Below are 72,089 nucleotides of genomic sequence, written 5' to 3' on the forward strand. Positions count from 1 at the left end.
ATTTTGTAGTTCATTTGGACGGTGTCCAAATGGTCTGGACGGCGTCCAGCAGTGAAGGACTGGACGGTGTCCAAGGGTTTGGACGGCGTCCAAACACTTGACCTGCTGCATTTGCTGAAATTTCACAAGTCTCGAACCAAAACACTTTTAAACACAAATGATGAACCGCAAACACTTAAAACAAGTATATTATATCGTTGGAAAGGTATTTTGACAAGGAATACAACTAAACTCATATCATTAATCAAGTTCATCATTTACAACAACAAAAACCTCGTCGAAATATCGTTAAAAGTCCATTATCAAAGTTTCAAGTTCGTAAAACGCATTCCATGATTCGGGAACCTACTATACACATATAATATGTCGTTTCGTAGGTAATTATGCATACAATACAACTAAACACTTATCAATAACATTGCAAAGCATTTGATGCATCAAAAGTTCGTTTTAAAATCTATCAAACCTTAACCAAGAATCACAAAATCAAATATCATGTTAATGTGGGATTTTCATGTCATCCAACATACCAAAACGAAGCTAATGATGCTAGTAACACTTTTAACACATAAGGTTTAAAATTTAACAACATTAAATCACCCAAAACTCAAGATTAAACAAACCCTTTTTCAAGTTCATGCTAGTTTATGCAAAATAACAAGATCGAGCAAATAAATCACATATTCATGCTAGACTCGAGCCATAGACACTAACTAACACACTTTTAAGTTTAAAGGTCTAATTTATGAAAATTAGAGATTTTGAAAATCTTACCCCAAGCGATGAAATTGGTACACAATTGAGGAGGATGATGCAAGGATCACAAAAGTACAATTCGTTTTGATGTTTGATTTCTAGATTGGAAATGAATGATGAATCTTTGTTTGAAGAAAAATGAGAGAAAATGGAAGTAGTAAAGAGGTGGGAGGTGGAAGAAATGAATGAATGGTGGAGATGGTGGGTTGACTAGTTGACCTTGTCAACTAGTTTGCCCACTAGCCAACTTTGATCCCTCGAGTTTAAAAGCGAGTGCGGGAATTAACCAAACGAATTATCTTAAACACACGAGAGTAAACGAAAGATGTTATAATCCAATAACGGAAATATTAAGAATGTTAGTTAATGGAAGGTACGAATTTAGATAACGAAAGATATTATCTAAAAAAGACGGTGTTAAAATAAATTTAACGGAAAAAGGCAGGATGTTACATTCTTCGTGACAAGAATGGATTTAAAGATGACGATGGTGGTTATCAATTTTCCGGCGAAGTCTCACCTGAAAAATGCACCGGCAACAATGGCACAACCACAAACAACAACATGGAGGACTTTTTTGGGATTGATGATCTGTTTGATGATGACGAGGTTGTTCCAGAAACCGAAGCAGGCATGGGCGGCTAATGCCCTAGCCCCAAGTCAAGATGCTTTGGTATAAATGGTAACAATGAAAATAGTGCAGAAAATGATGGGTTAAATATACCTAAAAATGAGTTGAGGGACCATACGAGTGAGATTCCTGTTGACTTGGATAAGATTGACAGCTGGCATGCCCCAATTAATTCAAACGTTAATATTAGGGGCCCCTCGGTTTTAGGGCTAGACGATATCCCAGCATGTAACAACCGAGTTAATGGGCCCATAAATGATCCTAAATTGGGCCAAAATTGTGGTATCAATTCAGATGGGCTAGTCACTTCTTCTGGGCCTAATTTCTTTCAAAACAAAGTTACTGATGTGAGGGGAGAAAGTCTCAATACAAAGAACAACAATTCTAATAATTGCTCACGTATTAATTCTGGTCGTTCGAAACATTCTGTGGAGATGTCAAATTGCAATGGGTGCTATTGGAAAGCCATGGGTAATTTCAGGGCGTCATCTAGGTTTATGAGGTTAAGAACTTGGCTAGATGTGAAAATCCTTCGGACAAGGCTACGACCTACTGTTGCAAATCATGTGGTAGGAAGTCGAAATTAAAGCCAAGGAAACATGGGGTTAGAGAAAAGAGTAACAAACGGGTCGATTCAAATAGTGGGGCGTCGTTCAATAATGATGTATTGAAAGATTATGGGGAAAAGATCGGGTTGAGGTGGCCCACCTCAATTTCGAAGTAAGTTGTCCATACCTTACCTCGTTCCTTCCGTTTTATTTATTGTTATTTATGAATATACTATCTCTAAATGTTCGTGGATTTGTGGTTAAGGAGAAATTTGGGTGAGTTAAAGAATTATGTGTTTTCGAAAGACCATATATTGCAGCTTTTCAAGAAACCAAATGTCAAACGGTTAGTGATCAATGGGTGAAATCTTTGTGGGGTAATAGTAATCATGGTTATATTCAAAAGGAAGCAAATGGGAATTCGGGTGGGCTACTTCTTATTTAGGATACGGGTTGTTTTGAGGTCATCGGTGCAGTGGGTAATGAGTTTTTCTTAGGCATTCGTGGTAAATGGATAGCGTCCGGTCAAGAATCCTTTATTTTCAACATTTATGGTCCTCATGATGGTTGTGGGAAAAAAACTTATGTTAGGGGGGTTAGAAATCTTTTTGTGTACTCACGATTCGGCGTGGCTTTTTTGTAGGGATTTTATTGAGGTTAGAGAAAGGTCGGATTAGTTAAATTGTCAATTTATTCAATACCGGGCCAATCGTTTTAATAACTTCATTGCAAATAATAAGTTGATTGAGATTCCAATTAGTGGCAAGCAATTTACTCGTATTGGTGATGATGGAACTAAGTTTAGTAAATTTGATAGTTTTGGTGACGGATAGTTTCTTGAATATTTGGGATGATCTCTCAGTTATTGCGTTAGACCGTAAATTATCGGATCATTGCCCTTCAATTCTTCGTGATAAAATTATAGATTATGGTCCTAAACCCTTCAAAGTTTTTGACGCATGGTTTAATAATGAGGATGTTGGTCAAGTTATCTCAAGTGCGCGGGGTAAAGAAAAGATAGCATATTTAGAGATAAACTTAAAAATGTCAAAGGTGCTCTTAAAACTTGGAGCATCAAAACTTTTGGCTCTCTAGATTGTAAAATCAACTCATTAAAAAAAGAAGCACGAGAGTGGGAAGTTAAAGCCGAATCAAATTCAATCACTGAAATTGAACGTACTACTTGGCTCGAATGTAGAAGGAAATGGATTGAAAAGTAGAGGGTGAAATCACACATGTTGAGACAAAAGGCACGAATTAGATGGATTCTTGAGGGGGATGAAAACTCAAAGTTCTGTCACTCAACTATCCGACGCAAATATAATAAGTGTAACATTCCGGGGTTAAATATCAATGGTGCTTGGCAATAGCGGAGCTAGGGAGGGGGCAGGGGGATGCTGAGCCTCCCCCAACAAGCCCAAATATAATAGAAAACCAATGGCCCATTATCAATTTTTCTTTACATATATGTTTTAAGTTATTCAAAAAGCCTCCCTTAATCAATGAGTTTACTTAATTTTTACATGGGTCATCACAATTAATCGCTCAAGCCTATAGAACAATTACTTATTTACATACTATATCATTGTGGTATATAACACACTATCTATTACACAGAAAACAAACAAATATATTTCAAGTATAAAGCATTTGTTGTAAATTTAGTAGTAAAAATATGGATGGTAATTAGTTAAATATGGATAGTAAAATTTGTACTATATATATGTGGATAATGAACACACATATACACACCATTTTCTTACATATAAGAAATATACTCTCTCTCTCTTCCATTACTACTCTCTCATATTTAAGGATTGTATAGGCTTAGGTCAAAATTAGTTATAAGCCTACTGAATTATAACACATTATCAGCACGAAGAGCTTAGTGTAATCAAAGGATATCTCAAACGATCACGAGTCACTAATCAAGGTATGAAATTATTAAGGTTTTTCAGACTCGGACATATCAAATTTTGGACTACTAACATTTTGAACTACTAATTTTTATTAAGTTCTTAGTGCATTTGTATTGTTCTTATTATATGGTTGGCTCTGCCACCTAAATTATATATGGTCGACACTGTCGCCTAACTATCATTTATGTTTACTAACTTTTATTAACTTCACTAACATTTATATTTATGTTATTTAAGTTATATATGGCCGGTTATACCGCCTGAATTATATTTTCTGTAATCTAACTCTTATTAACTTCACTAACATTTATATTTATGTTATTTAAGTTATATATGGCCGGTTATACCGCCTGAATTATATTTTCTGTAATCTAACTCTTATTAACTTCACTAACATTTATATTTATGTTAATAAGACCTCATGATTGTACGCAACATGTCATTTGACAACACGGTACTTTATGTACGCAACACGTCATTTGACAACACGGTACCATGGGTCGAGATTAATTTCGATCAATACGAATACGACGGGGTCTTTATATGTTATCTAACATTTATGATTACTTATGCAATTAATCATTATTTATTTCATGCATACTAATGTTTATTCTTAAATTTATAATTTTAAAAGTTAAAATAAAAAAATAGTTTGTATTTTTATTAAAAGTAAATCTTAAAAGTTAAAATAAGAAAAAGTAGTTTGTACTTTTATTAAAAGTAAATCTTAAAAGTTAAAATACAAAAAGTAGTTTGTATTTTTATTAAAAGTAAATCTTAAAAGTTAAAATAAGAAAAAGTAGTTTGTATTTTTATTAAAAGTATATCTTAAAAGTTAAAGTAAGAAAAAAAAGGGGATGGTAAAATGGAATAGTTTTTTTTGTCAAAAATGAAGTATTGAAAATGAAGTGGTCTCCTTCTATAACTAAAAAAAATATATATACTTTTATCAAATGAATTTTTTTGTGGCCGACAATTTCAAACACGAGTCCGTGTTTAGTTTATCAAGAATATCTCTTGCTTTGGTGAAAGGTCACGATCACGATATCAGGTGTTGTGAAAGAATTAAAAAATTGGTCAAGTGGCCTTTTAAAAACTAGAAAAAAAATTTAAACAAAAAGTTTTTTTTTATATATTTATAATTTACGGGTAACGTAAAAAAAAGGAAGTTTTTTTAAAAAAAAAAAAAAAAACAAAGAAAGTGTTTAAATGAGTTTTACAGAAAGGGGGAAAGCAAAGTAAAAAAAAAAAACTTTTTTCCAAACAAAGGTAAATGAAAGTAGGACTTAATACAAGAAAAAAGTAAACATCTCCTAGACGTGATAAAATCTATCAATGATAAGTATTAGACTTGATGAGCTAAATGTGACAAAAATGTTTCAACATGTCTTATGTTAATTTTCTAAAATAAGTTATTATTATTCCGAGTTTAACACATATACATATGTTAATTAAAAACAACCTTTTTGTTCTTATGTAGTGTTGGGTTGCAATTTTGGTTGTATGCCATAATTCCATCCAGTAGAGTGACAATAGAAAACTTTTGATGATAATCAATAAAAAACTTTTTTCCAAACTTGTCAAATATTTTGTTAAAAACGTGACCGTTGAAAAAAGGAGGTTGAATAATAAAACTTAAAAAACAAATTATTTTTTTAAGAGTGTGCATCAAAATGGCCCGTTTAATAATGGAGAGTAAAAATATAGTCAAATTGTTTCAACGAACAAGGGTTCAATTGGATGTCTCTTAAAAAAAAAATCCGCGGGTACGGGTGATGGATCCAATGGATCCGCATCCACGACCCGCGGGTGCTATCCCTAATTGTGACAAGTACAAATCAACTAAAAGTCTAAAAATAAATGCTCTTATATGGACCAAATGTTCACAATAATTGCCTAAGCTAGATATGAAACAAATAGTTCATAAAAAAAAAAAAAAAAGGTCGTTGTGCGTTTTCGGGATGATAGCCGAAATACACTTACAAAAGTAGGTCAGCCGTCAATTCTTTATGGCCATATCAACGTAGATCAATAAAATCATTTATGGTTTTGATAAAAGATTAATTAAAAATTAATTTTTTTTTGGTCTTGGATTCTCGGTAACAAAAGCAAAGGTTGTTTTTGGTTGTCACAACAAACAAGACAGAGGTTGTTGACTTTTGTTGTTAAACATGGTACAAGTGAACAATAACAATAGATTATTGTTTTTGAAAAGAATAATGATGCGTTAATTTTATTGTATAAAATAAAATTAAAGAAAATGGTTTTCATTGATGACTATGAACAAACGCAAACAAAGTGTTTGTGGTATTTGGTGATTAAAAAAAAAAGTGCATCTAAAGCTTCTACTGAAAATAATATGCATCTAAAGCTTCTACTGAAAATTAATGTGCAAGGTACAACGTATAACTATATGGTCAAATTCATTTGAGCCTTCGGAGTCACAAGTATATGATGTATATATATATTACTCAATTAACAAAATAGTAAATCTAAATTAATTTATATGAATAGTAAAACGAAATTAATTAATTTACTATTCACATAAAAAAGCGCATATGATAAAAAGCGCATCGCATATGATAAGCGCATATGATAAAAAGCGAATATGATGAAAAGCACAACGCATATGATGAAAATCGCATATGATTAAAAGCGCATATGGTGAAAAACACAGCGCATATGATTAAAAGCGTATATGGTGAAAAGGATATATGATAAAAAAAAAACACATATGGTGATTTATAAAAAAAAAAAAACACATATGGTGATTAATGGAAAGCACATATGGTGATTAATGAAAAGTATATTGTGAAAAAGAATCACAAATGTTTCTTGAAAGAATTCAAGGTAAGATATATGAACCAATTCATCCATCATGTGAACCATTTTGATATTTCATGGTTCTAATAGACGCATCTAGCGGATGGTCTCATATTTGTATGTTATCAAGCCGTAATATGGCATTTGCAAAGTTTCTTGCACAAATTATTAAATTGAGAACACATTATTCTGATTACACCATTAAAAGGATGAGACTTGATAATGCTGGTGAGTTAACATCTCAAGCATTTAATGATCATTATATATCTACAGGGATTGTTGTTGAACATCCAGTTGCTCATGTGCATACACAAAATTGGTTTAGCTGAATCAATAGATAAACGCTTACAGCTAATAACTAGACAATTGATAATGAGTACAAATCTCTCAATATTTATATGTGGACATGTAAATTTACATGCTGCGACATTAATTCGCATTATACCATGTGGAAGTCGTAAATATTTTCACTTAATACTTGATTTTGGCCAAGAGCCAAATATTTTCTACCTTAAAACATTGGTTGTGTAGTGTATGTTCCAATTGTATCACCACAACACAATAAAATGGTTCTTCAAAGAAAGATGATAATATATTTTGGATATAAAACATCTTCAATCATAAGATATATTGAACCCATGATGGGTGATGTTTTTACAGCACGTTTTGCTGATTGTCATTTTAATAAAACATTGTTCCCTAGATTAGGGGGAGAAATAAAAATAAAAAATAAAATGATGCTTCATGATGCGAACATCAATTAAGGTATATTGAACTCGCACAAAAGAATGTGAAACGAAAGTTCAAAAATAATGCATATGCAAGAACTTGCAAATTAATTACTTTATGCATTTACAGATATAAAAAAGTGACTAAATCATATATACCAGCGATAAATGCTCCAGCTCGAACTGAAATTCCAAAAGCTGGCAATAATGTCACTGTTGAGTCTTTGCCACGCATCAAACGTGGAAGATCAATTGGTTCTGAAGATAAAAATCCTCGAAAAAGAAAATCAGCTGATAATGAGGTAAGAGAAAGTGTTCAAGAAGAACCACAAATCAATATTCCTTCTGCAGAGGATATTGATAAATGTAAATACTAAAATTGCGATAAATTATGCAATATTATGGAACCGAAATGAAACTAAAATCTCTATGAGATATTTTCATATAATGTTACAATGACATCATGAATAAAGATGATGATCTGGAACTAAAATCTGTCATTGAATATACAAAATGGACATGATTGAGCTCAATGGAAAGGAGCAATAAGAGCTGAATTAGAATCGCTCGATAAAAGAAAAGTTTTCGGATCAATCGTTATCACTTTTAAAGATGTGAAACGTATGGGATACAAATGAATTTTTATCCGAAAAGAAATGTGCAAATGAAGTTACAAGGCAAAACTAGACTTGTAACTCAATATTTCCCACAAAGACCAGAAATGAATTAGGAGGAAAAATTATTCTCCTGTAATGGATACAATTACTTATTAGATACTTAATCAACCTGGTAGTTATTTAAATGCATCTCATGAATGTTGTTACTACTTATCTGTATGGATCACTTAATAGTGATATATATGAATATACCTAAAGGGTTAAGGTATCATAAGCATCTAATGTAAAACCCAAGGGAATATATTCCATTAAATCACAAAGATTTCTAAGTGGGTTTATACAAACGGGACGTATGTGGTATAACCGATTAAATGACTACTTGATAAAAAAAAAGGGTATAAATATAAACTTATTTTGCACGTATGTTTTATAAAAACAATGTTCGGATATGAGATCGTAGTTGTTTATGTCAATGTTCTTAACATCATATGAAAGATCTTGAAAAAACCAAGTATTACCTTGGATTGCAAATTGAGCATATGCCTAATGGTTTACTTGTACATCAAACAACTTATACCGAAAAGATTTTAAAACATTTTTTTTAAAGACAAACTCATTGTTGTTAGATCACTCAATATTGACACTGATCTATTTCATCCCTGCGAAGATCATGAAAATTTTAACAGATCGGAAGTTCTATATTTTAGTGCAATTGAGGTTCTTATGTATCTTATAGATTATACAAGATCTGACATTTCTTTTGCAGTTAATTTGTTGACAAGGTTCAGCTCAGCCCCTACCAAAAGACATTGGAATGGGATCAAACAAATAGTTTGATACCTTCGGGGAACTACTGATTTATAATTATTTTATTCTAACAACTCGAAACAAGATTTGTTTGGTTATACAGATGCAGATTATTTATCCGATCTACATAAAGCTAAATCTCAAACTGGATATGTATTCCTAAATGGAGGCACCGCAATATCATGACGTTCTCAAAACAAACACTTGTTGCAACATCATCAAATCATGCCGAAGTGATTGCATTACATGAAGCTACTCGGGAATGATTTTAGTTAAGATCAATGATACAAATCATTATTGATTCTTGTGGACTAGAACGCTATAAAAGCCTAACAACTATCTATGAAGATAATACAGCTTACATAGTACAAATGAAAGAAGAGTATCAAAAAATGACAGAACAAAACATAAATGCTGACGAGGCGCTAAAGTTATAAACAGTCTCAACGGTCATAAGTTTGATGGAAAAGAATGGTATATTAGTAAGGCTCAGAAAAAGACTGAAAGGGAATAGGAATTGAAACAACAGTTTGAACAAACCATGAAGGAGACTGTAGACAAATCACGTGGACCAAACTTGTACATAAAAGATTTAGATGATACAGTTTCAGATGAAAACCTCAGATTCTTCTCATATACTCAAGATCTCGTAAAAGACAACCAGATTAAAATGAGATACGTTCAATCAACAACTCTGTTGATCTTTATACCAAAGCACTGTCAATCGCTGTTTTTCAAAACATACATTCACAATATTGGCATGAGGCAAGTTCAAAAGATGTGACGACTCAGCGTTGTCTACTTGAGGGGGAGTCAACTCTATGCTGCACTCTTTTTCCCTTAGCTAAAGTTTTATCCCACTGGGTTTTCTTTAGCAAGGTTTTTAACGAGGCAGTATTAATTGCTCTTTAAAAAAAATTACCATCCAAGGGGGAGTGTTGTAAATTTAGTAGTAAAAATATGGATGGTAATTAGTCAAATATGGATAGTAAAATTTGTACTATATATATGTGGATAATGAACACACATATACACACCATTTTCTTACATATAAGAAATATACTCTCTCTCTCTTCCATTACTACTCTCTCATATTTAAGGATTGTATAGGCTTAGGTCAAAATTAGTTATAAGCCTACTGAATTATAACAGCATTATGTTTGTAGGTTTTATTATATTTTTTATTCTTTATTAAATTCAACTCCATATTATAATTGAATTAGTTAATATCAAATTACTTTAGTTACGTTCATATTTCTCTTATTTTAAGTTGTATTATTCTTAAGGAAACTTGCTATTAATTATTACATTTTAGGGTTATAATATTTATGTTGTTACTGTTATGTAAAAACTTTTTTAGTTCAAGTAGATTATACCATTTTTTACTAATATATGATTTTACATCAAAGTTTAGGTTAAAATTTAGGATAAAAAATTGTGATTCTTTTCATTCGAATAAATGGTATTGTATGGTCAACAATTACTATGACAAGTTGAAAATATTATGAAATGTGTAATAAACACAAAAACATAAATGAAAATAAATAACGTCAGAAAACTCTTCAATAAAAATGTTATATATAAACTAGAAAAAATAAAATTTTGCATAGGCCACCCCTATCTAAAAATCCTGACTCCGCCCCTAGACTGCTTGGTGTGATAAACGGGCCGAGGTCAAAGAAGCAATCTTCAATCATTTTAAAGCAATCTTTAGCAAGAACGATAATGTTAGTCCACAGCTCATGGCCCATTCCATCATGATGTTGGACCGAAATCAGGCTGGTTCAGCGGGTGGACTAACTTCACAGCCCAGTGGGCCTGCTGATACTACACATTCTGATCAGGCCATTTCAGCGAATGGACCAACCTCACGGCCCATAGATCAGTCTGCCATTGGGCCAGACAGTAGCCCAGATTTACCTGATTTACAAGGTGTTTTTGGGCTGACTTCTAGAGAAGCTATGGATCTATAAAATGAATTCTCTGAAGAAGAAATTTGGGTTGCGGTTAAAGATTGCGCTGGCACAAAGGCACCCGGACTCGACGGTTTTTAACTTGCGTTTTTATAAAAAAATTTGGAACATCATCCATATGGAACTCACGGATGCAATAAAGTTTTTTTTTGGGAAAATGGTGAAATCTCTACAGGGTGAAATGCGTCATTTGTGACTCTAATCCCCAAGAAAGCCGAACCTTATAGTATTAATGATTACCGACCAATAAGCCTAATTGAAAGCTTTTATAAATTTGTGGCAAAGTTATTATCAAATCGTATTAAAAAGGTGATTCTGAAACTAGTGGGTTTGAGCAAAGTGCATTCATAAAAGGGAGGAACATTATGAATGGGGCGTTAATTGCGAATGAGAATATTAAATTTTTGAAGAACACCAAGGCAAAGAGTCATATCTTCAAAATTGATTTTGAAAAGGCTTTCGATAGTTTGAGTTGAGAGTTTCTTTTGGATATGATGAAGGTTATGAGTTTTGGTGATAAATGGAGGAAGTGGATATCCTTGTGTCTTAAGTCGGCTACCATCTCCATTTTGGTTAATGGCTCATCTACTAATGAATTTAAACTTGAAAGAGGGGTACGACAAGGCGATCCACTTTCACCTTTTCTTTTTATTATCGCGGCGGAGGGATTGAATTTACTCACTAGAGCTGCGGTTCGTGCAAGTATTTTTGAGGGGTCGAGGTGGGTTATGATATAATTCCTATCTCAAACTTACAATATGCGGATGACACTATATTTTTTGGAAGTTGGAACAGTGAAAATATTGAAAGCCTTATGAAGTTGCTAAAGTGTTTTGAACTTGCCTCCGGTTTAACGATTAATTATCATAAGAGCAATCTTTTTGGTGTTGGAGTTGACTCGGTTGTTTGGGTGTAAAGTTGGTTCATTCCCGTTTATTTACCTTGGATTGCCGGTAGGTGCAAAAATGAACAAAATTGTAAATTGGAAACTACTATTAGAAAATTTTGATAAAAGATTAGCGGATTGGAAAGCTCGTGTGATGTCATTTGGTATGGTAGACGTTTAACGCTCATTAACTAGGTTTTAAATAGTTTGCCATTGCATTACTTCTCTCTCTTCCGTGCCCCGCCAACTGTGCTAAAAAAACTCGAGAGCGTAAGGCGTACTTTTTTTGGACGGGTCGGGTGAGTGTTCAAAAATATCTTGGATAAATTAAGATACCGTCCTTCGTCCTCACGATGAAGGTGGTTTAGACGTGAGTTCCTTAAAAGCAAAAAACTTGGCTTTAATCAGCAAATGATGGTGGAGATTTTAAACCGAAACCGCCTCCTTGTGGGTTAATGTCATTAAAAGCATTTATGGGGTCTCGGGGGCATTTGATTCGGGTGGGGTTTCTATTTATAATTTCAATTCTACTTGGAGTGTTATTGTTAATACAAGACACTACATTGGAGAGCTTGGCATTGATTTTCCAAATTCTTTTAAGAAAGTTGTTGGTAATGGCAAGGACACCTCTTTTTGAAATGACGTTTGGCTATGTGATGTCCCTTTATGTGCTAAATTCAAGAGATTATTTCGGGCCGATTCCTCTCCTAATGCTTCGATATTTGAGCGTGTGGGATGGGATGGAACGAAGTGTGCGGGTTCATGGAATTGGATGCGGCTACTACATGGACGAACAAAGGGTGATTTCGAAGACTTGGTGCGGATGCTACATGGGTTCAAATACGAGATCAACGAGGAAGATAGGTGGCAATGGAGTCTTGCTTCAAATGGTAAATTCACAACAAAAGTCCTTACTAGTTTACTTCAAGAGCGGATTATTTCTTCAAACGGTGCGGGTAACGAAACTTTGCGGAACTCGTTGGTACAAAAAAAAGTTGGGATATTTGTTTGACGCGCATTGAAGAGTAGATTACCGGTTTGTACGAACTTGACAAGCGGGGAATCGATCTTCACTCCGTCCGATGTCCCATGTGTGATGATGATATTGAAACGGTGCAACACTCGCTTTTTCAATGTTCAAAAAGTGTAGAAGTATGGGAAAAGGTCCTTGATTGGTGCGCTATGGGTAACTCAAATCTTGATCTTTCTAATGCGTTTAGAGGCAACTCATCCTTACAAACATCGGATGAAGGGAAAAAAGTGTGGCAAGCAGTGGAATGAACTTTTAGATACCTTATTTGGAAAAATCAAAATAAAAAAGTCTTCAAAAACTCGTGTTGGAATCCACCGGTTGCACTAAACGAAATTCAAGTGAAAAGTTATGAATGGATCGCGAAGAGATGTAAAACTTTGAAGATTGATTGACATACTTGGTTGATCAATCCGAAAAAGTTTCTTGAGAGATAATATGAGTAACCATTATAGGATACCACCTTAGCATCCTTTGATTGTTGCTCGTGTATATAGTGCGTCTTTCGTTCATCGTGTGTAATGGGATAAACTCCCAACTTCATTTGTAATTTGCATTTTGAATTAATCTAATAAAATATCTTGCCCTTAAAGAAAACAGTTTTTGGTGTTGAAAGAGTAAAGTTTGGGTTAAGTTCAAGGAAGTGGTGTTATTCATTATTCTTTATCTTTATTTATATAAAAAAAAAAATTTAAAAAAAAAAATAAGGAAATATCCAACAACTTTTCACAATAGCAAATGAAAAAAGTCTTCCAGTTTTTATGTTTTATTAATCAGGCAACTGTCATCAAACACAAAAACCTGATGGTCCTGATGTAATGAATCCATAAAATATTCAATTAATTCATTTTTAAATATAGTCATATCTACGACTATACGAGTCAAACTTTTTCCGATTCATAGATCAAGCAAGTCAAATCCTAATTTTTATTCATACAGATCAGTGAACAATCCTTAAAATATGGTATATTGTCACTGATCGCTAGGGTTAGTTTACTATTTACCTTCCCAAAGCATGGTTTAATTTCAATAATATTGTAAACTCATGATATTGTTTGATGTAGCTTATTAATTAACTGTGATTTATTACGTTGTTATTGAAATACAGCAATTGCTTGATTGAGAGTTCATGATGGCAGCACTTAGTTCAAGGACTGATACTTCTACAGATGGTGAAACTGATGATAAGATTATGGGGGTAATAATTCAACTACTTGAAACTTTTTTTTTTTTTTTTTTTTTTTTTTGTATTATTTTATTCTGTTACAATTGACATTTAATAAGCTTGGTTTCATGATTCATAATTGATTGCACACAAGGTTGCCCCTTTACCCTTGAATTCCACACAATGGTGCCTTCCGCACATCGCGTTGCGGGTCAGTGGGAGAGGGGGTTTTACTGCTCATGCCTTCGGATTGGGCCGGGTTTCATATGGGCAGCACCAGTTGGGGGCGGGTTATGCAACCGCGGGAGATGAACGTGTGGGTGGTTAAGTCCGGGGTGATCCCGTACTTTTTTTTTTTTTTTTTTTTTTTTTTGGCGAAAAAACGAAAACTCATATAGAAACGAGGTCGTTTTTCAAAGAAAAACGCCCTCAACAGAGAATACAAAAGGACAAGGGAAAACGGGGAAGCTCACACCTAGAACGCAACCATCTAAACAAAAACTATCTATAAACGAGCTCCCCTAACATCCCGAAAAAAAAACTACAAACATACTAATCAAACAAAAGCAGAGAAATACAAGAAAACACAACAAGGAACGAAACCAGGCGATAAACATAGGACGGACCACACTAATCAACCTCGAGGACCCGCTCTTTTCAATTTTCCATTAACCGTCTCTTTCAGAGAATTCTTCCCTGAGCGATTCTTAATCTTGTAAGATAACACATTAGCGGATCCATCACCCGGCGCGCTCTCCCCGGCCAAACGTGTCATCATATCATCGAAAGCCGCAAAAGCCTCCATGGACATATATCCTCTCCCGATAGCCGAAGAGCCGCCATCTCTTCCGTCTTGAGGACCCAAAAACAAGTTTTGAATTGCGCCCCCGTAATCCCGTACTGCTGTTCAAATAAATAAAATATTAATTAGTTACAACTGTAGAAGTTGATGTTTGTTCAAATCAATTGATGTTCTTATACAAGGTAACGGGGACGATAAATAGAAAGAATTAGTTGTAATTAGTTGTGTAATGATGGATAATTGAACAATATAAATGAAGATTTTTGCTAATTATGTGATTCTGATGCAGTTCAATAATGGAAATTCACTCGGGATTGTGGTTTCTGATGCCAGTGATAAGTCGCGGGACCAAAAGGTTTTTGTTTCTGTTTTTGTGTTTGTCTACTTTCATATGTGAACATTATTACTAGTTTTTATATTTAATGTCTTGGAAGTAATTGCTACGTATACAGAGTACACTTATTTATAAATGGTTCCGTTGGGTTATGTTTGATCTCTAACGCGCACACTTGATGGTACTTCGGTAGAAATCACAAAATCTGCAAATTTTATGCAGAAAACCTCATAAGTTACTTTGTTGTTATAAATTTGGTTATTGCTGAAGTTATATACAACTATACAAGTAGTTTTTTAGAATCATATTTGACACACTACTAATATAAACGAATGTAATTCTTTGGTAAATGGGTCAATCGAATTGTACCAAATGTATATGTGATTCAAGGCGAGTGCATCTGTTATTTAAGTCCCGGTGTCTGAACTTTTGTACTATTACCGTCCACTGATTTTGTTGAGCCGTAATCAATCTTCAGACACTTCGTAGACTTGCTCAAAATCGTGAAGCTGCAAGAAAAAGTCGGTTGCGGAAGAAAGTAAGTTTTCTTTTGTTTAACCTGCCTGTCTTCTCTCATCTTTTATTTATGTGTTTCTTTTCATATTAATGGGCTATGTCTATGGCTATGGCTATGACTATATTAGGTAGGTTTTTTCACTTAAAAGATCCTAAGATTGACCATTGAAAATTAGATATGTTTTAATTGCTGCCAAGATGGTAGTTTACTAGTGAATCCTTCATTACTTGTCTAATTCCCTAAATAGTTCCCCCTCCTTAATTACTGCCAACAACGGCTTCTTCCGTTTCGTCGTGTCTCGACATTGATTTTACTAAATTTGCTTTTGAGATGCATGCTTCTGTTAAATTATGATTTATAACCGATAAATATAGCACGGATTCATAAAAATTGCATGAAAAAAAATCATCGACAGAGTCATGTAAGATGTATTTTATAGGTGGGTAGCAATTACGGGAATAAGATATTGTCAATTAGAATAAGCAATATAGGTTGATTTTTGATAGTTTCGCATCTAACTTGCTTGTGCAAGAACCCCGTATTCCCTTTCCCCGTGATATATATGATCTGCTACTATTTTAAAATTCATTTTCTGGTAACTTCCAATCCTAACTTAGCCTATTTGCTTGTTAGTAATTATATCTTGAAATTAGTGACTATACTTTTGTAACCTACATCTAATCTTCTTGGAGAAAGTAGTTTAGAGAGACATTGAACATTTTGTCTCAACTACGAGCCAATTTGAATGTTATATATTTTTCCATTAGGAGCAATAGTAGACAGTCCTTGTATACAGATTAAACTTATCCATTTTTGGCTGTCATTTATGTATTTTGGGTGGGTTTTGTAGGCTTATGTTCAACAACTTGAAAGTAGCAGAATGAAGTTGAGCCAACTTGAGCAAGAGCTACAGCGAGCTAGACAGCAGGTTTGGTTTGACCTATAGTTTCAGCTAATTCCTTGAAGCATATCATTTTTCTTAACGTTATTTCTCTCCTTCGCTGAAAGGGCGTCTTCATTTCAAATTCAGGAGAACAGTCTCAATCAACAAGTGGAAATGGTATGGCTATATTATCATTTTTTAGTCTTATATTTTAATTGAATTAATACTAATTTATAATACCTAAAGATGGATCCAGGGGAATTAGCAGTGCGTTCAGCATAAAGTATATGTAGTACATAAGTCATAAGGATGTTTAAATTTTAGTTTTTGTTAATATCTATTCTAGTCGACACCACCAAAATAAAATTCTAATCAATTTGTAATATCAATATCCTTGATCTGTATCAAGCGTTCTTTTTCAAGATTTTGTTTCTTATTCTTCTACCGTTTAATTGTTTATAGATACGAGTAATAGATATTTCTGTATTCATTGAATTGCTTAGCAATGATTATATCATGTAAGAAGAATCGATTTAAGATTATTATGAAAATGATGTATCTTTTGTGTGCACAATTAATTTTACAATTACTACTATATCATATATAAAATAACTGATGAATGATGCATGCAGGAGCATCGTCTTTCCATGTTGAATACTCACGATGGCTGGATGAGCAAAACCGGCGAATTAGTGAGTTAAGAGAAGCCGTTAGCGCACATGCTGGTGATGGTGAACTTCGTATAATTGTTGATGGTTGCGTTGCACATTATGAAGAAATTTTCAGAATAAAAGGTGATGCTGCAAAGGCTGATGTCTTCCACATTTTATCAGGCATGTGGAAAACACCTGCAGAACGGTGTTTTCTTTGGTTAGGTGGATTTCGTTCTTCAGAACTCCTTAAGGTGCGTTTCATTTCATGTATCATAGAGTTAACAATTTTAACTCATTTTCTATATATATTATATAATATAATTTGTAATATTGTTTTGTAATGATACATAATTTGTTAACTAGTTTGCTAAGTGTTTTTGATCTGTATTTGAGCATACAAATACTTGTTTATATATTGATGTACGTGTATTTGCAGCTACTTGTAACCCAATTGGAGCCTTTAACGGAGCAACAGTTAATGGCCATCAATAACTTGCAGCAGACATCACAGCAGGCAGAGGACGCCTTATCACAAGGAATGGATGCATTGCAACAGTCGTTATCCGAGACATTAGCAGGTTCTCTTGCGCCCTCAGGCTCATCAGGCAATGTAGCAAACTATATGGGTCAAATGGCAATGGCTATGGGTAAACTAGGAACACTTGAGGGCTTCATTCGACAGGTGCTATTTCACTACATCTAATTCTCTCTCTCTCTCTCTCTCTCTCTCTCTCTCTCTCTCTCTCTCTCTCTCTCACACACACACACACACACACACACTCTCTTTTGTGCACACATTTATACCGCCAACGTAGGTGGCAATTTTAACCCATTTTATATGAATGTGGGTAGTTGCATTATATTTAAATGTTAATAGGCTAAGTGGGTCAAATATAGTGGATGGCTTGTATGAACCATGCATTAGTTTTCCCAAAAGATCAAATACCACAGTTGGAAGTGCAATTTTGAGCTGTCTGCTTAAGAATGGGTTGGTCCATTTGTGTTATGTTATATGTCTAACGGGTCAAATGGATTGGTCCATTGTGTTATGTTATATGTCTAACGGGTCAAATGCGATTGAAATGTGTACATCAAATGCGATTGAAATGTGTACATCAAAAGTTAACCAGGTCAAATGGATCAAACAGGTGGGCAGGTGTCTACATTACCATTACCATATTACCTATTAGACAAAACTTACGAACATTACCAGGGGTATTTTCGTCTTTCCCCCTTTTTTTTTCCCTTCTTTATATTACCTATTAGACAAAACTTATGAACAGTACCAGGGGTATTTTCGTCTTTCCCCCTTTTTTTTCCCCTTCTTTCTTTCAAGTAACACCACAAAAGTCCCCCACACCTTGTTCAAAAATTAAAATCAGTCCCCAACACAGGGGGTTAAAGCGTCAAATCAAAATTTTCATAAAATATCTTAAATAAAATCCACTCAAATATTCGACAGGTCATATCTTCTCGCTCGCAACGAGTTAAATTTTTCCGACACCATCCTTAAACTCGAAATAATTTTATGAACACAATGTCACTAACTATACGCAAAACGGACACTTTTAAAAAAAGGCTAAATATTTAAGGTACTTTTCATATATGTTGATTTTTCACTCGCAGGCTCCGTAACTAAACACAATAAAATACATTAAAAATCGAACCCCCGTCGCGAAGCGAGGGTTCGAAAACTAGTTGTATCTATAATGCACACAACTTCCAATATCGCCACATGTAAATAAAAATATATTATTTTTTTTGCTAAACAACGTAATAACTGTAATCATAACACGCAAACGACATCTGAATGGGTCATTATTTGGTTGTGGTTGCAGGCAGACAACTTGAGGCAACAAACCTTGCAACAAATGCATCGGATATTAACTACACGCCAATCAGCTCGAGCACTTATAGCTATCAGTGACTATTTCTCTCGTCTTCGAGCTCTTAGTTCATTATGGGTTGCACGTCCTCGTGAATCGTGAGTGATAGCAGAATTTTATACTTTTATGTGAGTGTTGAAAGCTTAGTTTTTAAACAAGTTCTCGCAGCTTTATTCATGAAATGACTGTTGTTTTTTATAAGCATTGTAACCATTAAAGGATCTCATTAAACATGATATGGTAGATTTCGGTAAGTTGTAATTATCTAACGTTGAGTGCTTGATAGACTTGGATCTTGTTGTAAGGTAACATTTGTTGGAGTTATTGGTATTATAAAGTGAGCAGATTAGGGTCGGATTAAACTGGTAATTCTGATATAGGTTTACCAAATCAGTAACATTTAATTTGTTAAAGAAACGCGATAAAAGAAAGAAGATGGGTTCATGGGTCATTTGATTTTCGGTATGGTTTTTGGTTTTAATAGAAACAATAGTGGTTCAGATTGAGTAATCAAATTAGATTGACGCCTGCTTGGATACTGGGTTAATTGTTAAGAAAGTTGTCCTATGTATGGTAAACTTGGATGATTGTATACTAGCTTCAATTGTCTACTATATTGTCAAATGTTGTGTTTCGTCTCTGAAAATGTTAAAATGAACATGGAAGACTTCAAAAGTGATGAAGTCAGGAGAAAACCAAAAGAAGTCTAGCGCAACGCAAAGTCGCAAACCATCTTTTGGTATGGCCTCATTATGAATCATTTTAGAACTGTCAACTGTGTATTATCATCATCTGATGGTAAAAGAACAATGTGTTCACAATGTCTTATTTCAACTTCCATTTCGGCTTCCATTTTGGAAGTTGAAACCGACATGGGTAGAAGTGTTCACAATGTCTATTTCAACTTACATTTCAGCTTCCATTTTCAAATTTTACAGGAGAAAACAAAAAAAATATAAAAAATAAAAATAAAAAAGTAAATAAAAAAATAACGGCTACTTTTACATCGTCGATCATCGAACAAGAAGTTGGCAACGGACGCCGGTCGCAAAGTCGAGCTGGTGTCCGTTTTTGTCCAGCGTCAGTCACTTAAGCTGACTGACGGTGATGGACACCGAGACCTCTAAAAGGCATAACTGCAAAGAATATCACAACATATAGGACTCGTGTGATAGAAGATTTCAAAGAACCGCAACGCATAATACAACAATGATAAGAAATTAAAAGTTAAAATTCCAAAATTTTCAGGATTTATAACCAATTACACTACACAATAAAAAAAAATGGCATGTCGAAAGAAACCAACTCAAGCCAGTAATGAAGATCCAAAGCAAACAAGCAAATGACAGTTATACTGCAAAAAATGGAAATACGATAAACCGAATCTTTAAACATAAATAGAATCATACCAAACTTCAAATCTCACAATATCTTTCTACTGAAACTGTTTTTTTTACCTCAATTTTAATTAAGGGGTTTAACTTAAAAGTTTTCACTTTGCCATCATGACCTTGACAAATTCCTCATAGTTGATCTGGCCATCACCATCAACATCAGCTTCACGGATCATTTCATCAACTTCCTCATCGGTCAACTTCTCACCAAGATTTGTCATAACATGACGAAGCTCAGCTGCCGAAATGAAACCATTTTGATCCTTGTCAAATACACGAAAAGCCTCCTTAAGCTCCTCTTCAGAATCAGTGTCCTTCATTTTTCGAGCCATCAGATTCAAGAACTCAGGGAAATCAATAGTCCCGTTCCCATCAGCATCAACCTCATTGATCATGTCCTGTAGTTCAGCTTCTGTTGGATTTTGTCCCAGCGATCTCATAACAGTTCCTAGCTCCTTAGTAGTGATACAACCTGCATTAGTTTGCATAAATCATCACAACATACAACATATATGATCCAAAAGTAAGAACTATAAACACAACACCGAGTTATTAACTACTAGCTTGATAAATAATAATCTGTACGTCACAAAATTAATGTCATCATATCTCTGTCTCAAAATATTCACCGGTATCATTATACGGAGTATCTAGCAACAGAAAAATTGACATTTTGCGAATCAGAAACAAGCTTTATAAGCATATTGTGAATTACGTTATACTGTCGTATGTTTGTGAACAATCACTACGGAACAGAGTAAGCATTACTCCACTAGATTGCAGTTTACAACAGATACTTATATTAATTTCAGATCTAATCACGATTAATAAAAAATTACTAATTAATAGTAACAAATTAATTATAATCAAGGTATCACAGTTGCAGTGGCGAGTTTAGGTGTTAGGGAGCGGGGTCTCGTGACACCACTAGTTTTCAGAAATTTGTCACAAAAAATTATTATTTTTGTATAGGACACCACTAAAAATAATAATTTGACCCCATATATTTTTAGAATTTATATTTTAATAGTTTGACCTACTAAAATATTTGAAATTAGCTCACTTATGATTGTCCACTTACATATATTGAGAACGATATGTTAGATGGTATTAGCAATGATGCAATTGTGGACGAATTTTATCATATGAAACCCAGTAGACAACAATAAAAACTTACCTTTAGTATTAAGTGGATTGAATATATGTTTTTTTGTATAGGGGCTTATTTGCGGAAATATTAATTCCTTTTTTGTATAAATGATATTATTTTGTATGATGGTTGTTGTAATGACAATATTAAAAAATATAAATAACCTTATATTTTACGAGTACTATCGAATTTTATGTTTGTGTTTTGGGTGCGACCCGACCCGATATGACCCGACACATTCAATATTTTGTGCAAGTAAGTTATCGAAAAAAAATTTAGGACCCCATTGGGTTTTGATCCTACACAGTTGCTTGACATTTGATTTGACACATACATAAACATTATAGCAAACCCTAACTCACACAATTGCATTACAAATATTAAAATTAACAATTAGAAATCAGATCTGGTTGCGTGCAATCTCAATATGCATAACCGTAGATATACATACATACGTATACAGATCAGAAATATATTGGACTAATATATTTTTGTAACAAAAACAAAAAGTAAAACGAATCGGATTGAAAAAATAAGAAAGTATACCATCGCCATCTTTATCGAATAGGCTAAAAGCTTCTTTGAATTCGGAGATCTGGTCATCGGTAAGCTGATCTGCCATTGTTTTTCGATACAGAAAGATAAAAAGAAAATGGTGGTATTAAAACTGCGTTTTGGGGGTGATGTTGTCTGTACCTTACTGTATTTATGTATTTTATTTTAAGACCGCGTATTGCCTAATCACTTTTTTTTTTTTTTTAGTAATCAAATATTCCGTATATTTGTGTAAAAAATATATACGAGCACAAATTCCTTTTTATGTAATGTTTATAATCACGTAAGGAAAGGAATTAAATTAAAAGAAACTAATATTGGTTTTAACTAGATCGGATCGGCCCGGGCGATGCGGCGGGACCTTCTGAATTGAACATTCATATTTAACGTAGCGTTTTGTATAAAAGATATTCCGAAATATTTAGCGATTTTTGAAAAATATCTGTTTCGCATATAGTTAGTTGCATTGTGTTCGTAAAATTATTTCAAGTTGAACGGTGGTGTCGTAAAAATTTAACGTGTGGCGAGCGGGTAGATATGGGCCGTTAAAAATTTGGGTGAAGTTTATTTAAGTTTTTTTAATAAAATAAAAATGTTACAATTTTTATCTCTGAAGATTTGGTAAATTTAACATTGTTTGATGGGCAGTTCTGTAAGTTTGTTAGTTTTGTCATTGGAAAAGTTGAAGAGAATAAAACCACTTAATTTACCATCACTTTTAGTATTATAAGGATTAAATGTCCTTAAATATTAAAGAGCAAGTTTAACGAATTATGCTATAGAATTTTTGAGTACTTTAAGTTGACTAAGGAATAAAGAGCATATGCTTTTTCGTGAAAATTTTATTTAAATAAGAACTCAATCGATCGATATTCTATCAGTCCGTGACATTTTTTACCCTGCATTTAATCTATAATTCTCAATCTCAATTTTGACAACTAAATAATGTGCGCGCATGCACACACACGTATATACATATTATTATTCAAATGAATATTTTTAATAATTAAAAATTTCAATATAATAATAGCATTATTATATGCTCTTAGAACACATATTAGATAAACTCTTTTTAATTTGTAAATCTAGACACATAAAATATGAACGTGATTATTTTAAGCCATCAATACTTTTGTCATTTAAAAAGTTATGATGAGTATTAACTATATTATTTTAAAAACAACAACAACAATACCTAATCCCGCACATGCGAGGTATGGGGATGTGAGGTGTAGACAATCTTTCCTCTATCTTTGAACAAAGAGAAGTCATTTCACCACACAGAGTAGAACACTCCAGGAGTAGAGAAAGTCTTCCCTCTCCCTGTTCGACGAATAAAAAGATTGCTTCTAAGAGGACCTCCGGCAAAAACAAGTGAAAAATAATAATAATAATAATAATAATAATAATAATAATAATAATAATAATAATAATAATAATAATAATAATAATAATAATAATTAATAAATAAATAAATAAGTAATAATAATAATAATGATAATAATAATAAATAAATAAAAATAGATAAATAAAAAAATAACATTAATAAAAATAAATAAAAAGAGACGCCATGAAAGTGGCACAATCAAATTTTCATGGATTTTAAATTATGTCCGAAGATCAATTTAGGCTCTAAGGGCAATCAAGTTGCCAATAAATTGACATTTGATACAAACTCAATTAATCGAGCCGAAGGGTTTGAAGTCAAAGCACAAAAGTCATACATAATGTTATTTTTATTTTTTATTGTTGAAATTCTTTACTGTTAATTTTATATTATATATATATATATATATATATATATATATATATATATATATATATATATATATATATATATATATATATATTCAATAAGAGAAGCTTTGGTATAAGGCTTGGTACCCACAAGTCAGGCTTGTGATTGTTGGCTAGGTTCGGTTATTTATTTATTAAACCTATTTTTTTTCTTAAAAAAAATATCAAATTACACTTTGCCCCCTTTTTCTTAATGTTGGTTTAAACTCCGGAGAAATTTATAATTTCAACCTGCAACATTTTTTTCAATTATGTACGTGGGTAACAAGCTTTTATAAAATATATATGTGTGTGTTTGTGTGAATATCAATATTTTCTAGAATTAGTTACATAATTGATAAACAAATTTTTTACAAATTTTTTTGAACCCTGAACTCAAATTTACAATTTTAACACTCAATCTTTTTATAATCATTTCTCAACATTTTCTATATTTTTGTTTATTTTGTGATAACCCGTAAATTTTTGGCAAAATTTAAACAAAAATCTTTATATGATTTCATTTAACCTCGACTAATTCAGACGATTCACGAACAATTATTTGTAAATAATTACGCATTAATTTGATATATTAATATTATTATTATTAATATCCTTTTTAAACAAGATATCAATAATTAATATCTTTATTATCATTATTGTTATTATGAATAAAAAAAATATTGACAAATATTCTTGGAAAAGTAGTAAATCAATTTGTTTATAAAAAAAATATATATATAAAAAATCCTTAAAATAAATGATTTTTTTAATAAAATAAATAAATAAATTACTTTTTAATTAAAAATTATAATGAAAAACTACTTTTATTATTTTATTTTGTGCATTATCCCATGACCTAACATTTAATACTTTTGAATTTTAAAATCCCATTAAAAATTAAAATATTTCTTTTTCTTTTAATTATTTTATTCTTTTTACCTAATTTTTTCAAGTATAAATACCCCTCATTTCTCATTCAAACTCACACCAAAATTTCTCTCATTCTCTCTTTGAAGAATTACTACTAGTTGATATCCAGATCACTTACTTGCTTTACTTTCCTTCTTGCGTGGAATACTTCAACTGCTATTTAATGTGAGTTTTCATAGTTCCCTTTTTATCTATATTTTTGGACTGAGAATACATGCGCTACTTTTATAACTATTTTTATGAAATGAATACAAATACTAACACTGATTTTTTGTGAGTTTTCATAGCTCCCTTTTTATCTATATTTTTGGGCTGGGAATACATGCGCAACTTTTATAACTGTTTTACACGTATTAACTATTAAACTATGATATGTTGGGCTATGACCAGCAAGTCCCCAACCGACAAGTATAAACGATAACTTGTTACGGGGCAAACTTGAAAGTCTAGTCTAAATACAAGTACCAACTATTGAACTGTGATATGTTGGGCTATGACCAGCAAGCCCCCAACTGACAAGTATAAACGATAACTTGTTACGGGGCAAACTTGAAAGTCTAGTCTAAATATCAGTACCAACTGTTAAAACTATGCTATACCCGGCTATGTCCGACTAAGTCCATACAGTGATATTTTTAATTGCTGCGGCATTCTTAATTATTGGGGATAGGCCTATCGGGAGTAACGTCCCCGATACATTTGACTAAGTCTTTGTATTACTTGATAATGAAATTAAACGACAAGGACAGAACAACTTGTCACGGGGCAAATAACGTTTAGTCTAAATATCACGCACTGGCATAACTTTTTGATCCTGCGAAAGATCAACTTGATTGGATCTGAGTGATCTACTTATGAGAACAAATCTTGTGGTCTAACACTATTACTGAAATCATTATTTATGACAAACCTATGAACTCACTCAACCTCGTGTTGACCTTTTTAAGCATGTTTATTCTTAGGTACTTAAATATTGCTTCTGCTGTATATCTACTGCTTTGATGATGATTGCTTGATATGCTTGGAGTCTTCATTACATATCATATCAATTAAAGACATATTTATCTTCCGCTGCAAAACTCAACAAAACGTCTCATGTAGAGTCGTTCTCGTTGATACAACTGTGATTTGATATAATTAGTCACAAATACCCCAGGCCCTATTTGGGGGTGTGATAGATTGGTATCAGAGCAGGTTGTTGTAGAGAACCAGGATTGCATTTTATGTGTGCCTTATACAATTAGGTACCTTAGCAATGTAGGACTACAACTTTCCTTGACCATAGTGCCTTTAATTGTTGCCTTTAATTGTTAAATGCTACAATATGCTTTAGGAACTTTATTTATCTTAGAATGCCGAGCCAATCTAAGAACTCTCCTAATTCCCCAAAGTATTATCTAATTACGCCACCGCATTTAAATGCGACACCATGATTTCTGAAATTCTTGACATTCCTATGTCATCTATCATGGTTTTGTGTATTACATATGTATTACATGAAATATTATCCATGATTTTTGAAACTCCTATAATTGTTACTATTCATACTCAAATGTATATAACTCCCTGTTATATCACGTACCTATATGCCTTATACCTTTATGCATCGGTTTGCAAACCGAAAAATGTCATTGGGTTATCACAGTATACGAATTGAAAGTCTTTAATTGAAAGATTATTAGATTACATACTTATCATTTTATAATCTCGACACATCATACTACCATTATTGGAGTATAGACAAATCATATCTTATCATATCTATCCCAATAGACCTTGTCTACCACTTTTCCTAAATTTCCTCTGTAAATTACGGAAATCTTTTTACTATAAATACGTATTCAAGGAGACAAATATATCATTCAGTATTCAATACCCATTTCATATCAAACCCTATTCCAAACACATAATATGGATTTCTCACCTGATTCTTCAAATTCCTCTAGTTCCGAAGACAGCATGACGGGGACCCACCAACTGATCAACTACCGTGATTTCTTCAGAAGATGGGGATGGGTTCGTGAAATACTCACCCTATGGAGAAACGAAGAAGGTACTCCTTATCATGAGCCAAACTTACCACCAAACGTCGGAGTACTCGATCCGCTTACCGGCGAACCTATTCGTAATACCGTTTACACTCTTTTCGCAAGAATTTTCCGCCTCGAAGGTCGACTCGATGTAGCCCAAGACAGTATTCATCCTCTACTCCCAAATTCTAATCAGATAGGACTACTAGAAGAAGTTAGAAGACTTCAAACTAAATATCAAGAATTGACAAACCTTACGGAGGAATGGGTAGAACAAATCCATAGACTCGAGCGTAAAGTAGAAACTCTGGAGGAAACGGTGCACGATTTGGAAGCTAAGCTCACACCTACTACCCAAGTACCACAAGCAACACCAGCAACACCACTAGTACCATCAGTACCACCAACATTACCAACACCACAAGAAATGTAAGCACCATCAGCATCACCACCAACAGCATCAGCTTCATCAACAACAACATCCGCATCCCACGCCTCAACATCACACTCAGTACCTCAAACATCAACATCATACGCCCATAGATACCAAGGAATATTAGTAATAATGAGTTAAGATGTATTGACTCATTCTTCGCGAAGAATTATATATGTATACTTTATATATATATGATTTGGAACAATAATAAATCTTGTCGTACTAAGCAATTACGTGTGAATCTCAACTAGTATGTACTACTTGGTTAATTCATATCACTAATATGCTATGATGTACACCCTTCGTTAATGACTTAACAATTGTTAATCACTGCTTCAACACAATAAACTCCATTTCATAATAAATCAAGTGTAACGATGAATGTATTGATTCATAACTTCATTAGCGAAATATTTCGCGACAATTATGAAATCTCTAAAGGTTTTGGAGATTATTCATTCTCGTTTCAACCGTAAATCAAATGAGTTTAATATTATATTAAATCCATGATTATATCTGAATAATACATATATGAACGTATATCTTCATAAAGATTGTAAATTCTGTTGTACAAACTGTTAATTGTGAAAATATTTTAACGGGTAGGTAATACCCGAGAAATATTTACATCTCACATTAATACACTGTACATTCTTCAATTTTGATTCATAAATCATTAATTATACGCACTACCTTTACAATGATACACAATCATCTTCATACAAAATCAATTACACATTCTGAAATTAACATATCGAAATTCAAGTAAAGCTTTAGCAGGTGTTATCTTCATAAAGATTACTACATTCATTCATTCGTATTCTGCAATGAATTATCACATCAAACCACCGAAATTATCATTCATCACTTTTAAAATCAATAACGCCTATTCGTTAACCATTAGATTCGTTGACGATTACAATCAGCGTTTAATCATCTAAAAAAAAATAATCTTGAAACCATCTCGGATTGATAACCAATGATTCCGATATGGTAGCATTAAATGCAGAGGAAACAGAAGAATTTTCCTCGTCATTGGATCTTAGAAATTCTAAGATATCACCGTATCTTTCGTTATAAATATCCTCTATATTTCTGAAGATACCTTCATAACGATTCTTGACCGCAATTAATTGTCTCCTTGCGATATCTTTATCACATCATAAAGGAAACTGTTTTAGTTTCTATATTCTGTAAAATTCAAGTTTAAATTTTGAATGATTTGAAGTAGTGTTGGGAATTGAAGCATTAGTTAGTATAATATAATGACGTCAGGCCAACGTGATTATATTACAGTAAGTCATGCTAAATTTTTAATGGAAGATGATGATTCATAGACTTTATAATCATCATTTGCCACGTTACACGACTCTTACATTCTATTTAACCTCTAAACATATCAAGAAAATATTTTTCTTGATGATTCGGTCTTTTCCAGATATTCCGATAATTTGACAAATCAAATCGTGCTATTACTTTTCCTTATGCTTTGTATATTATGATCATTCGAAACTTCATACCTACAAATTCTGGACCATTACTCGCTTTACTTAGAGTTGAGAGGAGAATAAAAAGGCAAAGAGCTCCGACATATAAGGGAAAATATAAAGCCCGATAACAACACTGAAATTACAAACCGTGTATATCAATGCGTATAGCAATATAAAGACACGGGAGAATTAAAAACATAATAAATCCTAGAGCATAATAGAAGTAAACAGACTCCTCTGGTGGGAGTTGGAAAAGAAGGAAGATTGTGGCAATAACCAATATAAGGTCAAGAACAAGAACTGGATTGAGCATATTAACAAATCTTTTGGAAATATGAATTGAGGAAAGAAAATATAGAAGTGGTGAAGATAATGAAACGGAAGAAGCTAATTTATAGCGAAATTCCAGACACAGCAATCGAGGCAATTCGCCGCATTTAATTAAAGAAAATCCTAATTTCCTTAATTACCGGAGAATCAAATCCTATAGACTACGAAGATTTCCTCTAATTCCTTGAATCCCGGAAATCAATCGTGACTACGTCAAAAGTTAAGACGAACATTTAATTTCCTCATTTCAATCTTTTACGATAGCTTCGTTTATACTCTTTCTATAATCGAATTACTTTATCCATATTATTAAATGTCGATAAAACTCTAATTTTCAACTCATATTCATCATTCTTGTTGTAAAGAATGACGATCTCTATCAAATTTCATGACTATGATTTTCATGAACTCTTCTCTGTTTTATCTACCCTAATATTGTGGCATAAACGCTCAAGGTTTAAATAAGCTCACTATTATTCATCACACATTTCATGTATATTGAAATGCTTGTATAACGTCATCATCTCTTTCTGAGGAAAACATAATCAATGACACTCTTGTTAAATCCTTTAGATAACCTCCGCATTAATAATAAAATGCACTTCATAGAATTTATGGATCGTAAGATTTAAACGCTAGAAACAAAACAATATCATATTAGTTGGAATTCACGAAAGGCCCCGAGCATACCTGGGAACCTGAAGACCAAATAAAACGAAAATATCCTCACCTGTTTACAAACAACGCCGACTGATGGCAACAACTAAATTTCGGGACGAAATTTCTATTAACAGGGGGATACTGTGATAACCCGTAAATTTTCGGCAAAATTTAAACAAAAATCTTTATATGATTTCATTTAACCTCGACTAATTCCGACGATTCACGAACAATTATTTGTAAATAATTACGCATTAATTTGATATATTAATATTATTATTATTAATATCCTTTTTAAACAAGATATCAATAATTAATATCTTTATTATCAGTATTGTTATTATGAATAAAAAAATATTGACAAATATTCTTGGAAAAGTAGTAAATCAATTTGTTTATAAAAAAATATATATATAAAAAAAATCCTTAAAATAAATGATTTTTTTAATAAAATAAATAAATAAATAAATTACTTTTTAATTAAAAATTATAATGAAAAACTACTTTTATTATTTTATTTTGTGCATTATCCCATGACCTAACATTTAATACTTTTGAATTTTAAAATCCCATTAAAAATTAAAATATTTCTTTTTCTTTTAATTATTTTATTCTTTTTACCTAATTTTTTCAAGTATAAATACCCCTCATTTCTCATTCAAACTCACATCAAAATTTCTCTCATTCTCTCTTTGAAGAATTACTACTAGTTGATATCCAGATCACTTACTTGCTTTACTTTCCTTCTTGCGTGGAATACTTCAACTGTTATTTAATGTGAGTTTTCATAGTTCCCTTTTTATCTATATTTTTGGGCTGAGAATACATGCGCTACTTTTATAACTATTTTTATGAAATGAATACAAATACTAAAACTGATTTTTTGTGAGTTTTCATAGCTCCCTTTTTATCTATATTTTTGGGCTGAGAATACATGCGCAACTTTTATAACTGTTTTACACGTATTAACTATTAAACTGTGATATGTTGGGCTATGACCAGCAAGTCCCCAACCGACAAGTATAAACGATAACTTGTTACGGGGCAAACTTGAAAGTCTAGTCTAAATACAAATACCAACTATTGAACTGTGATATGTTGGGCAAGTCCCCAACTGACAAGTATAAACGATAACTTGTTACGGGGCAAACTTGAAAGTCTAGTATAAATATCAGTACCAACTGTTAAAACTATGCTATACCCGGCTATGTCCGACTAAGTCCCTAAAGTGATATTTTTAATTGCTGCGGCATTCTAAATTATTGGGGATAGGCCTATCGGGAGTAACCTCCCCGATACATTTGACTAAGTCTTTGTATTACTTGATAATGAAATTAAACGACAAGGACAGAACAACTTATCACGGGGCAAACAACGTTTAGTCTAAATATCACGCACTGGCATAACTTTTTGATCCTGCGAAAGATCAACTTGACTGGATCTGAGTGATCTACTTATGAGAACAAATCTTGTGGTCTAACATTATTACTAAAATCATTATTTATGACAAACCTATGAACTCACTCAACCTCGTGTTGACCTTTTTAAGCATGTTTATTCTTAGGTACTTAAATATTGCTTCTGCTGTATATCTACTGCTTTGATGATGATTGCTTGCTATGCTTGGAGTCTTCATTACATATCATATCAATTAAAGACATATTTATCTTCCGGTGCAAAACTCAACAAAATGTCTCATGTAGAGTCGTTCTCATTTATACAACTGTGATTTGATATAATTAGTCACAAATACCCCAGGCCCTATTTGGGGGTGTGATATATTTCTACCCATTTTATATCATATATATAATTGATTAAAATAATAAAAGATACTGAGTATATAATTTGTTTTTTTTAAAGGCTATATAAGTTTTCTATGGCATATATGCCTCATTAATCTTTAATATATTATTATTATTATTATTATTATTATTATTATTATTATTATTATTATTATTATTATTATTATTATTATTATTATTATTATTATTAACACAAACACGCAATAATGGTTAATATAATTTACTTAATTCAAAATTCAATTTAATAAACACTAATTAATAATTGTGACAATAGAATTTAACTTTACTGAACCATATATGCATATACGAATTTTAAAATTTAATATATATACACAACTAGGTTTTTTGAGCCCGTGCGTTGCACGGGTGTGTAAAAAACCGTGCAACAAATGTAATTTACAGTTCATATTGTATATAAATATCGATACTAAAAAATAAGAAAAGTATAAGAATTATTTAAGAGCTCGTGGTTGTAACATCCCGCATTTTTTTTTCCGTTAAATTATTTTTAACGTCCGTCTTTTTATTTTAAATAATATCTTCCGTATATAGATTCGTATCCTTCGTTAGCTAACGTTCTTAATATTTTCGTTATTTAATTATAACAACTCCCGTTTACTCTCGCATATTTAAAATATTCGTTCGGTTAAATCACATACCCGCTTTTAAACTCGAGGGACTAAAGTTGACACGGGACAAACTAGTTGACTACGTCAACTAGTGAAATGTCCCGTTCTTATTGATTAAAAACGTTCCATATTAATTGATTTCGTTGCGAGGTTTTGACCTCTATATGAGACGTTTTTCAAAGACTGCATTCATTTTTAAAACAAACCATAACCTTTATTTCATAGATAAAGGTTTTAAAAAGCTTTACGTAGATTATCAAATAATGATAATCTAAAATATCCTGTTTACACACGACCATTACATAATGGTTTACAATACAAATATGTTACAACAAAATAAGTTTCTCGAATGCAGTTTTTACACAATATCATACAAGTATGGACTCCAAATCTCGTCCTTATTTAAGTATGCGACAGCGGAAGCTCTTAATAATCACCTGAGAATAAACATGCTTAAAACGTCAACAAAAATGTTGGTGAGTTATAGGTTTAACCTATATATATCAAATCATAATAATAGACCACAAGATTTCATATTTCAATACACATCCCATACAATGAGATAAAAATCATTCATATGGTGAACACCTGGTAACCGACATTAACAAGATGCATATATAAGAATATCCCCATCATTCCGGGACACCCTTCGGATATGATATAAATTTCGAAGTACTAAAGCATCCAGTACTTTGGATGGAGCTTGTTGGGCCCAATAGATCTATCTTTAGGATTCGCGTCAATTAGGGTGTCTGTTCCCTAATTCTTAGATTACCAGACTTAATAAAAAGGGGCATATTCGATTTCGATAATTCAACCATAGAATGTAGTTTCACGTACTTGTGTCTATTTTGTAAATCATTTATAAAACCTGCATGTATTCTCATCCCAAAAATATTAGATTTTAAAAGTGGGACTATAACTCACTTTCACAGATTTTTACTTCGTCGGGAAGTAAGACTTAGCCACTGGTTGATTCACGAACCTATAACAATATATACATATATATCAAAGTATGTTCAAAATATATTTACAACACTTTTAATATATTTTGATGTTTTAAGTTTATTAAGTCAGCTGTCCTCGTTAGTAACCTACAACTAGTTGTCCACAGTTAGATGTACAGAAATAAATCGATAAATATTATCTTGAATCAATCCACGACCCAGTGTATACGTATCTCAGTATTGATCACAACTCAAACTATATATATTTTGGAATCAACCTCAACCCTGTATAGCTAACTCCAACATTCACATATAGAGTGTCTATGGTTGTTCCGAAATATATATAGATGTGTCGACATGATAGGTCGAAACATTGTATACGTGTCTATGGTATCTCAAGATTACATAATATACAATACAAGTTGATTAAGTTATGGTTGGAATAGATTTGTTACCAATTTTCACGTAGCTAAAATGAGAAAAATTATCCAATCTTGTTTTACCCATAACTTCTTCATTTTAAATCCGTTTTGAGTGAATCAAATTGCTATGGTTTCATATTGAACTCTATTTTATGAATCTAAACAGAAAAGTATAGGTTTATAGTCGGAAAAATAAGTTACAAGTCGTTTTTGTAAAGGTAGTCATTTCAGTCGAAAGAACGACGTCTAGATGACCATTTTAGAAAACATACTTCCACTTTGAGTTTAATCATAATTTTTGGATATAGTTTCATGTTCATAATAAAAATCATTTTCTCAGAATAACAACTTTAAAATCAAAGTTTATCATAGTTTTTAATTAACTAACCCAAAACAGCCCGCGGTGTTACTACGACGGCGTAAATCCGGTTTTACGGTGTTTTTCGTGTTTTCAGGTTTTAAATCATTAAGTTAGCATATAATATAGATATAGAACATGTGTGTAGTTAATTTTAAAAGTCAAGTTAGAAGGATTAACTTTTGTTTGCGAACAAGTTTAGAATTAACTAAACTATGTTCTAGTGATTACGAGTTTAAACCTTCGAATAAGATAGCTTTATATGTATGAATCGAATGATGTTATGAACATCATTACTACCTTAAGTTCCTTGGATAAACCTACTGGAAAAGAGAAAAATGGATCTAGCTTCAACGGATCCTTGGATGGCTCGAAGTTCTTGAAGCAGAATCAAGACACGAAAACAAGTTCAAGTAAGATCATCACTTGAAATAAGATTGTTATAGTTATAGAAATTGAACCAAAGTTTGAATATGATTATTACCTTGTATTAGAATGATAACCTACTGTAAGAAACAAAGATTTCTTGAGGTTGGATGATCACCTTACAAGATTGGAAGTGAGCTAGCAAACTTGAAAGTATTCTTGATTTTATGTAACTAGAACTTGTAGAATATATGAAGAACACTTAGAACTTGAAGATAGAACTTGAGAGAGATCAATTAGATAAAGAAAATTGAAGAATGAAAGTGTTTGTAGGCGTTTTTGGTCGTTGGTGTATGGATTAGATATAAAGGATATGTAATTTTGTTTTCATGTAAATAAGTCATGAATGATTACTCATATTTTTGTAATTTTATGAGATATTTCATGCTATTTGCCAAATGATGGTTCCCACATGTGTTAGGTGACTCACATGGGCTGCTAAGAGCTGATCATTGGAGTGTATATACCAATAGTACATATATCTAAAAGCTGTGTATTGTACGAGTACGAATACAGGTGCATACGAGTAGAATTGTTGATGAAACTGAACGAGGATGTAATTGTAAGCATTTTTGTTAAGTAGAAGTATTTTGATAAGTGTATTGAAGTCTTTCAAAAGTGTATAAATACATATTAAAACACTACATGTATATACATTTTAACTGAGTCGTTAAGTCATCGTTAGTCGTTACATGTAAGTGTTGTTTTGAAACCTTTAGGTTAACGATCTTGTTAAATGTTGTTAACCCAATGTTTATAATATCAAATGAGATTTTAAATTATTATATTATCATGATATTATCATGTATGAATATCTCTTAATATGATATATATACATTAAATGTCTTTACAACGATAATCGTTACATATATGTCTCGCTTAAAAATCATTAAGTTAGTAGTCTTGTTTTTACATATGTAGTTCATTGTTAATACACTTAATAATATATTTACTTATCATTTAACATAATTAACCAAGTGTATCAATATCTTAATATGTTTCATATGTACCTAGTAAGACGTTGTTATAACGATAATCGTTATATATATCGTTTTCGAGTTTCTTAAATTAATAGTCTCATTTTTATGTATATAACTCATTGTTAAAATACCTAATGAGATACATACTTATAATAAAAACATGTTAACTATATATATAACCATATATATGTCATCGTATAGTTTTTACAAGTTTTAACGTTCGTGAATCACCGGTCAACTTGGGTGGTCAATTGTCTATATGAAACATATTTCAATTAATCAAGTCTTAACAAGTTTGATTGCTTAACATGTTGGAAACATTTAATCATGTAAATATCAATATCAATTAATATATATAAACATGGAAAAGTTCGGGTCACTACAGTACCTACCCGTTAAATAAATTTCGTCCCGAAATTTTAAGCTGTTGAAGGTGTTGACGAATCTTCTGGAAATAGATGCGGGTATTTCTTCTTCATCTGATCTTCACGCTCCCAGGTGAACTCGGGTCCTCTACGAGCATTCCATCGAACCTTAACAATTGGTATCTTGTTTTGCTTAAGTCTTTTAACCTCACGATCCATTATTTCGACGGGTTCTTCGATGAATTGAAGTTTTTCGTTGATTTGGATTTCATCTAACGGAATAGTGAGATCTTCTTTAGCAAAACATTTCTTCAAATTCGAGACGTGGAAAGTGTTATGTACAGCCGCGAGTTGTTGAGGTAACTCAAGTCGGTAAGCTACTGGTCCGACACGATCAATAATCTTGAATGGTCCAATATACCTTGGATTTAATTTACCTCGTTTACCAAATCGAACAACGCCTTTCCAAGGTGCAACTTTAAGCATGACCATCTCTCCAATTTCAAATTCTATATCTTTTCTTTTAATTTCAGCGTAGCTCTTTTGTCGACTTTGGGCGGTTTTCAACCGTTGTTGAATTTGGATGATCTTCTCGGTAGTTTCTTGTATAATCTCCGGACCCGTAATCTGTCTATCCCCCACTTCACTCCAACAAATCGGAGACCTGCACTTTCTACCATAAAGTGCTTCAAACGGCGCCATCTCAATGCTTGAATGGTAGCTGTTGTTGTAGGAAAATTCTGCTAACGGTAGATGTCGATCCCAACTGTTTCCGAAATCAATAACACATGCTCGTAGCATGTCTTCAAGCGTTTGTATCGTCCTTTCGCTCTGCCCATCAGTTTGTGGATGATAGGCAGTACTCATGTCTAGACGAGTTCCTAATGCTTGCTGTAATGTCTGCCAGAATCTTGAAATAAATCTGCCATCCCTATCAGAGATAATAGAGATTGGTATTCCATGTCTGGATACGACTTCCTTCAAATACAGTCGTGCTAACTTCTCCATCTTGTCATCTTCTCTTATTGGCAGGAAGTGTGCTGATTTGGTGAGACGATCAACTATTACCCAAATAGTATCAAAACCACTTGCAGTCCTTGGCAATTTAGTGATGAAATCCATGGTAATGTTTTCCCATTTCCATTCTGGGATTTCGGGTTGTTGAAGTAGACCTGATGGTTTCTGAGGCTCAGCTTTGACCTTAGAACACGTCAAACATTCTCCTACGTATTTAGCAACATCGGCTTTCATACCCGGCCACCAAAAATATTTCCTGAGATCCTTGTACATCTTCCCCGTTCCAGGATGTATTGAGTATCTGGTTTTATGAGCTTCTCTAAGTACCATTTTTCTCATATCTCCAAATTTTGGTACCCAAATCCTTTCAGCCCTATAACGGGTTCTGTCTTCCCGAATATTAAGATGCTTCTCCGATCCTTTGGGTATTTCATCCTTTAAATTTCCCTCTTTTAAAACTCCTTGTTGCGCCTCCTTTATTTGAGTAGTAAGGTTATTATGAATCATTATATTCATAGATTTTACTCGAATGGGTTCTCTGTCCTTCCTGCTCAAGGCATCGGCTACCACATTTGCCTTCCCCGGGTGGTAACGAATCTCAAAGTCGTAATCATTCAATAATTCAATCCACCTACGCTGCCTCATATTCAGTTGTTTTTGATTAAATATGTGTTGAAGACTTTTGTGGTCGGTATATATAATACTTTTGACCCCATATAAGTAGTGCCTCCAAGTCTTTAATGCAAAAACAACCGCGCCTAATTCCAAATCATGCGTCGTATAATTTTGTTCGTGAATCTTCAATTGTCTAGACGCATAAGCAATCACCTTCGTTCGTTGCATTAATACACAACCGAGACCTTGCTTTGATGCGTCACAATAAATCACAAAATCATCATTCCCTTCAGGCAATGACAATATAGGTGCCGTAGTTAGCTTTTTCTTCAATAACTGAAACGCTTTCTCTTGTTCATCATTCCATTCAAATTTCTTCCCTTTATGCGTTAATGCAGTCAAGGGTTTTGCTATTCTGGAAAAGTCTTGGATGAACCTTCTGTAGTAACCAGTTAGTCCTAAAAACTGGCGTATGTGTTTCGGAGTTTTCAGGGTTTCCCACTTTTCAACAGTTTCTATCTTTGCCGGATCCACCTTAATACCTTCTTTGTTCACTATGTGACCGAGGAATTGAACTTCTTCCAACCAAAATACACACTTTGAAAACTTAGCGTACAATTCTTCCTTCCTCAATACTTCTAACACCTTTCTCAAATGTTCACCGTGTTCTTGGTCATTCTTTGAGTAAATAAGTATGTCATCAATGAAAACAATGACAAACTTGTCAAGGTATGGTCCACACACTCGGTTCATAAGGTCCATGAACACAGCTGGTGCATTAGTTAAACCAAACGGCATGACCATAAACTCGTAATGACCGTAACGTGTTCTGAAAGCAGTCTTTGGAATATCATCTTCTTTCACCCGCATTTGATGATACCTGAAACGTAAGTCAATCTTTGAATAAATAGACGAGCCTTGTAGTTGATCAAATAAGTCGCCGATTCTCGGTAGTGGGTAGCGGTTCTTGATGGTAAGTTTGTTCAACTCTCGGTAGTCGATACACAACCTGAATGTACCATCTTTCTTCTTGACAAACAAAACAGGAGCTCCCCACGGTGATGTGCTTGGTCGAATGAAACCACGCTCTAAAAGTTATTGTAATTGGCTTTGTAGTTCTTTCATCTCGCTGGGTGCGAGTCTGTAAGGAGCACGAGCTATTGGTGCAGCTCCTGGTACAAGATCTATTTGAAATTCAACGGATTGATGTGGGGGTAATCCCGGTAATTCTTTCTGAAATACATCGGGAAATTCTTTTGCAATAGGAACATCATTGATGCTCTTTTCTTCAGTTTGTACTTTCTCGACGTGTGCTAGAACAGCATAGCAACCTTTTCTTATTAGTTTTTGTGCCTTCAAATTACTAATAAGATGTAGCTTCGTGTTGCCCTTTTCTCCGTACACCATTAAGGGTTTTCCTTTTTCTCGTATAATGCGAATTGCATTTTTGTAATAGACGATCTCTGCTTTCACTTCTTTTAACCAGTCCATACCGATTATCACATCAAAACTCCCTAACTCTACTGGTATCAAATCAATCTTAAATGTTTCGCTAACCAGTTTAATTTCTCGATTCCGACATATATTATCTGCTGAAATTAATTTACCATTTGCTAATTCGAGTAAAAATTTACTATCCAAAGGCGTCAATGGACAACTTAATTTAGCACAAAAATCTCTACTCATATAGCTTCTATCCGCACCCGAATCAAATAAAACGTAAGCAGATTTATTGTCAATAAGAAACGTACCCGTAACAAGCTCCGGGTCTTCCTGTGCCTCTGCCGCATTAATATTGAAAACTCTTCCGCGGCCTTGTCCATTCGTGTTCTCCTGGTTCGGGCAATTTCTAATAATGTGGCCCGGTTTTCCACATTTATAACAAACTACATTGGCATAACTTGCTCCGACACTACTTGCTCCGCCATTACTCGTTCCGACACCATTTGTTCCTTTCGTTCTATTAACCCCTGGTCCGTAGACCTCACACTTCGCCGCGCTATGACCATTTCTTTTACACTTGTTGCAAAATTTGGTGCAGAACCCCGAGTGATACTTTTCACACCTTTGGCATAGCTGCTTCTGATTGTTGTTGTTGTTGCGGTTATTATTGTTGTTGGGATGATTGTTGTAGTTGCTGTTGCTGTTGTTGTTGTTATTGTTGGGCCGTTTGTTGTAGTTGCAATTGATGTTGCGATTGTTGGGATAATTGTTGCGATTATTGTTGTAATTGCTGCTGTTGTTGTATTGGTGATTCTTATCACCGTTTTCCTCCCACTTTCTTTTGACTTGCTTCACATTGGCCTCTTCAGCAGTCTGTTCTTTAATTCTTTCTTCAATCTGGTTCACTAGTTTGTGAGCCATTCTACATGCCTGTTGTATAGAGGCGGGCTCGTGTGAACTTATATCTTCTTGGATTCTTTCCGGTAATCCTTTCACAAATGCGTCGATCTTCTCTTCCTCATCTTCGAATGCTCCCGGACACAATAGGCACAATTCTGTGAATCGTCTTTCGTACGTGGTAATATCAAATCCTTGGGTTCGTAACCCTCTAAGTTCTGTCTTGAGCTTATTGACCTCGGTTCTGGGACGGTACTTCTCGTTCATCAAGTGCTTGAATGCTGACCACGGTAGTGCGTACGCATCGTCTTGTCCCACTTGCTCTAGATAGGTATTCCACCATGTTAACGCAGAACCTGTGAAGGTATGCGTAGCGTACTTCACTTTGTCCTCTTCAGTACACTTACTTATGGCAAACACCGATTCGACCTTCTCGGTCCACCGTTTCAATCCGATCGGTCCTTCGGTTCCATCAAATTCCAAAGGTTTGCAGGCAGTGAATTCTTTGTAGGTGCATCCTACACGATTTCCTGTACTGCTAGATCCAAGGTTATTGTTGGTATGTAGCGCAGCCTGTACTGCGGCTATGTTTGAAGCTAGAAAAGTACGGAATTCCTCTTCATTCATATTCACGGTGTGTCGAGTAGTCGGTGACATTTCCTTCAAAATAGTCAAATGGAACAAGTTAATCATACAGAATATTAAGAGTAGTTAATAGTATTTCGTAGCATAATATGAACTCATTTATAAAAGCTTTTTCTTCATATTAGCGTTTTATAAGTTTAAATTCGGGTAGTACTTACCCGTTAAGTTCATACTTAGTAGCTAATATACAATTCAACTACTACAATTCTATATGAAAAACTGATTATAATAATATTTCGCGTTCAAACTTTTATACAATATTTTACAAACTTACAATACCGCTTATTTTACATAAAGCTTGAAATATAGCACACAATAACTTTGATACAAGATAGTTGTGAAGATAATTCTAGCTAGTACACAAGTCGTTCAGCAAAGGCAATAAAGACACGTAATTCATACGTCCAGAAACAAGTCATGCATTCCGGTTTTACTAGGACTACTTCCCATCCTTGGTCTTGTGCAACATAACCGTTATGGCCGTTTATAAGACATCGTGTTGTAATGTCGTCAAAGGGACGAGGGTTACGTAATGTCCAACAGTCCCGTAATAATCTAAAAACCTCATTTCTTACCCCAATTACCGACTCCGTCACTTGTGGAAACGTTTTGTTTAATAGTTGTAGCCCGATGTTCTTGTTCTCACTTTGGTGAGAAGCGAACATTACTAATCCGTAAGCATAACATGCTTCTTTATGTTGCATGTTAGCCGCTTTTTCTAAATCACGAAGTCCAATATTCGGATATATTGAGTCAAAATAATTTCTTAACCCGTTGCGTAAAATAGCATTTGGGTTCCCCGCAATATATGCGTCAAAGTAAACACATCGTAACTTATGGGTTTCCCAATGTGATATCCCCCATCTTTCAAATGAAAGACTCTTATAAACCAAGACATTCTTGGAAAGTTCTTCGAATGTCTTACAAACTGATCTCGCCTTAAATAGTTGTGCCGAGGAATTTTGGCCGACTCTAGACAAGATTTCATCAATCATGTCTCCTGGTAGGTCTCTTAAAATATTGGGTTGTCTATCCATTTTGTGTTTTTAAACTGTAAAATAGACAAGAGTTAGATTCATAAAAAAAAAAATACTTATTAATACAAGCAATTTTTACATATATCATAAAGCATAAGAACACTATATTACATATATTACACCACACGAATACAACTATCTTATTCTGACTCGCTCGTTTCTTCTTCTTCGGTTTTGGTTCGTTTTGCCAAGTTTCTAGGGATATATGATGTTCCCCTAATACGAGCCGTCGTTGTCCACATTGGTTTAGAAAAACCTGGTGGTTTAGAGGTTCCCGGGTCATTGTTACAACTTAAGAACTTCGGGGGTTGACGATACATATAAAGTTCATCGGGGTTGGAATTAGATTTCTCTATTTTTATGCCCTTTCCCTTATTATTTTCTTTTGCCTTTTTAAATTCAGTTGGGGTAATTTCTATAACATCATTGGAATTCTCGTCGGAATCCGATTCATCGGAGAATTGGTAATCCTCCCAATATTTTGCTTCCTTGGCGGAAACACCATTGACCATAATTAACCTTGGTCGGTTGGTTGAGGATTCTCTTTTACTTAACCGTTTTATTATTTCCCCCACCGGTTCCGATTCTTCTTCCGGTTCCGATTCTTCGTCCGGTTCCGATTCTTCTTCCGGTTCCGACTCTTCTTCCGGTTCCTCTTCGGGAACTTGTGAATCAGTCCACGAATCATTCCAATTTACATTTGACTCTTCATTATTATTAGGTGAGTCAATGGGACTTGTTCTAGAGGTAGACATCTATCACATAATATCAAACACGTTAAGAGATTAATATATCACATAATATTCATATGTTAAAAATATATAGTTTCCAACAAAAATGTTAAGCAATCATTTTTAAAGAAAACACGGTCGAAGTCCAGAATCACTAATGCATCCTAACAAACTCGATAAGACACACTAATGCAAATTTTCTGGTTCTCTAAGACCAACGCTCGGATACCAACTGAAATGTCCCGTTCTTATTGATTAAAAACGTTCCATATTAATTGATTTCGTTGCGAGGTTTTGACCTCTATATGAGACGTTTTTCAAAGACTGCATTCATTTTTAAAACAAACCATAACCTTTATTTCATAGATAAAGGTTTTAAAAAGCTTTACGTAGATTATCAAATAATGATAATCTAAAATATCCTGTTTACACACGACCATTACATAATGGTTTACAATACAAATATGTTACAACAAAATAAGTTTCTCGAATGCAGTTTTTACACAATATCATACAAGTATGGACTCCAAATCTCGTCCTTATTTAAGTATGCGACAGCGGAAGCTCTTAATAATCACCTGAGAATAAACATGCTTAAAACGTCAACAAAAATGTTGGTGAGTTATAGGTTTAACCTATATATATCAAATCATAATAATAGACCACAAGATTTCATATTTCAATACACATCCCATACAATGAGATAAAAATCATTCATATGGTGAACACCTGGTAACCGACATTAACAAGATGCATATATAAGAATATCCCCATCATTCCGGGACACCCTTCGGATATGATATAAATTTCGAAGTACTAAAGCATCCAGTACTTTGGATGGGGCTTGTTGGGCCCAATAGATCTATCTTTAGGATTCGCGTCAATTAGGGTGTCTGTTCCCTAATTCTTAGATTACCAGACTTAATAAAAAGGGGCATATTCGATTTCGATAATTCAACCATAGAATATAGTTTCACGTACTTGTGTCTATTTTGTAAATCATTTATAAAACCTGCATGTATTCTCATCCCAAAAATATTAGATTTTAAAAGTGGGACTATAACTCACTTTCACAGATTTTTACTTCGTCGGGAAGTAAGACTTAGCCACTGGTTGATTCACGAACCTATAACAATATATACATATATATCAAAGTATGTTCAAAATATATTTACAACACTTTTAATATATTTTGATGTTTTAAGTTTATTAAGTCAGCTGTCCTCGTTAGTAACCTACAACTAGTTGTCCACAGTTAGATGTACAGAAATAAATCGATAAATATTATCTTGAATCAATCCACGACCCAGTGTATACGTATCTCAGTATTGATCACAACTCAAACTATATATATTTTGGAATCAACCTCAACCCTGTATAGCTAACTCCAACATTCACATATAGAGTGTCTATGGTTGTTCCGAAATATATATAGATGTGTCGACATGATAGGTCGAAACATTGTATACGTGTCTATGGTATCTCAAGATTACATAATATACAATACAAGTTGATTAAGTTATGGTTGGAATAGATTTGTTACCAATTTTCACGTAGCTAAAATGAGAAAAATTATCCAATCTTGTTTTACCCATAACTTCTTCATTTTAAATCCGTTTTGAGTGAATCAAATTGCTATGGTTTCATATTGAACTCTATTTTATGAATCTAAACAGAAAAGTATAGGTTTATAGTCGGAAAAATAAGTTACAAGTCGTTTTTGTAAAGGTAGTCATTTCAGTCGAAAGAACGACGTCTAGATGACCATTTTAGAAAACATACTTCCACTTTGAGTTTAATCATAACTTTTGGATATAGTTTCATGTTCATAATAAAAATCATTTTCTCAGAATAACAACTTTAAAATCAAAGTTTATCATAGTTTTTAATTAACTAACCCAAAACAGCCCGCGGTGTTACTACGACGGCGTAAATCCGGTTTTACGGTGTTTTTCGTGTTTTCAGGTTTTAAATCATTAAGTTAGCATATCATATAGATATAGAACATGTGTGTAGTTAATTTTAAAAGTCAAGTTAGAAGGATTAACTTTTGTTTGCGAACAAGTTTAGAATTAACTAAACTATGTTCTAGTGATTACGAGTTTAAACCTTCGAATAAGATAGCTTTATATGTATGAATCGAATGATGTTATGAACATCATTACTACCTTAAGTTCCTTGGATAAACCTACTGGAAAAGAGAAAAATGGATCTAGCTTCAACGGATCCTTGGATGGCTCGAAGTTCTTAAAGCAGAATCAAGACACGAAAACAAGTTCAAGTAAGATCATCACTTGAAATAAGATTGTTATAGTTATAGAAATTGAACCAAAGTTTGAATATGATTATTACCTTGTATTAGAATGATAACCTACTGTAAGAAACAAAGATTTCTTGAGGTTGGATGATCACCTTACAAGATTGGAAGTGAGCTAGCAAACTTGAAAGTATTCTTGATTTTATGTAACTAGAACTTGTAGAATATATGAAGAACACTTAGAACTTGAAGATAGAACTTGAGAGAGATCAATTAGATAAAGAAAATTGAAGAATGAAAGTGTTTGTAGGCGTTTTTGGTCGTTGGTGTATGGATTAGATATAAAGGATATGTAATTTTGTTTTCATGTAAATAAGTCATGAATGATTACTCATATTTTTGTAATTTTATGAGATATTTCATGCTATTTGCCAAATGATGGTTCCCACATGTGTTAGGTGACTCACATGGGCTGCTAAGAGCTGATCATTGGAGTGTATATACCAATAGTACATATATCTAAAAGCTGTGTATTGTACGAGTACGATTACAAGTGCATACGAGTAGAATTGTTGATGAAACTGAACGAGGATGTAATTGTAAGCATTTTTGTTAAGTAGAAGTATTTTGATAAGTGTATTGAAGTCTTTCAAAAGTGTATAAATACATATTAAAACACTACATGTATATACATTTTAACTGAGTCGTTAAGTCATCGTTAGTCGTTACATGTAAGTGTTGTTTTGAAACCTTTAGGTTAACGATCTTGTTAAATGTTGTTAACCCAATGTTTATAATATTAAATGAGATTTTAAATTATTATATTATCATGATATTATCATGTATGAATATCTCTTAATATGATATATATACATTAAATGTCTTTACAACGATAATCGTTACATATATGTCTCGCTTAAAAATCATTAAGTTAGTAGTCTTGTTTTTACATATGTAGTTCATTGTTAATACACTTAATAATATATTTACTTATCATTTAACATAATTAACCAAGTGTATCAATATCTTAATATGATTCATATGTACCTAGTAAGACGTTGTTATAACGATAATCGTTATATATATCGTTTTCGAGTTTCTTAAATTAATAGTCTCATTTTTATGTATATAACTCATTGTTAAAATACCTAATGAGATACATACTTATAATAAAAACATGTTAACTATATATATAACCATATATATGTCATCGTATAGTTTTTACAAGTTTTAACGTTCGTGAATCACCGGTCAACTTGGGTGGTCAATTGTCTATATGAAACATATTTCAATTAATCAAGTCTTAACAAGTTTGATTGCTTAACATGTTGGAAACATTTAATCATGTAAATATCAATATCAATTAATATATATAAACATGGAAAAGTTCGGGTCACTACAGTACCTACCCGTTAAATAAATTTCGTCCCGAAATTTTAAGCTGTTGAAGGTGTTGACGAATCTTCTGGAAATAGATGCGGGTATTTCTTCTTCATCTGATCTTCACGCTCCCAGGTGAACTCAGGTCCTCTACGAGCATTCCATCGAAACTTAACAATTGGTATTTTGTTTTGCTTAAGTTTTTTAACCTCACGATCCATTATTTCGACGGGTTCTTCGATGAATTGAAGTTTTTCGTTGATTTGGATTTCATCTAACGGAATAGTGAGATCTTCTTTAGCAAAACATTTCTTCAAATTCGAGACGTGGAAAGTGTTATGTACAGCCGCGAGTTGTTGAGGTAACTCAAGTCGGTAAGCTACTGGTCCGACACGATCAATAATCTTGAATGGTCCAATATACCTTGGATTTAATTTACCTCGTTTACCAAATCGAACAACGCCTTTCCAAGGTGCAACTTTAAGCATGACCATCTCTCCAATTTCAAATTCTATATCTTTTCTTTTAATGTCAGCGTAGCTCTTTTGTCGACTTTGGGCGGTTTTCAACCGTTGTTGAATTTGGATGATCTTCTCGGTAGTTTCTTGTATAATCTCCGGACCCGTAATCTGTCTATCCCCCACTTCACTCCAACAAATCGGAGACCTGCACTTTCTACCATAAAGTGCTTCAAACGGCGCCATCTCAATGCTTGAATGGTAGCTGTTGTTGTAGGAAAATTCTGCTAACGGTAGATGTCGATCCCAACTATTTCCGAAATCAATAACACATGCTCGTAGCATGTCTTCAAGCGTTTGTATCGTCCTTTCGCTCTGCCCATCAGTTTGTGGATGATAGGTAGTACTCATGTCTAGACGAGTTCCTAATGCTTGCTGTAATGTCTGCCAGAATCTTGAAATAAATCTGCCATCCCTATCAGAGATAATAGAGATTGGTATTCCATGTCTGGATACGACTTCCTTCAAATACAGTCGTGCTAACTTCTCCATCTTGTCATCTTCTCTTATTGGCAGGAAGTGTGCTGATTTGGTGAGACGATCAACTATTACCCAAATAGTATCAAAACCACTTGCAGTCCTTGGCAATTTAGTGATGAAATCCATGGTAATGTTTTCCCATTTCCATTCTGGGATTTCGGGTTGTTGAAGTAGACCTGATGGTTTCTGAGGCTCAGCTTTGACCTTAGAACACGTCAAACATTCTCCTACGTATTTAGCAACATCGGCTTTCATACCCGGCCACCAAAAATATTTCCTGAGATCCTTGTACATCTTCCCCGTTCCAGGATGTATTGAGTATCTGGTTTTATGAGCTTCTCTAAGTACCATTTTTCTCATATCTCCAAATTTTGGTACCCAAATCCTTTCAGCCCTATACCGGGTTCTGTCTTCCCGAATATTAAGATGCTTCTCCGATCCTTTGGGTATTTCATCCTTTAAATTTCCCTCTTTTAAAACTCCTTGTTGCGCCTCCTTTATTTGAGTAGTAAGGTTATTATGAATCATTATATTCATAGATTTTACTCGAATGGGTTCTCTGTCCTTCCTGCTCAAGGCATCGGCTACCACATTTGCCTTCCCCGGGTGGTAACGAATCTCAAAGTCGTAATCATTCAATAATTCAATCCACCTACGCTGCCTCATATTCAGTTGTTTTTGATTAAATATGTGTTGAAGACTTTTGTGGTCGGTATATATAATACTTTTGACCCCATATAAGTAGTGCCTCCAAGTCTTTAATGCAAAAACAACCGCGCCTAATTCCAAATCATGCGTCGTATAATTTTGTTCGTGAATCTTCAATTGTCTAGACGCATAAGCAATCACCTTCGTTCGTTGCATTAATACACAACCGAGACCTTGCTTTGATGCGTCACAATAAATCACAAAATCATCATTCCCTTCAGGCAATGACAATATAGGTGCCGTAGTTAGCTTTTTCTTCAATAACTGAAACGCTTTCTCTTGTTCATCATTCCATTCAAATTTCTTCCCTTTATGCGTTAATGCAGTCAAGGGTTTTGCTATTCTGGAAAAGTCTTGGATGAACCTTCTGTAGTAACCAGTTAGTCCTAAAAACTGGCGTATGTGTTTCGGAGTTTTCAGGGTTTCCCACTTTTCAACAGTTTCTATCTTTGCCGGATCCACCTTAATACCTTCTTTGTTCACTATGTGACCGAGGAATTGAACTTCTTCCAACCAAAATGCACACTTTGAAAACTTAGCGTACAATTCTTCCTTCCTCAATACTTCTAACACCTTTCTCAAATGTTCACCGTGTTCTTGGTCATTCTTTGAGTAAATAAGTATGTCATCAATGAAAACAATGACAAACTTGTCAAGGTATGGTCCACACACTCGGTTCATAAGGTCCATGAACACAGCTGGTGCATTAGTTAAACCAAACGGCATGACCATAAACTCGTAATGACCGTAACGTGTTCTGAAAGCAGTCTTTGGAATATCATCTTCTTTCACCCGCATTTGATGATACCTGAAACGTAAGTCAATCTTTGAATAAATAGACGAGCCTTGTAGTTGATCAAATAAGTCGCCGATTCTCGGTAGTGGGTAGCGGTTCTTGATGGTAAGTTTGTTCAACTCTCGGTAGTCGATACACAATCTGAATGTACCATCTTTCTTCTTGACAAACAAAACAGGAGCTCCCCACGGTGATGTGCTTGGTCGAATGAAACCACGCTCTAAAAGTTCTTGTAATTGGCTTTGCAGTTCTTTCATCTCGCTGGGTGCGAGTCTGTAAGGAGCACGAGCTATTGGTGCAGCTCCTGGTACAAGATCTATTTGAAATTCAACGGATCGATGTGGGGGTAATCCCGGTAATTCTTTCGGAAATACATCGGGAAATTCTTTTGCAATGGGAACATCATTGATGCTCTTTTCTTCAGTTTGTACTTTCTCGACGTGTGCTAGAACAGCATAGCAACCTTTTCTTATTAGTTTTTGTGCCTTCAAATTACTAATAAGATGTAGCTTCGTGTTGCCCTTTTCTCCGTACACCATTAAGGGTTTTCCTTTTTCTCGTATAATGCGAATTGCATTTTTGTAATAGACGATCTCTGCTTTCACTTCTTTTAACCAGTCCATACCGATTATCACATCAAAACTCCCTAACTCTACTGGTATCAAATCAATCTTAAATGTTTCGCTAACCAGTTTAATTTCTCGATTCTGACATATATTATCTGCTGAAATTAATTTACCATTTGCTAATTCGAGTAAAAATTTACTATCCAAAGGCGTCAATGGACAACTTAATTTAGCACAAAAATCTCTACTCATATAGCTTCTATCCGCACCCGAATCAAATAAAACGTAAGCAGATTTATTGTCAATAAGAAACGTACCCGTAACAAGCTCCGGGTCTTCCTGTGCCTCTGCCGCATTAATATTGTAAACTCTTCCGCGGCCTTGTCCATTCGTGTTCTCCTGGTTCGGGCAATTTCTAATAATGTGGCCCGGTTTTCCACATTTATAACAAACTACATTGGCATAACTTGCTCCGACACTACTTTCTCCGCCATTACTCGTTCCGACACCATTTGTTCCTTTCGTTCTATTAACCCCTGGTCCGTAGACCTCACACTTCGCCGCGCTATGACCATTTCTTTTACACTTGTTGCAAAATTTGGTGCAGAACCCCGAGTGATACTTTTCACACCTTTGGCATAGCTGCTTCTGATTGTTGTTGTTGTTGCGGTTATTATTGTTGTTGGGATGATTGTTGTAGTTGCTGTTGCTGTTGTTGTTGTTATTGTTGGGCCGTTTGTTGTAGTTGCGATTGATGTTGCGATTGTTGGGATAATTGTTGCGATTATTGTTGTAATTGCTGCTGTTGTTGTATTGGTGATTCTTATCACCGTTTTCCTCCCACTTTCTTTTGACTTGCTTCACATTGGCCTCTTCAGCAGTCTGTTCTTTAATTCTTTCTTCAATCTGGTTCACTAGTTTGTGAGCCATTCTACATGCCTGTTGTATAGAGGCGGGCTCGTGTGAACTTATATCTTCTTGGATTCTTTCCGGTAATCCTTTCACAAATGCGTCGATCTTCTCTTCCTCATCTTCGAATGCTCCCGGACACAATAGGCACAATTCTGTGAATCGTCTTTCGTACGTGGTAATATCAAATCCTTGGGTTCGTAACCCTCTAAGTTCTGTCTTGAGCTTATTGACCTCGGTTCTGGGACGGTACTTCTCGTTCATCAAGTGCTTGAATGCTGACCACGGTAGTGCGTACGCATCGTCTTGTCCCACTTGCTCTAGATAGGTATTCCACCATGTTAACGCAGAACCTGTGAAGGTATGCGTAGCGTACTTCACTTTGTCCTCTTCAGTACACTTACTTATGGCAAACACCGATTCGACCTTCTCGGTCCACCGTTTCAATCCGATCGGTCCTTCGGTTCCATCAAATTCCAAAGGTTTGCAGGCAGTGAATTCTTTGTAGGTGCATCCTACACGATTTCCTGTACTGCTAGATCCAAGGTTATTGTTGGTATGTAGCGCAGCCTGTACTGCGGCTATGTTTGAAGCTAGAAAAGTACGGAATTCCTCTTCATTCATATTCACGGTGTGTCGAGTAGTCGGTGCCATTTCCTTCAAAATAGTCAAATGGAACAAGTTAATCATACAGAATATTAAGAGTAGTTAATAGTATTTCGTAGCATAATATGAACTCATTTATAAAAGCTTTTTCTTCATATTAGCGTTTTATAAGTTTAAATTCGGGTAGTACTTACCCGTTAAGTTCATACTTAGTAGCTAATATACAATTCAACTACTACAATTCTATATGAAAAACTGATTATAATAATATTTCGCGTTCAAACTTTTATACAATATTTTACAAACTTACAATACCGCTTATTTTACATAAAGCTTGAAATATAGCACACAATAACTTTGATACAAGATAGTTGTGAAGATAATTCTAGCTAGTACACAAGTCGTTCAGCAAAGGCAATAAAGACACGTAATTCATACGTCCAGAAACAAGTCATGCATTCCGGTTTTACTAGGACTACTTCCCATCCTTGGTCTTGTGCAACATAACCGTTATGGCCGTTTATAAGACAGCGTGTTGTAATGTCGTCAAAGGGACGAGGGTTACGTAATGTCCAACAGTCCCGTAATAATCTAAAAACCTCATTTCTTACCCCAATTACCGACTCCGTCACTTGTGGAAACGTTTTGTTTAATAGTTGTAGCCCGATGTTCTTGTTCTCACTTTGGTGAGAAGCGAACATTACTAATCCGTAAGCATAACATGCTTCTTTATGTTGCATGTTAGCCACTTTTTCTAAATCACGAAGTCCAATATTCGGATATATTGAGTCAAAATAATTTCTTAACCCATTGCGTAAAATAGCATTTGGGTTCCCCGCAATATATGCGTCAAAGTAAACACATCGTAACTTATGGATTTCCCAATGTGATATCCCCCATCTTTCGAACGAAAGCCTTTTATAAACCAAGGCATTCTTGGAACGTTCTTCGAATGTCTTACAAACTGATCTCGCCTTAAATAGTTGTGCCGAAGAATTCTGACCGACTCTAGACAAGATTTCATCAATCATGTCTCCGGGTAGGTCTCTTAAAATATTGGGTTGTCTATCCATTTTGTGTTTTTATACTGTAAAATAGACAAGAGTTAGATTCATAAAAAAAATACTTATTAATACAAGCAATTTTTACATATATCATAAAGCATAAGCACACTATATTACATATATTACACCACATGAATACAACTATCTTATTCCGACTCGCTTGTTTCTTATTCTTCGGTTTTGGTTTGTTTTGCCAAGTTTCTAGGGATATATGATGTTCCCCTAATACGAGCCGTCGTTGTCCACATTGGTTTAGAAAAACCTGGTGGTTTAGAGGTTCCCGGGTCATTGTTACAACTTAAGAACTTCGGGGGTTGACGATACATATAAAGTTCATCGGGGTTGGAATTAGATTTCTCTATTTTTATGCCCTTTCCCTTATTATTTTCTTTTGCCTTTTTAAATTCAGTTGGGGTAATTTCTATAACATCATTGGAATTCTCGTCGGAATCCGATTCATCGGAGAATTGGTAATCCTCCCAATATTTTGCTTCCTTGGCGGAAACACCATTGACCATAATTAACCTTGGTCGGTTGGTTGAGGATTCTCTTTTACTTAACCGTTTTATTATTTCCCCTACCGGTTCCGATTCTTCTTCCGGTTCCGATTCTTCGTCCGGTTCCGATTCTTCTTCCGGTTCCGACTCTTCTTCCGGTTCCTCTTCGGGAACTTGTGAATCAGTCCACGAATCATTCCAATTTACATTTGACTCTTCATTATTATTAGGTGAGTCAATGGGACTTGTTCTAGAGGTAGACATCTATCACATAATATCAAACACGTTAAGAGATTAATATATCACATAATATTCATATGTTGAAAATATATAGTTTCCAACAAAAATGTTAAGCAATCATTTTTAAAGAAAACACGGTCGAAGTCCAGAATCACTAATGCATCCTAACAAACTCGATAAGACACACTAATGCAAATTTTTTGGTTCTCTAAGACCAACGCTCGGATACCAACTGAAATGTCCCGTTCTTATTGATTAAAAACGTTCCATATTAATTGATTTCGTTGCGAGGTTTTGACCTCTATATGAGACGTTTTTCAAAGACTGCATTCATTTTTAAAACAAACCATAACCTTTATTTCATAGATAAAGGTTTTAAAAAGCTTTACGTAGATTATCAAATAATGATAATCTAAAATATCCTGTTTACACACGACCATTACATAATGGTTTACAATACAAATATGTTACAACAAAATAAGTTTCTCGAATGCAGCTTTTACACAATATCATACAAGTATGGACTCCAAATCTCGTCCTTATTTAAGTATGCGACAGCGGAAGCTCTTAATAATCACCTGAGAATAAACATGCTTAAAACGTCAACAAAAATGTTGGTGAGTTATAGGTTTAACCTATATATATCAAATCATAATAATAGACCACAAGATTTCATATTTCAATACACATCCCATACATAGAGATAAAAATCATTCATATGGTGAACACCTGGTAACCGACATTAACAAGATGCATATATAAGAATATCCCCATCATTCCGGGACACCCTTCGGATATGATATAAATTTCGAAGTACTAAAGCATCCAGTACTTTGGATGGGGCTTGTTGGGCCCAATAGATCTATCTTTAGGATTCGCGTCAATTAGGGTGTCTGTTCCCTAATTCTTAGATTACCAGACTTAATAAAAAGGGGCATATTCGATTTCGATAATTCAACCATAGAATGTAGTTTCACGTACTTGTGTCTATTTTGTAAATCATTTATAAAACCTGCATGTATTCTCATCCCAAAAATATTAGATTTTAAAAGTGGGACTATAACTCACTTTCACAGATTTTTACTTCGTCGGGAAGTAAGACTTGGCCACTGGTTGATTCACGAACCTATAACAATATATACATATATATCAAAGTATGTTCAAAATATATTTACAACACTTTTAATATATTTTGATGTTTTAAGTTTATTAAGTCAGCTGTCCTCGTTAGTAACCTACAACTAGTTGTCCACAGTTAGATGTACAGAAATAAATCGATAAATATTATCTTGAATCAATCCACGACCCAGTGTATACGTATCTCAGTATTGATCACAACTCAAACTATATATATTTTGGAATCAACCTCAACCCTGTATAGCTAACTCCAACATTCACATATAGAGTGTCTATGGTTGTTCCGAAATATATATAGATGTGTCGACATGATAGGTCGAAACATTGTATACGTGTCTATGGTATCTCAAGATTACATAATATACAATACAAGTTGATTAAGTTATGGTTGGAATAGATTTGTTACCAATTTTCACGTAGCTAAAATGAGAAAAATTATCCAATCTTGTTTTACCCATAACTTCTTCATTTTAAATCCGTTTTGAGTGAATCAAATTGCTATGGTTTCATATTGAACTCTATTTTATGAATCTAAACAGAAAAGTATAGGTTTATAGTCGGAAAAATAAGTTACAAGTCGTTTTTGTAAAGGTAGTCATTTCAGTCGAAAGAACGACGTCTAGATGACCATTTTAGAAAACATACTTCCACTTTGAGTTTAATCATAATTTTTGGATATAGTTTCATGTTCATAATAAAAATCATTTTCTCAGAATAACAACTTTAAAATCAAAGTTTATCATAGTTTTTAATTAACTAACCCAAAACAGCCCGCGGTGTTACTACGACGGCGTAAATCCGGTTTTACGGTGTTTTTCGTGTTTTCAGGTTTTAAATCATTAAGTTAGCATATCATATAGATATAGAATATGTGTGTAGTTAATTTTTAAAGTCAAGTTAGAAGGATTAACTTTTGTTTGCGAACAAGTTTAGAATTAACTAAACTATGTTCTAGTGATTACGAGTTTAAACCTTCGAATAAGATAGCTTTATATGTATGAATCGAATGATGTTATGAACATCATTACTACCTTAAGTTCCTTGGATAAACCTACTGGAAAAGAGAAAAATGGATCTAGCTTCAACGGATCCTTGGATGGCTCGAAGTTCTTGAAGCAGAATCAAGACACGAAAACAAGTTCAAGTAAGATCATCACTTGAAATAAGATTGTTATAGTTATAGAAATTGAACCAAAGTTTGAATATGATTATTACCTTGTATTAGAATGATAACCTACTGTAAGAAACAAAGATTTCTTGAGGTTGGATGATCACCTTACAAGATTGGAAGTGAGCTAGCAAACTTGAAAGTATTCTTGATTTTATGTAACTAGAACTTGTAGAATATATGAAGAACACTTAGAACTTGAAGATAGAACTTGAGAGAGATCAATTAGATAAAGAAAATTGAAGAATGAAAGTGTTTGTAGGCGTTTTTGGTCGTTGGTGTATGGATTAGATATAAAGGATATGTAATTTTGTTTTCATGTAAATAAGTCATGAATGATTACTCATATTTTTGTAATTTTATGAGATATTTCATGCTATTTGCCAAATGATGGTTCCCACATGTGTTAGGTGACTCACATGGGCTGCTAAGAGCTGATCATTGGAGTGTATATACCAATAGTACATATATCTAAAAGCTGTGTATTGTACGAGTACGAATACAGGTGCATACGAGTAGAATTGTTGATGAAACTGAACGAGGATGTAATTGTAAGCATTTTTGTTAAGTAGAAGTATTTTGATAAGTGTATTGAAGTCTTTCAAAAGTGTATAAATACATATTAAAACACTACATGTATATACATTTTAACTGAGTCGTTAAGTCATCGTTAGTCGTTACATGTAAGTGTTGTTTTGAAACCTTTAGGTTAACGATCTTGTTAAATGTTGTTAACCCAATGTTTATAATATCAAATGAGATTTTAAATTATTATATTATCATGATATTATCATGTATGAATATCTCTTAATATGATATATATACATTAAATGTCTTTACAACGATAATCGTTACATATATGTCTCGCTTAAAAATCATTAAGTTAGTAGTCTTGTTTTTACATATGTAGTTCATTGTTAATACACTTAATAATATATTTACTTATCATTTAACATAATTAACCAAGTGTATCAATATCTTAATATGATTCATATGTACCTAGTAAGATGTTGTTATAACGATAATCGTTATATATATCGTTTTCGAGTTTCTTAAATTAATAGTCTCATTATTATGTATATAACTCATTGTTAAAATACCTAATGAGATACATACTTATAATAAAAACATGTTAACTATATATATAACCATATATATGTCATCGTATAGTTTTTACAAGTTTTAACGTTCGTGAATCACCGGTCAACTTGGGTGGTCAATTGTCTATATGAAACATATTTCAATTAATCAAGTCTTAACAAGTTTGATTGCTTAACATGTTGGAAACATTTAATCATGTAAATATCAATATCAATTAATATATATAAACATGGAAAAGTTCGGGTCACTACAACTAGTCCACCCCAATCACCACCATTCAATCATCTCCATCTCTCTCTCTCTTTCTCTCTAGCAAGAACACACACACATTTACCAAATTCATTCATTCATCATCTAAATCCGGATCAAGAAGCAAACATCAAAACAAATTACATATTTGGAATCCTCTCTTCATCCTCTACAACTTGATACCAATTTCATCTCATTTGGGTAACTTTCTAAAATCACTAGATTTGGTGTTCTTGATGTTTTTAAATTATAAAAGTGTTAATTAGTGTCTATGGCTCGTGTATAACATGAATATATGTTTTGTTTGTTCGATTTGTTGTTTTGAGTAACTAGTTTGAACACTTGAAAATGGGTTTGCTTAATCTTTGATTTTGGAAGATTAAATGTTGTTAAATTGTTAAAGTTCATGTTTTAATTGTGTTACTAGTATCACTAGCTTCATTTTGATGTGTAGGTTGATTTGTAAAACTTCAAAAACATGATTAATGATTTTGTGATTCTTGATTAGGGTTTGATCGTTCTTGAGATGAACTTTTTGATGCTTGAATGCCATGAAATTTTAATTGTAAGTGTTTAGTCGTAATTCATGTTTCATTACCTTCAAAACGGCATATCATATGTGTGAATTGGATTCCCGAAACTTAAAATGCATTTTGTGAACTTGAAACTTCGATTTTGAACATTTAACGATCATTTATTTAGGTTTTCATTGTTTTTAATGATGGATTTGATTCAAGAAATGTGTTTAGTTGTATTCCTTGTTAAATTACCTTTCCAACGATATAAGATACGTGTTTTGAATGTTTACGGTTCATAAGTTACGTTCGTTTGGAGTTTGGTTCGAGCCTACACTTAAAAACTGCACAGGTATCCTGTCATGCTTTAGCCCGCGGCGCGGCTCCTCTAGCCACGGCGCGGCTTAACACTAACTCAGATGTCTGAAACCATCAAAATTCTCGACCTTCAAAACTAGTGTTAGCCCGCGGCGCGGGTCTTCCAGCCGCGGCGCGGCTTAAAGCGTGGGCAGATGGTTGTTCACTTTTCAACTTTCATTTGAATTCTAACTATGCTACGCACCTCCGATTGACATGAAACTTGGCCAACATGCTTATATATGATTTCTAAGCTTAGAAAAATTGTCCGAGACCCGACCCGAAAACGTTGACTTTTTCGTTGACTTTGACCAAGTTTGACTTTTAGTCAAACTTAACCAAATACGTATGCAATCGTTCTGAATTTGCTTTTATACTTGTATTTTGCATGAAACTTGACAACGTGATTCACATGCTATATAATTGAGTCGTAACGAGCCATAGGACTAATTGAGCATCTTTGACCAACCGTGTTTACCATTATTGATACAACCTATTTGTTTAGGTCAAGACTAGCATTGTTCTTTGCACATTTACTTGTTGAAGTACTACTACACTCTTGCACTCAAGGTGAGATCATAGTCCCACTTTTACTCTTTTGAACTTACATTTGGGATGAGAAAACAATAACGTTTCTTTTAACTAAGTGAATACAAGTACATGAAAACAAACATTCTACATACGAGTTTAGAACGAAAATCCTCAATTCGATTATCATCAGTTATGCTTGCAGGGTGTAAGTGTAAGCGTGAACTTATGTTGTATGGCCATATGGGTTTGACAAACCCTCATCTAGGACGGTTCGCTACCGTCTACGGATGAAATATATTTTCGAGAAACAGTGTTGTTCTAGCACTATGAATGGGGTATCAACGGACGGAACGTTAAGCCTTGATAATTGGGTGCTCGTGAATATTAACTTTTAGAATGTACTACTACTTTATCAATGTTGCAAATCTTGTGGTTCGACTTACTTTTACTCACTTATTTACTTAAACCTATGATTTCACCAACGTCTTCGTTGACAGATTTCTATGTTTTTCTCAGGTCTTTGAACGATATGTGAAACATGCTTCCGCTCATTATTTTGATACTTGCATTGGATGTCGAGTATACATGCATACGTGGAGCGTCTTTTGGCTTTATTTAAAATTGTGTCGCATAGGTTTCACTGTACTTATAACTTTGTATCGTAACTTTTGGTTGAACAATTCTTGTAAACTTTGAAACAAACTTTACTTTTGAAATGAATGCGACATACTTTTGGTCAAACGTTGTTTTAAGGACTTATGACCATGTAATGGGACCTAAGTAGACGGCGCCGTCAATGATGATTTTGTCGGGTCGCTACAGTGGTGTTGACAAAATTTTAAAATTATTTTGAGTTTAAGAGCCCGTGATGTTGAGAAATATTAAAAATTTCTTTTAAGTTTAAGAGTCCGTGGTGTTGACAAATTTTAAAAGTTCTTTTGAGTTTAAGAGCCTCTGGTGTTGACAAATTTTAAAAGTGATTTTGGGTGATGTTAGTAACTTAATGTCTACAATTTTTTTCTCACCATTAATATATTTTTAATAAATAAAAGATATACTACGTAATATTTTTAGTACGTTGAAAATTTGTCATGGAACGTAGCATTAGTAAGTATAAGTTATACGAAGTATTATTTTAGAATTATTATATATAATTATTTTTTGAATAAAAGTGTTACCCGCGAGTTTAATTTTAAAAAAATTTGTTAGTCATTTCAACAAAATAATGGTACTCTGGGGAATCGTTATGTATAATTAATATTAAAATAGTTATATTTGCGTGTTCATACACGGAGTATATTTTAAGGACTTAAATTGTAAATTCAAATCATTTCTATATTTATTGCTAAAAAAATGCTCTATTTTTTATTATTTTAATTTAATAGTTTAATTAGGTAATTAGCTATTGACTATTGTTTAACTTATGTACCAACTTAATTATGTCACATCTCAAAAATAATAATAATTTATAAATAAATATATAAATATAATTGTTAGTTAATACTAAATTTTATAATGAATAATTATATTTGATGAAAGATCATCTATGCCAAATTATCGGTTGAAATAACACCGAATTGCAACAACCATATCTAAATTTTAAACTACTCCGTATATATGTATAGATTTGATTTAAATATATATCTATTTACGTAATATTAATATTAATTGTAATATATATATATATATATATATATATATATATATATATATATATATATATATATATAAACCTATATGTATATATATATATATATATTAAATTATAATGAATAATTAATTTAATTTAATTAAAAATTTACACATAATGTGACGCCCCGTACAAAATCATCGTGTACGATTCGTCAACAACAGGATCTTTACACGGTTGAATACTACATGCTATTTGAAAACCAGTTTGCATTCATAAAAAGATAACGTTTTACAAAAGATAGTGTGCATCCTACGAATAGGAGCATAAACATAATTATTTGACCCTAAGGTCGTTACAAAGCCATTGTTTGAAATTAACATAAACTATGAATGCAACAGAAAAGTTCCATGAATGAGACATCTCTTAGTAATGCAGCGGATAACTAAAACAGCAGGTCCTTAACAGCAAGACATCAAATCTAACAGCATGACATCAAGTCTAATAGCGTAAGCAATAAACCTCTAGGCACCTGAGAAATACACGCTTAAAAGTCAACACGAATGTTGGTGAGCTATAGTTTAAGTTGTAACAGTAACGTAAGGTAGGCCACGAGATTTCAGTATAACAAAACAGTATGAAAAGTATATGTATAATCGTGGGCACCCGGTAACTAGACTTAACGTTTATAACCCCCTGAAGTACACTTGGCGAGTGCGTATGTTCACGAAGTATTAAACACCCGTTAAATGGTAGCGCGACTAGCCCGAGTGGGGATGTCAAACCCTATGGATCTATATCTAAGATTCGCGTTCATCAGTTCAAAAATCAATGACTAAACGTTACCGTGCTAAGGGGAATGTTTATGCCGTTGTATAACCCACACACATATAAAGTTTAAGTACTCGTGCCTAGTATGTAAAACGTAAAAAGCGCATGTATTCTCAGTCCCAAAATAGTTAAAGTAAAAAGGGATGCTATAACTCACAGTGATAAAAGCGGTAAAGTCGGTAATGAAAGTACGTAAGTAGTAAGTCGGTCTGAAAGGTCGTCAACCTAAATTAAAGGTTACTAGGTCAGTAGGTTGTGTTTATAAATTCTAATAGTGCATAAAATAAGTTTAAGTGTCATCATCATCATCATAAAAGCTAAGTAAGCTCGACAAGAATAGAGATCGAAACAATAGGCTGATTCGGTCAGCTGCTACGACCTCTACGTAAATCGAAAAGATGCATAGTCAGTGGCTATGGCTCCGTATATGAGTCCCCTAACATCTGACCAATTTTCAGAACCTAAATCGTCTTCGTTTGACCATGGCGACGGTTTAAGTGCGAGTAGGTCAAAAATTTCAGCACAACATTAATAGGGTGTAGTGACTCTCGGAGGGCCATAAATCATAAACCGTAACTCGGATTAAGACGAGGCCTAAACAGAAAATCATCTACTCGAATCGAACTAACTGAAAATCAACTTTTAAGTAGCCCAGGTGGCTTGATCAGATACAAAAATCAGTGGATAAGTGCTCCAGTGGGGTTCTTGGTGCTTGATGCTCATCACGGTTCTCATCCTTGATGCTTGTAGCTTCAAGTGTACAACTCATTGATGGTTTAGCATCACTTTTGACCAATATTCTACCATAAATACACAATATGTTAAGACCAAGTGGTAACACAACTCATTTAAGAGTCTTAGATGGATGATGAACGAAGGATACATCATATCCTTAGTCTTAACACAATTACAAGTCCTATTTACAACAAAGTTACAAACTTTACATCAATCAAATAAGTATGAACATGATCTAAGTCAAATGAAGTGATGGAACCCTAAGCTAGAGAGCTTGGATCCATTTCACACAACTTACAAGGTTACAAAGCTAGAAAGCTTGAACCTTTGAGTGTTCTTGAAGATCTTGAAGCATAAAGCTTGGATCTTGAAGATACATGAAGATTACAAACAAAAGTTTGAAACTTTTTCACAAAACAACATGATCAAAGTAAAAAGAACTTAGATCTAACAAAAAGACATGAAGATTCAAGCTAGAAAGCTTGCATCTTGATTGTTCTTGAAGATCTTGAAGCATAAAGCTTGGATCTTGAAGATGCATGAAGATTACAAATAAAAGTTTGAATCTTTATCATAAAATAACAAGATTAAAGTAAAAGAAAGATGAATCTACAAAGTTGGTGAAGATTCAAAGCTAGAAAGCTTGAATCTTCAATGTTCTTGAAGGATTCATGCTTGAATCAACAAGATATAAGCAAGATCAAAGCTAAAAGGAACTTTGATCTCCATAATATGATGATGATGGCCACGAAAATGAAAGGAAAGGAAGAAGAAAAAGAAGACTTACAAGTAATGCTAGAAAGGAAAGAAAGAAAGAACAAGTGTGTGTGAAAACCAAATGAGCAAGTGTTTGAATGAGAGGCAAATGGCTAGTATTTATAAGCAAGGAAATTGACATGGATTGATGAGGTGGCCAAGGCCTCATGGGCCGTCGGTTTTGAGAGGGGAGGGGGGAGACAATTTGTTACTTTTTGGCTAATGGTGTCTAAAGTGTGTCCTTATGCTAGAATCCCATGAGACAAAGTGGATAATCCTTATCCAAATGGCTAGTATGACTCATTATTTATTTATTTATTTATTTATTTATTTATTTATTATCATGGGTCACTAGTAATAATACTTGGGCTAATTAATTGGGTCACTAGCTAGAGTAGGGTGGCTTGAGCCCATCAAGGTAGAAAGTCCAACAAGACTAATTATTGGGCTCTAGCAATTAAATAAATAAAATTAAGTATCCAAAGGCCCAAGTAATTATTATTATAAAATAATAATTAATATTTCGCTGTCCAAATATTCCGATTCCGACAAAAGTCAAACGTGCGCGTAGTACGCGGTTTATTCGTAACGGCAAGTAACACTAACGGTTATAAAGCATCCGGTGGACAAGTTAAGCATTCTACATACACCAAGGCATGTTTTAAAGTATATATGAATATAAAGCACGTGTGCCAAGGTTCCGGAGTAATAAAGTAACACAGTACGCACAAATACGCAGTTTCGCTAAAATACAAAGCATAAAAGCTAGTCGAAAAAGTCGGGTCGTTACATTACCCACCTGTTAATGGAAATTTCGTCCCGAAATTTAAGCTGATGGTGATGGAGTCGGGAAAAGGTGAGGATACTTCTGCATCATTTGATCCTCTTGCTCCCAGGTAAACTCAGGTCCACGCTTGGCATTCCATCGAACTCGGACAATTGGAATCTTATTGCGTTTCAAGGTTTTGACCTCACGGTCCATAATTTCGACAGGTTCTTCCACGAAGTGGAGTTTGTCATCAATCGTAAGTTCTTCCAATGGTATGATAAGTTCCGGTGGAGCAAGGCACTTCTTCAAATTTGATACATGGAAGGTAGGATGAACAGCACTCAACTGAGTCGGAAGATCCAGTCGATAAGCAACGGGTCCAACACGTTCCAAAATTTCAAAAGGACCAATATATCGCGGGTTTAACTTTTTGCGCTTTCCAAAACGAATTACACCCTTCCAGGGTGCGACCTTCAACATCACTCAGTCACCCACGTTGAATTCAAAGTCTTTACGTTTAAGATCAGCATAACTCTTTTGGCGATCGCGGGTCATCTTAAGTCTCGCTTGAATCTGAGAAATCTTCTACGTCGTTTCATGGACTATCTCAGGTCCGGTGATTTGTACTTCGCCTAACTCGGCCCAAAAAATAGGAGAACGGCACTTACGGCCATACAACGCTTCAAAAGGCGCGGCTTTAATACTCGAATGATAACTGTTGTTGTAAGAGAATTCGGCTAGCGGCAGATGCCTTTCCCAAGACTTTCCAAAGTCAATAACACATGCACGTAACATGTCCTCTAAAGTCTGAATTGTTCGTTCGCTTTGACCATCGGTCTGGGGGTGATACGCGGTGCTCATGTCGAGACGAGTTCCTAAGGCTTCTTGCAAAGAACGCCAGAATCTGGAAGCAAAACGGGGATCGCGATCGGAGATAATTGATAAGGGCACACCATGACGGGATACAACTTCTTTGATGTACAGTTGAGCAAGTCTCTCCATTGTATATGTTTCTTTCATTGCTAGGAAATGAGCAGATTTGGTAAGACGGTCAACGATAACCCAGATTGTATCGTATCCGCCCACCGTTTTTGGTAGCTTCGTGATGAAATCCATCATAATTGCTTCCCATTTCCATTGTGGAATTTCTGGTTGTTGAAGTAATCCAGATGGTCTCTGATGTTCAGCCTTAACCTTCGAACAAGTCAAACACCTCCCAACATAAGTTGCAACATCCTTCTTAAGATTTAGCCACCAATACTGTTCCTTGAGATCGTGGTACATTTTTCCGGCTCCTGGATGAATCGAATATCTCGACTTGTGGGCTTCATCAAGTAAAAGGCTTCGTAAATCTCCATAACGAGGTACCCAAATTCTTCCGGTATAACATCAGAGTCTAGACTCTTTAACCTTGAATTTAGAGACCAGGATGTTCAGGTATTCACGAGATATGTTCTCCTTCTTGAGAGCCTCTTCTCAGGCTACTCGGATTTGGCTATGGAGGTTCGAATGGATGGTGATGTTCAGAGCCCGAACACGAAGAGGTACCGTTCTCTCCTTTCGACTTAGAGCGTCGGCTACAACATTGGCCTTATCAGGATGGTAACGAAGTTCACAATTATAGTCGTTCAGCGTCTCAATCCATCGTCATTGTCTCATGTTCAGATGCTTCTGATAAAAGATGTGCTGGAGGCTTTTGTGATCGATGAATATGGTACTCTTTGTTCCATAGAGATAGTGTCTCCATAGCTTCAATGCGAAGACCATGGCTCCAAGTTCGAGATCGTGAGTAGTGTAGTTTCGCTCATGAATCTTCAGCTGACGAGATGCATAAGCAATGACCTTCGTTCTTTGCATCAATACACAACCAAAACCATTCTTCAAAGCATCGCAGTACACAACGAAGTCGTCACTGCCTTCGGGAAGAGATAAGATAGGTGCGGTGGTTAACTTCTGCTTCAGGGTTTGAAATGCTGCTTCTTGTTCGGTTTCCCAAACGAACTTCTTTCCTTTGTGAGTCAGTGCGGTCAAAGGACGCGAAATCAACGAAAAACCTTCAATAAACCTTCTGTAGTAACCGGCAAGACCAAGAAATTGGCGGATGTGAGTCGGAGTAGTGGGTGTCTCCCACTTGCTGATAGCTTCAATCTTGGCGGGGTCAACTTTGATACCTTGATCACTCACAATATGACCCAGAAATTGGACTTCCTTCAGCCAAAATTCACACTTGGAGAATTTGGCATAAAGCTGCTCTCATCTCAAGAGTTCAAGCACTAACCGAAGATGTTGCTCATGTTCTTCTTCACTCTTGGAGTAGATGAGGATATCATCTATGAAGACGATAACGAATTTATCCAGATAAGGCTTGCTGACACGATTCATGAGGTCCATGAACACGGCTGGTGCGTTGGTTAATCCGAACGGCATCACGAGAAACTCGTAATGACCATAGCGGGTTCTAAACGCAGTCTTCATCACATCACTCTCTTTCACCCTCAACTGGTGGTAACCGGATCGCAAATCGATCTTAGAGTACATGCTCGATCCTTGTAGCTGATCAAAAAGATCGTCAATTCGGGGAAGAGGATATCGATTCTTGATCGTCAATTTGTTGAGTTCGCTGTAGTCGATACACATGCGAAAGGATCCGTCCTTCTTCTTCACGAATAAAACGGGCGCGCCTCAAGGCGACGAGCTCGGTTGGATAAACCCTCGGTCGAGAAATTCCTGCAGTTGACTCTGCAACTCTTGCAGTTCAGAATGTGCTAGTCGATAAGGTGCGCGAGCTACGGGTGCAGCTCCCGGCACTAGATCGATCTGGAACTCCACTGCTCTGGGTGGCGGTAATCCAGGCAACTCTTCCGGAAAGACGTCAGGGAATTCATTCACGATCCGTACATCATTCACACTCTTCTCCTACGTTTCTAAAGCCTTCACGTGTGCTAAAACAGCAAGTCGTCCCTTCTTCATGATCTTCTGCGCTTTCATACAACTAATGAGGTTCAGCTTCGAGTTACATCTCTCTCCATAAATAGTTAGTGGCTCACCATCTCCTTGTGGTATACGAAGTGCTTTATCTCCACAGATAATGTCGGCCCTTACTTTGGTCAACCAGTCCATGCCAACAATCATGTCAAAGCTTCCCAATTTGATAGGTATTAAGTTAATTGCGAAATCCACACCAGCTATGTTAATAATAGCTCCTCATCCAATTTGGTCAACTTTCTCAAGTTTCCCATTGGCTACTTCTACTAGCATATTCTCTTCTAAAGGCACTAATGACCAATCTATCTTAGAGCAAAAGTTTCTACAGACATAGCTTCTATCGGCACCAGTATCAAATAGGACAGAGGCTAATAGATTGTTGATAGTGAATATACCTGTAACCAAGTTGGGGTTCTCACGTGCATCCCTTGCATTAACGTTGAAAGCTCTTCCACGCGAGGGTCTGCCATCCTTTCGCTTGTTGGGACACTCATTCCTGAAGTGGCCCTGTTGTCCAAACTCATAACACTTTCTTGGTCCATTGGGGTTGGTCCTCACAGCTGGGATGGGAATCTTGCAGTCCTTGCCAATATGCCCGGTCCTTTTGCACTTTTCACAGACCACATTACAGTACCCGGTATGGTGCTTGTAGCACCTCTTGCACTGCGGTAGAGTACCCTTGTAGTTGGGGTTCGAGCTAGTGTTCGGGTTGGGGTTCCTTCCATCGTTTTGACTCTTAGCGGGGGTTTGATCATAGGTTCTCCCCTTGTTGTGGTAGTCCCACTTACGCTTCTCACCACTGGCTCCTGATTCGAATTTACCCTTCTCTGGTTCTTTGCTGATAATTTGGTTCATAAGGGTATGCGCCATTAGCATAACTGCCGGGACGTTGGGTGGATTAGAAGAGGTGATGAAATGTCCCGTTCTTATTGATTAAAAACGTTCCATATTAATTGATTTCGTTGCGAGGTTTTGACATCTATATGAGACGTTTTTCAAAGACTGCATTCATTTTTAAAACAAACCATAACCTTTATTTCATAAATAAAGGTTTAAAAGCTTTACGTAGATTATCAAATAATGATAATCTAAAATATCCTGTTTACACACGACCATTACATAATGGTTTACAATACAAATATGTTACATCGAAATCAGTTTCTTGAATGCAGTTTTTACACAATATCATACAAACATGGACTCCAAATCTTGTCCTTATTTTAGTATGCAACAGTGGAAGCTCTTAGTATTCACCTGAGAATAAACATGCTTTAAACGTCAACAAAAATGTTGGTGAGTTATAGGTTTAACCTATATATATCAAATCGTAACAATAGACCACAAGATTTCATATTTCAATACACATCCCATACATAGAGATAAAAATCATTCATATGGTGAACACCTGGTAACCGACATTAACAAGATGAATATATATGAATATCCCCATCATTCCGGGACACCCTTCGGATATGATATAAATTTTGAAGTACTAAAGCATCCGGTACTTTGGATGGGGTTTGTTAGGCCCAATAGATCTATCTTTAGGATTCGCGTCAATTAGGGTGTCTGTTCCCTAATTCTTAGATTACCAGACTTAATAAAAAGGGGCATATTCGATTTCGATAATTCAACCATAGAATGTAGTTTCACGTACTTGTGTCTATTTTGTAAATCATTTATAAAACCTGCATGTATTCTCATCCCAAAATATTAGATTTTAAAAGTGGGACTATAACTCACTTTCACAGATTTTTACTTCGTCGGGAAGTAAGACTTGGCCACTGGTTGATTCACGAACCTATAACAATATATACATATATAGCAAAGTATGTTCAAAATATATTTACAACACTTTTAATATATTTTGATGTTTTAAGTTTATTAAGTCAGCTGTCCTCGTTAGTAACCTACAACTAGTTGTCCACAGTTAGATGTACAGAAATAAATCGATAAATATTATCTTGAATCAATCCACGACCCAGTGTATACGTATCTCAGTATTGATAACAACTCAAACTATATATATTTTGGAATCAACCTCAACCCTGTATAGCTAACTCCAACATTCACATATAGAGTGTCTATGGTTGTTCCGAAATATATAGATGTGTCGACATGATAGGTCGAAACATTGTATACGTGTCTATGGTATCTCAAGATTACATAATATACAATACAAGTTGATTAAGTTATGGTTGGAATAGATTTGTTACCAATTTTCACGTAGCTAAAATGAGAAAAATTATCCAATCTTGTTTTACCCATAACTTCTTCATTTTAAATCCGTTTTGAGTGAATCAAATTGCTATGGTTTCATATTGAACTCTATTTTATGAATCTAAACAGAAAAAGTATAGGTTTATAGTCGGAAAAATAAGTTACAAGTCATTTTTATAAAGGTAGTCATTTCAGTCAAAAGAACGACGTCTAGATGACCATTTTAGAAAACATACTTCCACTTTGAGTTTAACCATAATTTTTGGATATAGTTTCATGTTCATAATAAAAATCATTTTCTCAGAATAACAACTTTTAAATCAAATTTTATCATAGTTTTTAATTAACTAACCCAAAACAGCCCGCGGTGTTACTACGACAGCGTAAATCCGGTTTTACGGTGTTTTTCGTGTTTCCAGGTTTTAAATCATTAAGTTAGCATATCATATAGATATAGAACATGTGTTTAGTTGATTTTAAAAGTCAAGTTAGAAGGATTAACTTTTGTTTGCAAACAAGTTTAGAATTAACTAAACTATGTTCTAGTGATTACAAGTTTAAACCTTCGAATAAGATAGCTTTATATGTATGAATCGAATGATGTTATGAACATCATTACTACCTTAAGTTCCTTGGATAAACCTACTGGAAAAGGAAAAATGGATCTAGCTTCAACGGATCCTTGGATGGCTCGAAGTTCTTGAAGCAGAATCATGACACGAAAACAAGTTCAAGTAAGATCATCACTTGAAATAAGATTGTTATAGTTATAGAAATTGAACCGAAGTTTGAATATGATTATTACCTTGTATTAGAATGATAACCTACTGTAAGAAACAAAGATTTCTTGAGGTTGGATGATCACCTTACAAGATTGGAAGTGAGCTAGCAAACTTGAAAGTATTCTTGATTTTATGTAACTAGAACTTGTAGAATATATGAAGAACACTTAGAACTTGAAGATAGAACTTGAGAGAGATCAATTAGATGAAGAAAATTGAAGAATGAAAGTGTTTGTAGGTGTTTTTGGTCGTTGGTGTATGGATTAGATATAAAGGATATGTAATTTTGTTTTCATGTAAATAAGTCATGAATGATTACTCATATTTTTGTAATTTTATGAGATATTTCATGCTAGTTGCCAAATGATGGTTCCCACATGTGTTAGGTGACTCACATGGGCTGCTAAGAGCTGATCATTGGAGTGTAAATACCAATATTACATACATCTAAAAGCTGTGTATTGTACGAGTACGAATACGGGTGCATACGAGTAGAATTGTTGATGAAACTGAACGAGGATGTAATTGTAAGCATTTTTGTTAAGTAGAAGTATTTTGATAAGTGTATTGAAGTATTTTAAAAGTGTATAAATACATATTAAAACACTACATGTATATACATTTTAACTGAGTCGTTAAGTCATCGTTAGTCGTTACATGTAAGTGTTGCTTTGAAACCTTTAGGTTAATGATCTTGTTAAATGTTGTTAACCCAATGTTTATAATATCAAATGAGATTTTAAATTATTATATTATCATGATATTATCATTTATGAATATCTCTTAATATGATGTATATATATTAAATGTCTTTACAACGATAATCGTTACATATATGTCTCGTTTAAAAATCATTAAGTTAGTAGTCTTGTTTTTACATATGTAGTTCATTGTTAATATACTTAATGATATATTTACTTATCATAGTATCATGTTAACTATATATATATATCCATATATATGTCATCATATAGTTTTTACAAGTTTTAACGTTCGTGAATCACCGGTCAACTTGGGTGGTCAATTGTCTATATGAAACATATTTCAATTAATCAAGTCTTAACAAGTTTGATTGCTTAACATGTTGGAAACATTTAATCATGTAAATATCAATCACAATTAATATATATAAACATGGAAAAGTTCGGGTCACTACAGTACCTACCCGTTAAATAAATTTCGTCCCGAAATTTTAAGCTGTTGAAGGTGTTGACGAATCTTCTGGAAATAGATGCGGGTATTTCTTCTTCATCTGATCTTGACGCTCCTAGGTGAACTCGGGTCCTCTACGAGCATTCCATCGAACCTTAACAATTGGTATCTTGTTTTGCTTAAGTCTTTTAACCTCACGATCCATTATTTCGACGGGTTCTTCGATGAATTGGAGTTTTTCGTTGATTTGGATTTCATCTAACGGAATAGTGAGATCTTCTTTAGCAAAACATTTCTTCAATTCGAGACGTGGAAAATATTATGTACAGCCGCGAGTTGTTGAGGTAACTCAAGTCGGTAAGCTACTGGTCCGACACGATCAATAATCTTGAATGGTCCAATATACCTTGGATTTAATTTCCCTCGTTTACCAAATCGAACAACGCCTTTCCAAGGTGCAACTTTAAGCATGACCATCTCTCCAATTTCAAATTCTATATCTTTTCTTTTAATGTCAGCGTAGCTCTTTTGTCGACTTTGGGCGGTTTTCAACCGTTATTGAATTTGGATGATCTTCTCGGTAGTTTATTGTATAATCTCCGGACCCGTAATCTGTCTATCCCCCACTTCACTCCAAAAAATCGGAGACCTGCACTTTCTACCATAAAGTGCTTCAAACGGCGCCATCTCAATGCTTGAATGGTAGCTGTTGTTGTAGGAAAATTCTGCTAACGGTAGATGTCGATCCCAACTATTTCCGAAATCAATAACACATGCTCATAGCATGTCTTCAAGCGTTTGTATCGTCCTTTCGCTCTGCCCATCAGTTTGTGGATGATAGGCAGTACTCATGTCTAGACGAGTTCCTAATGCTTGCTGTAATGTCTGCCAGAATCTTGAAATAAATCTGCCATCCCTATCAGAGATAATAGAGATTGGTATTCCATGTCTGGAGACGACTTCCTTCAAATACAGTCGTGCTAACTTCTCCATCTTGTCATCTTCTCTTATTGGCAGGAAGTGTGCTGATTTGGTGAGACGATCAACTATTACCCAAATAGTATCAAAACCACTTGCAGTCCTTGGCAATTTAGTGATGAAATCCATGGTAATGTTTTCCCATTTCCATTCCGGAATTTCGGGTTGTTGAAGTAGACCTGATGGTTTCTGATGCTCAGCTTTGACCTTAGAACACGTCAAACATTCTCCTACGTATTTAGCAATGTCGGCTTTCATACCCGGCCACCAAAAATGTTTCTTGAGATTCTTGTACATCTTCCCCGTTCCAGGATGTATTGAGTATCTGGTTTTATGAGCTTCTCTAAGTACCATTTCTCTCATATCTCCAAATTTTGGTACCCAAATCCTTTCAGCCCTATACCGGGTTCCGTCTTCCCGAATATTAAGATGCTGCTCCGATCCTTTGGGTATTTCATCCTTTAAATTTCCCTCTTTTAAAACTCCTTGTTGCGCCTCCTTTATTTGAGTAGTAAGGTTATTATGAATCATTATATTCATAGATTTTACTCGAATGGGTTCTCTGTCCTTCCTGCTCAAGGCATCGGCTACCACATTTGCCTTCCCCGGGTGGTAACGAATCTCAAAGTCGTAATCATTCAACAATTCAATCCACCTACGCTGCCTCATATTCAGTTGTTTCTGATTAAATATGTGTTGAAGACTTTTGTGGTCGGTATATATAATACTTTTGACCCCATATAAGTAGTGCCTCCAAGTCTTTAATGCAAAAACAACCGCGCCTAATTCCAAATCATGCGTCGTATAATTTTGCTCGTGAATCTTCAATTGTCTAGACGCATAAGCAATCACCTTCGTTCGTTGCATTAATACACAACCGAGACCTTGCTTTGATGCGTCACAATAAATCACAAAATCATCATTCCCTTCAGGCAATGACAATATAGGTGCCGTAGTTAGCTTTTTCTTCAATAACTGAAATGCTTTCTCTTGTTCATCCTTCCATTCAAATTTCTTCCCTTTATGCGTTAATGCAGTCAAGGGTTTTGCTATTCTGGAAAAGTCTTGGATGAACCTTCTGTAGTAACCAGCTAGTCCTAAAAACTAGCGTATGTGTTTCGAAGTTTTCGGGGTTTCCCACTTTTCAACAGTTTCTATCTTTGCCGGATCCACCTTAATACCTTTTTTGTTCACTATGTGACCGAGGAATTGAACTTCTTCCAACCAAAATGCACACTTTGAAAATTTAGCGTACAATTCTTCCTTCCTCAATACTTCTAACACCTTTCTCAAATGTTCACCGTGTTCTTGGTCATTCTTTGAGTAAATAAGTATGGCATCAATGAAAACAATGACAAACTTGTCAAGGTATGGTCCACACACTCGGTTCATAAGGTCCATGAACACAGCTGGTGCATTAGTTAAACCAAACGGCATGACCATAAACTCGTAATGACTGTAACGTGTTCTGAAAGCAGTCTTTGGAATATCATCTTCTTTCACCCGCATTTGATGATACCCGGAACGTAAGTCAATTTTTGAATAAACAGACGAGCCTTGTAGTTGATCAAATAAGTCGTCGATTCTCGGTAGTGGGTAGCGGTTCTTGATGGTAAGTTTGTTCAACTCTCGGTAGTCGATACACAACCTGAATGTACCATCTTTCTTCTTGACAAACAAAACAGGAGCTCCCCACGGTGATGTGCTTGGTCGAATGAAACCACGCTCTAAAAGTTCTTGTAATTGGCTTTGCAGTTCTTTCATCTCGCTGGGTGCGAGTCTGTAAGGAGCACGAGCTATTGGTGCAGCTCCTGGTACAAGATCTATTTGAAATTCAACGGATCGATGTGGGGGTAATCCCGGTAATTCTTTCGGAAATACATCGGGAAATTCTTTTGCGACGGGAACATCATTGATGCTCTTTTCTTCAGTTTGTACTTTCTCGACGTGTGCTAGAACAGCATAGCAACCTTTTCTTATTAGTTTTTGTGCCTTTAAATTACTAATAAGATGTAGCTTCGTGTTGCCCTTTTCTCCATACACCATTAAGGGTTTTCCTTTTTCTCGTATAATGCGAATTGCATTTTTGTAACAAACGATCTCTGCTTTCACTTCTTTCAACCAGTCCATACCGATTATCACATCA

General features: G+C 34.4%; 2 protein-coding genes across 3 annotated transcripts; one reads left to right on the top strand and one right to left on the bottom strand.

The window, feature by feature from the left end:
- Nucleotides 1–13,400: 13,400 nt before the first annotated feature.
- On the top strand, nt 13,401–19,222 carry LOC139886437 (transcription factor TGA2.2-like). Of its 2 annotated transcripts, none has more exons than XM_071870259.1 (9): nt 13,401–13,682; nt 13,827–13,916; nt 14,975–15,040; nt 15,498–15,557; nt 16,387–16,464; nt 16,545–16,596; nt 17,052–17,323; nt 17,509–17,754; nt 18,911–19,222. In XM_071870259.1, exons 2-9 carry the CDS (start codon nt 13,848–13,850, stop codon nt 19,058–19,060), a joined length of 993 nt encoding a protein of 330 aa, XP_071726360.1. In that variant the 5' UTR covers nt 13,401–13,682; nt 13,827–13,847; the 3' UTR covers nt 19,061–19,222. The 2 variants fall into 2 exon arrangements, with proteins under 2 accessions (XP_071726360.1, XP_071726359.1); XM_071870258.1 differs by having other exon boundaries at nt 13,402–13,705.
- Nucleotides 19,223–20,313: 1,091 nt separating this feature from the next.
- LOC139859797 (calmodulin-7) lies at nt 20,314–22,201 on the bottom strand. Its single transcript, XM_071848573.1, has 2 exons — nt 22,049–22,201; nt 20,314–20,824 (listed from the first exon to the last, which is right to left on the bottom strand). Exons 1-2 carry the CDS (start codon nt 22,122–22,124, stop codon nt 20,451–20,453), a joined length of 450 nt encoding a protein of 149 aa, XP_071704674.1. The 5' UTR covers nt 22,125–22,201; the 3' UTR covers nt 20,314–20,450.
- Between the last annotated feature and the right edge of the window lie 49,888 nt (nt 22,202–72,089).

Source organism: Rutidosis leptorrhynchoides, chromosome 1 (assembly GCF_046630445.1).
Source record: "Rutidosis leptorrhynchoides isolate AG116_Rl617_1_P2 chromosome 1, CSIRO_AGI_Rlap_v1, whole genome shotgun sequence".
NCBI classification, from domain to species: domain Eukaryota; kingdom Viridiplantae; phylum Streptophyta; class Magnoliopsida; order Asterales; family Asteraceae; genus Rutidosis; species Rutidosis leptorrhynchoides.

What these genes read in the sequence shown, in the direction of transcription:
- LOC139886437 (XM_071870259.1), top strand. Translation starts at nt 13,848, where the DNA reads ATGATGGCAGCACTTAGTTCAAGGACTGATACTTCTACAGATGGTGAA. An exon ending in AAAGTCGGTTGCGGAAGAAA is followed by an intron (nt 15,558 to 16,386) that starts GTAAGTTTTCTT and finishes TGGGTTTTGTAG; the next exon opens with GCTTATGTTCAACAACTTGA. An exon ending in TACAGCGAGCTAGACAGCAG is followed by an intron (nt 16,465 to 16,544) that starts GTTTGGTTTGAC and finishes CTTCGCTGAAAG; the next exon opens with GGCGTCTTCATTTCAAATTC.
- LOC139859797 (XM_071848573.1), bottom strand. Translation starts at nt 22,124, where the DNA reads ATGGCAGATCAGCTTACCGATGACCAGATCTCCGAATTCAAAGAAGCT. An exon ending in ATTCGATAAAGATGGCGATG is followed by an intron (nt 20,825 to 22,048) that starts GTATACTTTCTT and finishes AAACTAATGCAG; the next exon opens with GTTGTATCACTACTAAGGAG.